This window comes from Vigna umbellata, chromosome 4, assembly GCF_029865625.1.
Source record: "Vigna umbellata cultivar VRB3 chromosome 4, Vumbellata_1.0, whole genome shotgun sequence".
Taxonomy (NCBI): Eukaryota; Viridiplantae; Streptophyta; class Magnoliopsida; order Fabales; family Fabaceae; genus Vigna; species Vigna umbellata.
In genome coordinates, this window is record NC_142168.1 from 46,024,591 (window position 1) to 46,096,679 (window position 72,089).

Genomic DNA, 72,089 nt, shown 5'->3' on the forward strand with positions numbered 1-72,089 from the left:
GAATTGTTTTTTGTATGACCTATCACTATTATCTTTTGTGATGGCTCTTGCCCTAAAAATCCTATTTCTATATATACCAAGATTCTATTTTCTAATTACTTTGTCTCGAATGTCCATCACCTTCATAATTGGGTTTTCTCTTAGCTTTCTCCATCTTTTGAATCAACCATTTGACATTCATCAACTTCACGTTAAAATCTTTGTTACAGTTGTTAAAATAGAATGACTCAATTTCTTACACTAAGAGGGGGTGAATTGGTGAAGTGTAAAAACAAAAGCTTTTAAAATCTTTTTCACAAAAATGTGATCCCTTTACACTTTCCTTGAATCGCAAGGTAAATGATTAGTAATGCAGAGGAAACTTAATCGACTATCAAAGAACTTAATCGAATGAATAAAAGAGAGTAGGGATCAAAAAATTCAAACGCTATGGTTTTATACTGGTTCGGCCAAGCCTACATCCAGTGTCCTTCCAACCACAAGAAGCAAATGCACTATAAAGATCAAATTTTTTACAACAAGGTTTTTATAGAGACCACACATCAAAAATATAAAACACCTCTCTAACCCTCTACTCTAATATAGGCAGTAAACAACAAGACCAGTAGTAAGAACACCCTCTTTTGTTGTCTAACCCCTTTGAGGCACCCTCAAAGTCAAGAACACCACCAATCCTCTTCCTGTAATCACAACAGGGAAATCAAGGGATTCTTCAAAAGATTGCAAATCCTGATCACGCAGTAAACACCCAAATGTGCAGATTGATCATACGTTTGAAACACAACAAGTCCTACTCCTCAACAAATCTCAGAATCCTTGATCACCATAGTCAATCTTGATTCTTGGAGCTTTTCCCTTCTCTGTAAGATCACACAACTTTTTGTAAAAATATGAAAGCGTTATAATAAAAAAAGTTCTTAACGAATTCAAATCAATGTCAATTTATAGTTAAACACATATCAGACGCATTTTAATCGACCTTGCTACTAATGTAATCAAATACACCATTAAGTTATAGTGATATGCATTGAACAACACAATCATGTTCTCATATATGCTCATACAGATTTAACACAGTAAAGAAGAACATATAACATGTAAACACACATGTAACACAAAATATACAAGTGTTATTAATTATGTATTGTCATCATCAAAAACACAGATATTTCTGAGATTGGGTTAAGCAAAACCTATGCTCCCCCTATCAACAATCTCAACAATCTCCCCCTTTTTTTATGATGCACAACCATGATTAATAAAAAACCATGTTGCACAAATCATATAGATTATCTTCAATTACAAAAATCATTATAATTCTCCCCCTTTGGACATTATATGATGATGCACAACCATGATTAAGCACACTGTAATTGATACACAGATAATCAACAATCTTAAGATGCATCAGATATAATAATCAAAACAGATTATGATGTTCCCCCTGTCATTAATATTCACATGATTTTAAGATTTTCTCCCCTTAAATGAAAACATGTGAGATATATCAATAATATGCAATGCTGCCCCTGTCATTATGCATGTATGAATCTCAAGCCATATATGCACAATGCAGTACAATCAGAGTATATATCAGAGCATATATCAAAATATGTAATAGCATATTCCAGCATTGTATCAGAGCACATGTATAGCAGTATAAATAGAGCATAGTTGATACAAAGAGCAGTAATCTTTTCTTCTTCGTTAAGACCCTCATGTACAAAAAGTCTTTCTATTGTATATCTTCTTGGAAATCTCAGCCAATTTTTGTAAATATCCCTTTTCTTTAGCCACCGGTTTGTTTCGGAATTTGGTAAATGTGAGAATAGACCTTCAGCCTTCAATCCAGCAACTTGTAGCCACACATTATTGTCAATGTAGATATTAACACCTTTTACTCTTAACTGGATGTCACCATTTACGTTTTTCAAGTTGTTGTAAAACACTCTCACAAGGTCAGGGTACCAGTCACCCTTCATTTGTACTAAAGTAGAGAGACCTTGAGTTTCAAGCCATTCCGGAAAGTGAAAGCCCTCTTTTTCAAATATACTCAAGTTGAGATGCTTGGGGGGAACAATAATCTTGATTCTTCCTCTTGAGAAATCTTCTCTTGTTTCATCATCACTGATCAAACCTGAGGGATCAACACCTCTTGTAACAATTACTGTCTTTCCACTGTTTCCTCTTGAGGTAGGTGATGAAGCGGCCATCTGATCTTGAACTCTTGAACACTCTTTCACAGTTCTAGGGTTACAAGGATTATACTTACCAAACACACTAAAAGCTAACATAGTTTTTCAAACTTAACACTTATAAGGGCGCAAATCAAAATCACACATAAATAAGCCCATTTAAATTTTCAAAACACATAAGGCCCATAACAGAGACTATTAATCGATTTCATTAAGAGTATAATCGACTTGGTGTTTAACACAGTGTTACAAAAAAACAGAGAATCACATACACAGAACACATTTGACTTAATGCATAATACAATCGATTAAAAAACGAGTAGCTTGATTTTCACAAAATTTAGTCAATCAAACAGGCACACAACAAACATGCATGTAACAATCATTCATCCAAATAGTTATGATGCATGAATCATGAAAATAATTTGCTATTTTTACCACAAATTGAATCTCAAGAACTTATAAATTCTTCATTGTAATTCATCCTTGAGTTATGTACTGCTTCAGCTGTAGCTACTTCCCTACAAAACAATTGAATGGTTTTGACGGTGGTACCCACATGAACTTGGGTCGTTTCTTGTCAGTTACAGGAGACTATTCCTTAGGGATCCATTTTTATTTTCCCTTAGGAACTCCAACTTTTCTATAATAGCAGTTTCTAACATTATAGACAATGTTATTACAGTAAAAGCATTCATTAGTAATAGGCTTACTAATATCAATGAACTTCTTTGAATTTATCCTATTACTTTTAGCCTTATAGCCAATTCCTTGCCTATTGATTGCCCTTCCAGATGACCTTAACACAACATCTAAAAGTTTCTTTACCTTGTGTAAATTTAACTAACGTGCTGGTTAAGTAATCAATTTTCTCAATATGCATGGGACAGTTATCACAGTTTTTATCAACAAATTGTATCTTAGTTTTAACTGTCTTTTCAGATTTCAAGGCAATTTCTAACTCATTTTTTCAATTTACCGTTTTCCACTACCAGATTTTCAATTCTATACTCATAATCCTTTCTCTTAGAGGATAATCGATTTACCTAATACTGAGTCGCATGGCTTCTGCATGAATCTCCTGAAATGCATTCAACAGCATGTCGTACTTGACCTCTATTGGCTCATTTTCGAACTCTTCACCACTATCATAGTCTGAATGTGCAGAGCCTGCCATAAAACACAAGTTTGACTCCTCTTCAACGTTGTAGTCATCATTAGTTGAAGATTAATTATCATTGTTCTCCCAGGCTATGTATGATTTCCTTTGCTTTCTGCTCTTGTCCTTAGGATACTTTGTGATTGCTTTCTGCTTGTTCTTCAAGTCTGGACAGTCAGGATTGATATGACCTTCTTTTCCACACTCATAGCATTGTACAACATTATTTTTTGAATTCTTTCTTCCTCTTGAAGGACCTGCATTGTCAGTAACATAGTTTCTATTTCGCATGAATCGATTAAATTTTCTTACCATCATGTTCATGAGTTATTTTTCTTGCAGTTCTGCTTCTGATTCAGTTTCTGACTCAGGTTTCTTTGAGGCTTTTCTACTCGTGGCCTTGAGGGCAATTGATTTCTTCTCCTCAATCTCTTCTTCCTCCTTCAGCCTTCCAAGTTCCAGTTCATGCTCCCTGAGCTTGCCAAATAGAGTTGCCATATTCATGTTAGTTAAATCTCTTGATTCAGATATGGCTGTTACCTTTGGCTACCAGCTCTTGTTGAGACTTTTCAGGATCTTGATGTTGATCTCCTCTTTGTCAAACACCTTGCCGAGAGCCATGAGATGATTTACTATATGTGTAAATTTTTTCTGCACTTCATAAATCATCTCACCAGCTTTCAACCAGAATAAATCTTACTCTTGCACTAGGGAGTTTTTCCTGGCCCTTTTCACCTCGTTTGTGCCTTCATGCATTACCTCAAGAACTTCCCACATTTCTTTGGCAGTCTTGCATTGGGAAATCCTAAAAAATTCATCCATTATTAGTGCAGAGGCAATCACATTCTTAGCCTTAACATCATACTACGCTCTACGATTCTCATCCTGAGTCCACTCTGAAAAGCTTTTCAAAATGGTTTTTTCATTTACAATATGAGTGGGCTCATATAGACCGTTTAGATTTGCATCCCAAACTTCTTTATCCACGGATTCAAGAAAAATCTGCATCCTAATTTTCCAAAAAACATAGTTCTCACCAGCAAATGGTGGTGGTCTATTTGTGGATGCACCTTCACCAAAGATTTGAGAATTGAAAGCCATTTTCTAGGATCAATCGATTAAACAGAAATAGTAATCGATTAGTTTTTAAAATATTTTATGAAAACCATCTCTAGTGCCAATTGTTAAAATAGAATGGCTCAATATCTCACACCAAGAGGGGGGTGAATTGGTGAAGTTTAAAAACAAAAGTTTTTAAAATCTTTTTCAAAAAATGTGATGCCTTTACACTTTTCTTGAATCGCAAGGTAAACGATTAGCAATGCAGCAGAAACTTAATCGAATATGCAAAGAACTTAATCGAATAAATAAAAGAGAGTAGGGATTAGAAAATTCAAACGCTGTGTTTTTATACTAGTTCGGCCAAGCCTACATCTAATGTCCTTCCAACCACAGGAATCAAATTCACTATAAATATCAAGGATTTTATAACAAGGTTTTTATAGAGACCACACGTCAAAAATATAAAACACCTCTCTAACCCTCTAATCTAATATAGGCAGTAAACAACAAGACCAGCAACAAGAACACTCTCTTCTGCCGTCTAACCCTTTGAGACACCCTCAAAGTCAAGAACACCACTGATCTTCTTCCTGTAATCACAACAGGGAAACCAAGGCAATCTTCGAAAGATTGCAAATACTGATCACGCAGTAAACACCCAAATGTGCAGATTGATCAAACGTTTGAAACACAGCAAGTCCTGCTCCTCAACAAATCTCAGAATCCTTGATCACCACGGTTAATCTTGATTCTTGGAGCTTTTCCCTTCTCTATAAGATCACACAACTTTCTATAAAAATATGAAAGCGTTAGAATCACAAAAGTTCTTACAGAATTCAAATCAGTGTCAATTTATAGTTAAACACATATCATATGCATTTTAATCGACTTGGCTACTAATGTAATCGAATACACCATTCACTTATAATAGTTTAGCAGCAATCACAACAATTAATTGAATGTATAATTAATGCAATAGACTATTATTTAATGCTTGGTCAACACAATTAAAAATATGACTGTTATGTTAGTTGTGACAAGCATTTAACAGCTTTTCAAAACATCAATCAACTTAGTCGAATACAAATCACATGCAATCGATTAAGCAACAATACTTAGGACAGTTTTGAAAACTTTTCTTCTTGAAAAATCTTACAGCACACTTGTAAAGATTCTGTGCAAACACACGAGTTTTAATCGATTCACCCCATAATGTAATCGACTTAAAACTGCTGTTTTGCCACATATTTAAAGTTCAACTAAAGTGCATGTGGTTTTCCTTTTCCAAAAACATATGTCATGCATACACATATAAAATCACATATTTAACACAGTGATATGCAATGAACAACACAATCATGTTCTCATATATTCTCATACAGAATTAACACAGTAAAGAACAACATATAACCTAAAAAACACACATGTAACACAGAATATACATGTGTTATTAATTATGTGTTGTTATCATCAAAAACACAGATATTTCTGAGATTGGGTTAAGTAAAACATGTGCTCCCCTTATCAACAATCTCAACAATAGCTATGAACATCAACAATTTTTCTTAGCCAACATGACTTCACAACAGACATAAACGCGCAATAGGCATTCCATTTGCATTTTCCATTTTCCCCTAAACATTTTACTAACACTTTCTTGTCATTTTTAACAAATTTTAAGTTTTTTTCATTTTACAATGCATACATCTGAATGACTTCTGTGAATTCTTTGTTTTCAGTGAAAAATGTTCCTACTTCCCATTTATAATCCAAACATTTAGACATTGTAATCATGGGAAACCCACCATAACTTCTTATAATTTTAGTTTCGTTCTCACTGTCTATACCATTAAGCAGCTCATCTGACAACCACTCAATATCAGACAATTCACACACATCATTAATTGAATCACTATCACTTGCCCTTGAAGTGTCACCTGATAAACTACTATGTTCTCAATTGATTTTTGATTTTGGGTCTCTTGTTCCAGTAGTGTTTTGGTTTGCTGCATTGAGGTTTCATTTTGCGTTTTTGGGTGCGTTTTAAGGGTTGATTCTAGTGCGTTTTAAGGGTTTCGTTTTGCGTTTTTCTGGTGCGTTTTAATTTCGTTGTTGCGTGTTCATTGTGTTCTATTCATGTTTCCATTTTGTTCGCTGCATTGAAGTCATGTTAATGAAAGCTTAATTGTGTTGGGTTGGTTGTTGATGAATCTGCAATGTATCGATGAGATGTTGTGTTGTCATTGTGATTAAGCCAATTTTTCCTAGCATTGTGTAATCTGTTTGTTCTTGCAGTTTGGTGTACGCGTAGTCTCCTAATCTGTATTGAATCTTCGCTTAGGAGATGAGAATCGCAGATGCTTAATCTACAGTAGGGCAAGCTGATTAAGCGTATGCATTATGAAAGTTGTGTTTAGTCTTTGCTTAGTAGGCTAATCAGTGTTGGATTAGGGTGAATTTGAGAGATTAATTATTGGTAATCAAGGATTGGATTCATTGCAGTGGAGTCAATAATCAAACCTACCCTCTTTCTGTGTTGAATTCGTGTTTTAATTCAGCTAAATTCAAGTCACAAAATTGTCCACATAACCCCACCCCCCATTGGGTGTTTGATCTAATTTTTGAACCACATTTGGTCCTTGAGAGACGACCTAGGGGTCTATCTCCTAGTATACTGCACTTTTTACAAATATAACAAAGTCAGCATAAGCATATGACATGTATAACACAGTACACACATGTGTTATTATTAATTATGTGTTGTCATCATCAAAAACACCGTTATCACTAAGATTATGGGTTCAACTAAACCAGTTCTCCCCCTATCAATAATCTCAACAACTTTCTTCACTCACAAACTAACAATCACTATCATTGTTAATATCTACATCGTCTAATGAACATTCACTTTCAGCTTCCTCATCTACATCCTCTAGCTCAAAATCCTCTACACCCCCATCTACATCCTATACCTCAAAATCATCTACATCCTGAATATCACCATCACCTTTACCAACTACATCCTCCACCACTTTTGCAACATCACTTTCATCCACCTATTATGCTCCATCAACATCACCACCACCTTCCTCCTCCTCTTTTGCACCATCACACTTCTCCATCTCTCTTGGAACTTCACCATGACCATCACCTTCCACCTAGAAACCCTCCTCCACCACTTTTTCACCATCAACCTCTACCTCTTCACCTTCACCATTTACTTCCAACTCAACCCACTCAATCATTTCTATTGTCTCAGGTTTTAAGGTATAATGAACCACAAATATATGAAATACACTGTTGAACGTGGCTATGTTAAGCATATGCATTACACCACGATCATTAGTCAACAGTTCTAACCTATCTTCCAACACTGACTCACCTTCTAAAGAGTATCAAAGCCCCTTCACTTCAATATGTTCCAAGTCTTTTACTGAACATAAGATCCCAAAATAACTTCATGTATCTGGGTCACCAAACCATTGTGTTGTTTCCCCATCAAATTTTAATTTCCCATTTTCGTCACTTACAAAGTGTCTACTATGGTGGACCACCACTTAAAAACATTCCTCATCATTTTATAGTATATATATACCTCTCCGTGTCATTGCACCTGTAAACTCAACCCACAAAATATTAAACATATTATACTCCCTACCACTCAAAGATGTAAATGGGGGACTGATAATGCTAATTTTCACCATTATCTAAGCATCAATTTAGTAGCAAAATCAACTCTTTTCTAGCTTGTAACTTGCTTAATCCTCTCTGTTATCTTAGTTTTATGAATAATTGTGTTTTGGGCTACATTGATATAAATTCATCACTAATCCCCTTATTTTGTAGCTAAAAATGTGCTTGGAAGAATCTCCAACAATGTATAGAGCTGAACCAACCACAAGAAGCAAGCAAATCTACAAAAAAAGAAAAAAAAGATGGAGTGTAGAAAAATCAGGCTAAGGGCCCCTGGTTTAGGGGGGCTGAGCGCCACCTGCACAAACTGCCAGAAGCTAATCTCTGGTGTGCTCGCGCTGAGCGCCCCTTAGCAGAGGGCGTTGAGCGCCATTTTGTTGTCAGAATTTCTCCCTTGGCGCCCCTCCAGGGGCGCTGAGCCCCATTTGCTTCGAAAATCTCGCTCCCGGGCGCCTTTCCAAGGGCGCTGAGTGCGACCTTCGCTGATGTGTCAATTTGAGTCTATTTAAACCTAAAACGCGAAGGGGTTTGGGTCTTTGGTGGTTTGGAGGCGCGATTTAATTGTTTGGAGCTCTTGGAGGCCGCGTGGAGCATGTGGGAACATCTCCTTCTCCCTCCTTGGGTCTCTTTCTTCTTCCATCTTGTGTAATTGTTGAATGATTTGAATATATATATATATATATATATATATATATATATATATATATGTCTTTTCTATCAATTGCTAGTATTCTTGTTTCCAATCTTAAAGCTTGAGTGTAATGGGGACGTTCATGACTTGATTTTGGGCTCATGGGTTATAGGGACGTTCATGACTTGATTTTGGGGCTCATGGGTTATGGGGACGTAAGATGGAACCCAGAACTGAAACAAGAGTCATTGTGGTTCATTGATTCTAGGGATGGAAGATGATTCACATGTTGTCTTAGATCATAGTTCTTAATGCAGATTTTGCTTGTTAATTAATCAAGGGATTGATAGTTAATAGGCAAAAGTTAGGCTCTTTCACCTAAGGAATTAGGGCTAGAGTAATTTTGTGGATTGACTTTAGTAATTTGATGGAAAGGAGATGAAATTGTGTATGCACAAGAGTAAATTGGTGAAACCTAACCTTAACAATGCCATTTCATATCATTTCTAATCTATTCCATTCTTAAGTGTCTTCAAACACCAAAGTCCAAACTTGTATTAGTTGAAATTTTATCTTCTTTGCACTTGTTTTAAAATTAATGTGATGATTTGGAGTCTATATGAGTTGTTAATAGTGCAATTAACTAGTATTACACGAGTCTCTTGGGAAACGATACTCGGTCTTACCATTTTATATTACTTGAACGATTTGGTACACTTGCCAATGAGTTAACAGGGACAAACTAACATCCCCACCATCGAAATACCCAAATAGGGGATCACAACGCATAATGCATTGCAAATAATTACTCATATCCTGACAATACAATGTAAAACCCATTTCCCATAGCCAAAACCAAACAACAACACACAACCAACCATTGAAGGAAACTCATCTCAGCTACTGTGAACCTACGTTTCCTATCTGTTTCAAAATCCCCAGCTGATTGTCTTCATCTTCTGTCTTATTGATCTTCAAATCTCTTTCACATTGTGCTCATCTTCTATTGCAAATTCGTCTTTCGAAATCACTAAATCCCTTTTCGGTATCCCTCTTTTGAAATCCTAAATCTACAGTTTCAAAATCCCTAATTTGCACTGCACTAAATCCCTAACTTTTTTTCCTAACCACGTTCATAATTAAACAATGTCACGTCAAAAATTAAACCCCAATTCCATGTCATAATTTAAACCTTAATTCCACATAATAAAATCATATACATTAGCATGTCTATTGTGTACCACATCAACAAGTCTTGACGTAGTTTCTTACCACTTAAAGGAAAGGGCTTATTTGTAACACATTTTCAAAATTGAGGATCCAATTGAGACAACTTAAAATGAGATGACCGAATTGAATTCTTGTACAAATATGAGGATCATCCAAGTATTTTAACCTAAATTATACCATCCAGAAAAATCCATAATTTAGAGTTATCTATCCTAATTTCATGAAAGTTACCATATCATACATTCGGTAAATCTATGTTTAATTTTTGTTAAATTGTGCAATTAAGTAACATATTAATACATAAAAACACTATCTCATTTAAAATATAAATTTTATTTAGGCAAAGTTACTCATACAAATAATAATATTTGTATAAATTATCTCACGTTATTACTAGAATTTACTATAATGTTGTTTAACTTAAACTAACTTTTATGTATATATAAATTAGAAAATAAAGCAAATAAAAAAAATCCTATAATCTGAAATGCAATATTTAAGGATATGGAAAAGTGAGGTAAAAAGGGATAGAGATAGTTTTAATAAAGTGAAATTTGATTTTTTAATATTTTAAAGTTTAATTATAAATAGTTTTTTAATAAATGAGTTTAATTTTATAAAAACATTTTATTTATTTAAAACTACTCTTAAAATATTTTCTACCTACTCTCTATCTTTATAACTCTGCCATTCATCTTTATGACGATCAGGAACTACCAATGGAGTTACAATAGAAAACTATACATATTTATGTGATCAGAATTGAAAACAGGGTAAACTCACGTTTGCTTTACTTTTAGAGACATTTTAGCATTTTGGGGTATAGTTGGCTAGAAGGACCATTAATGAGTCACCATTTTTCACTATACACTTAGCTTCCAGCACCATATTTTGTTAGTGAATTGTGCTTAATTATCAATTATTCTTGCATTTTCATTATTTGGGCTCAATTTCAAGACTAATTCTTATTTTATTTAATTTGAATTATTTGAGCTTAATTATTTCAATCATTTTGTGTAGGACAATCACGGTTGAAAGGTTGAGAAAGGCTCTGCTGAAGATGACCAAACGGTCTGCTAAAGCCTTGACCAAACTTTTCATTTTAGTAACTTTTGACATTTATTCAGTTTCTTTAAATCTAAAGTTTGGTTTGTTTGCGATGATATTGGACTGTGTTAATTTCTCTCGTAACGATATCAAGGACCTATGATTTCCGTTTATTTTTAGCATGCATCATTTCTGCATTTTCGCATAACTTGTTTTCATCTAATCCAAGTTAATAAAAACAGTATAAAGTTTAAGAAAAAACAACGGCGAAACTTCCACGACATCCTTATAAGCCTCGAGCAAACTCCAAAGCTATGAAGGATTGGGAAGAGGAACGTGAAACTGTAAAGGCCGATATTAGTCAGCTAAAGGATCAAGTCGGTCAAATTTTAGAAGCGTTGGTTGAAAGGTTGAGAAAGGATCTGCTGAAGATGACCGAAAGGTCTACTAAAGCCTTGACCGAACGATCTTCTAAAGGAATGAATACCGAACGGTCCTGGAAGCTTTGACCGAACGGCCAGTTGTAAGCCTGCACTGGATGGCCGAGCATGGAACGGTCTGTGGAGCATTGACCGAACGGTCAACTGAAGACATGACCGAACGATATGTTGAGAACCTACAATGAATGGCCGAGCACGGGAATGGTTTGGTAGTAACCGAACGGTGAGCTAGAGCCTGAACTGAATGGACGAGCACCATAGAACGAACGGTCTCAGCAATTGCTCTTGAGCGAACGGTCTTGTAAAGACTGCACTGCACACCATCTCCTGAGCCTATAGACCATTGTTGACCGAACGGTGGGAGCCTTTAATGACCGAACGGTAGGATGAGATGACCAGAGAACTCAGCAGCAGCAATATTGGAAGCACATTTTGGGAATTCAAGAGGGTGGCCACGTTAGTGTTAGAATGTGAATTATTGGGTCAACCTTAGGACCTTGGGGCCCAAAATGAAAATATCACTTCCTAGCCCGAGCAATAAAAGTCTTCATCTCACCTACTAGCCATTTACAATAACTAATAAAACGAGTGACTTCTTCAGGTGGGTTGTAGAAATATGTCATCACTTCAGCGTCAGATACCATCCCGGGAACATCTTTGATAGCTTCATTAGCAAGAGCAGCTAGTTGAGCGAAACTTCCCCTCCAATGCCTCACGACTTGTTCTTGATCCTTAATATGGTTCTCCATCTGTTTCATCATGGCTTGATTCCTTTCTTCTATTTTCATCCATTCCACCTGTTTGGCAATGTAGTTCTCCATCTGCTTCACCAAAGCCTGTTGCTTTTCTTCTGCTTTTTCACGTTCTTGGTCTAGCTCTTCCTCAAATGACATTGCCATCCTTTTCATTTGTTGCTCTATTTCTTTAATTTGAATTTGGGCTTCCCTCAATCTTCTTAGGGCCTCTTGTCGATCTCTTCTGGTCTCTTCATAAAGGTATTTCCAATGTTCTTCGGCTTCCAATGTTGTATTCCTTTCTCTTACCCTCATGGTTAGCTCAACGTTGGCGGCTACGAGATCCTGCTTTATTCGAAGAGTATAACCTTTTTTTATGTTTTGTTTCATGAGAGCCTCTTCATGTGCCCGCGTCATTTCTTTCCTTTCCAATGTTAAATCTACCACATTATTGCAAGCATTTTGTAGCTCTTCTATCAACTTAATATTCTGATCTTTCATTTCTTCTATTTTTATCTTCAATTGTTTTACCCTATCAGACTCTGGATTTAGAAACTGCCTTTCATCTACTAGTCGACCTGTGATTGACCTCTTGATCTATCATTCCTGCCCTTTCATCTGCTTCAAACCGCACGACGTTTCCCCAAGCTCTTCTGACCTCTCTTAGTTTTTCAGTAAAGCATCCATCTTCATAATAAATGAAAAGTGGAGTGAGATAATCGGATGACGGTGCCCCTCTCATGGGATGCCCAAACTGTCTTTGAACCAAAGTAGGATTGTAATTGATACAATACCGAGCTCCAATGAGTGGAACGTTGGGGAAATCGCCATAATAATGGATGAAACACCTATCCCTAAGCAAGGAAGGACGCCACTTTATCTTCCCTCCATTTAGTCCTGCGAAGAAATGAGTCCATTCGTCCGCTTTTATGCTTTTATCAACTGTCCCCTTGAACACACGAGAAGCCAACCACAAATATAATGCCGGTAAACAACATAGAATCCTTTGTCCCTTCCTTTCATGGCAGAAACTCAATGTTCCATAAACATCAGCGAGGACTGCAGCGACAGGATTCTCCAATCTTGTCCTATTTGCCACAAAAATATCTATTGCACCATAATCCACAAAATTCTCAACCTTAGGAAATAACATGACGCCGTATAAGGTAAGGGCTAATACGTCCATGAAGGTCTCTCTCTCTTCGTTGCTAGCCAAATGATGTAAGTATTGCTCCAAATATTCTTGAGTGAGTCCTTGCACTTAGTTTCTGGTTACCAACCTGTCTCTCAACTCTTTAGGGTGTAACTTCATGATAGTAGCGATGGTGGTAATAGAGGTATGATGCTCTAAGTGTTGGTATGGAGTTGTTCCTTCTTGCGGTAAGCCTAGGATATGCTCGAACTCTTCTATAGTTGGTGCCAATTGGAAGTCTGGAAATGTAAAACATATAAGTGGAGAATCATAATATTGATACAGGACTCTAATAGCAGGTAATTGTACATTCACTTCCATCAAACTGAGCAAATTTCCATATCTCTTCCTGAACGCTTCCCTCTTCATGGTCTTCATTTGCTTTCCTAATTTTATCAACCCCGTCAAACTCATGCCAGAGACTCTAATGTGTGTTCTTCTTCTTAACATGGTAGAATTAGTTTGTTGCATAGTTTGAGTTCCATGTTAAATCCCAACCTTTACGATATCAAACAACCATGTAATTTCCGCCAATATTGGTAAAAAAAAAAGTTGTTAATGCATGTGATGCATGAAGATGCATGTGCCAAATAATAATTGAAAAGCAACATGCCCTTTATCCTTTAAGGTAGGTCCGACGTCTTAAGGTCTAAGCATTGTATATGCAATCTCACAGGGAAGGCTTCCTAAACCTAAAATTAAGGCCACCAAAGCTATGGTCCTTTTCACAACATTTTCCACAACAGTTGAGATGCAACTAGGTGTGAAATTACATGTGAAGAGAACAGACACTGGCTGGGATTCTCACGATAGCCAAACTGGAAGTAGTCCAGACGTGACACCGCTACGCAACCCTTCTAATTTTATGTTGCACTCAGACCCGGGTATAGGGTCCCACTCATGATATGCACAATAATAATAATAATAATAATAATAATAATAATAATAATAATAATAATAATAATAATCATAGAAAAGAATATAAATAAATTACAAAAATAAATAAAGACAAACATATATAAATAAAGGGAAAAAAATAAAATAAAATAAAGAAAAGCCACATCAATTTTGAACATTTAAGTAAGAAGGCCTGATTCTCTAATGTCTCCAGTGGAGTCGCCATCTGTCGCAACCAGGATCACGACGGGACAGCGAGCCGAAAAACAAATGGGTTTGAGAAAAAGGTTTTGGGATTCGCCACCATAATTTATTATGGAAAAACTATGGAAAACCATAAAATAAGACATGGTCTACGAAAAGAGATTTTCAGGTTCGGGAATTGGTTACGCGTAATGAAGGTATTAGCACCCTATCGCGCCTGCCCAAAGGCAATACCTTTAATTAAATGTATAAAGTTGACGTGGTTTTTCACAATGTTTAAATTACCCTAAAAAAAATAAAAAAAAAGCTATTAAGAAACAAAAAAATATTTTTTGTTTTATGAACCTGACAAGAATTGACCTTGGTCCTACGTACATCCATTTATAATGGACAATCAGGGATCACGTAGTTCTTTATCCAGAAAAAGGTTTGTGAGTTTGTTTAAAAATTATTATTGATTGATTTAGATTTTTGAAAAGTGAATCCGAAAAAACGATTTGGTTTAACAAGATTGACATCCTTTTTTGGTTTTGAAGATTTTGTATTTTTATTTATTTAAGAATGGTGGGAAAAAGAAAGAAACCGGCCATAGGCGGACACATACTTATAAAAAAAATTATGATTTAGAAAAAAACATTATTTGTGTGTAGAGAAAAAAAATACCTTTAGAAAAAAACTTCAGAGTACAATAAAAAGAGAAAAAGAATGGTGTAGAGGTGACATACCTTTTTAGCTTTCAGTACTCTCCTCTTTCTTCTTTGATGATTGTCGTTGACAGAACCCTTATGGGTGAGAACCTATTTTTTTTTTCTATACTCTCTTTCTATTATTTTTGAATGCTTCTCTCTATTTTTTTCGTCCCCCTTTTTTCTATGACAGAGTGCGTATTTATATACACACATTATAATATTATGGAAATCTTGCCTTAATTGTGAATTAGTTGGCAATAAAACAAAATAAGGAAAGAAATGGTTATGGTTGCCAGAAAACAAATTAAATAATATTCAAAACATTGATTATCATTATTGTCAGAAAATTTGTCCATTTTTTAAAAATCTTATTTTCCTCTTTAAAAGCAACTGATGCAGGAAATTACATTAATATACTATTTTAACTATTGAGAGTGACATAGAAAATGCACTCTTTCTATGACACCATGAAAATCTATCCTAGTAAGTTTGACTTACTTTGACACAATGAAGAAACCTTCACTATAAAGAAACATCAAGCACCAGAATTGGTAGTTGAGCCTCAAGAGGAAACCTTCCCAAGAAAGAAAGCTCTATTGCTAACCACCAAGCTAGAAGCTCAAGCACCTGTTTCTTACACTGTGAGCCATCACCTGTATATTAGCACATCATACATCATCTCAACATCAATCAATACACTAGAATATCATAAAGCAATACTCATCACAAAACACAGCACAGTTGAATCAAAGCAGTGTGGCTCATTCAAGCATAGTACAATAGCAAAACAAATGATCAAAAGGAAAAGTTTAGAAAGCTGGGTTGCCTCCCCAGGAAGCGCTTCTTTAACGTCACTAGCTTGACACCATTAAACTCAATCTGGATCAACCAATTCCATGACTGTGGAAAGGCGTTCCACCTCACCACCCAAATAATGCTTGAGACGTTGTCCATTGACCACCCAACTTCTTTGTGGGTCTTCAGAGGCTGGATTCGTCAACTCAACTGCTCCATGTGGAAGGACATTCTTGATCATAAACGGACCAGACCACTTGGACTTCAACTTTCCAGGGAAAGGCTTTAGTCTTGAATTGAACAGCAGCACCCGCTATCCTGGATTAAAGACTTTTTTTTACCAGCTTCTTGTCATGATAAAATTTCACCTTTTCTTTGTAATTCTCGAAAGAATCATAGGCATGCAGCCGCATCTCCTCAAGCTCAATAATTTGCCTTTTCCTCTTTTCTGCAGTGTCACAAGGATCAAAATTCAATAGTTTTAAAGCCCACAGAGCTCGATGTTTCATCTCCACCGGAAGGTGACATGCCTTTCCATAGACCATTTGGAAAAGAGATAATCCAATAGATGTCTTCATTGCATTTCGATATGCCCAAAGAGCATCATCTAACTTCTGAGACCAATCTTTTCTTGATGAAGCAACTGTCTTTTCTAGAATCCTCTTTATCACCCTATTAGAAACCTCAGCTTGCCCGTTTTTTCTGTGGATGATAAGGTGTAGCTACCTTATGTCTCACACCATAGTGCTTGAGTACCTTTGCAAGCTGAAAATTGCAAAAATGAGATCCTCCATCACTAATGAGTACTCTGGGCGTTCCAAACCGGGAGAAAATTTTCCTTTTCAGAAATTTAATAATAGTGCTAGAATCATTCTTGGGACAGGCCAGAGCTTTCACCCATTTACTCACATAATCCATTGCCACCTAGAATGTATTCATTATTGAAAGATGGTGGAAAAGGTCCGAAAAAATCTATGCCCCAACAATCAAAAACTTCAACCTCTAATATGCCTTGCAGTGACATTTCATGACGTCTGGAAATAGTACCCATCCTCTGACACTTATCACAAATCCTGGCATGATTATGAGCATGTTTAAACAGAGTAGGCCAATAAAATCCTGACTTGAGCACTTTTGCAGCTGTTCTCACTCTACTAAAATGCCCCCCAAAAGGTGAGTCATGACAGTGCCACAAAATTCCTTCCACTTCTTCCTTAGTCACACAACGCCTTAGAAGGTTATCTGCTCCAATTTTGAACAAGTGAGGATCATCCCAAATAAACAGTTTGACATCATGCAAAAAAAAATTCTTTGTTGCCAATTGAGATCTTCTAGGATTACTCCTGCAGCTTTGAAATTAGCCATATCAACAAACCACGACCTTTGTTGAACGTACATGAGTGTTTCATCTGGGAAGGATTCCCAGATTTCTGCTTCCTTGCTTGTAACTTCACTATTAACCAACCGAGATAAGTGATCAGCAATTACATTTTCACTTCCCTTCTTGTCACGGATTTGCACATCAAATTTTTGTAGCAAAAGCACCCATCTAATCAATCGCGGCTTGGAATCCGACTTGGTTAGCAAATACTTTATATAGATGATCACTTTAGACCCAATGAGATAAGATCTAAATTTCTCCAAAGCATACAAAATAGTAAGAAATTCTTTTTCTATGGTGGCATAATTCAACTGGCCTTCATTCAAAACTTTGTTTGCAAAATAAATAGTGTGAAATACCTTCTCTCTCCTCTGGCCAAGAACAGCACCTATGGCATAATTATTGGCATCACACATCAGCTCAAAGTCTTGATTCCAATCAGGAGCTACAATTACTGGAGTAGAAATCAATTTTTTCTTCAAACCATCAAACGCCTTAAGGCATTCATCGTCCATCACAAATGGTACGTCCTTAACAAGGAGGCTGCTTAGTGGTTTGGCGATTTTTGAAAAGTCTTGGATGAATCTTCTATAAAAACCAGCATGACCCAAAAAGCTTCTGATTCCCTTCACATTGGTTGGTTGTGGAAGCTTTTCAATGACTTCCACTTTTTCTCTGTCAACTTCAATTCCCCTGGAAGAAAATTTATGACCCAAAACAATACCTTGTGTTACCATAAAGTGACATTTTTCCCAATTGAGAACAAGATTGGATTGGGTGCATCTCTTAAGTACAACATTCAGGTTAGCAAATACTCATGAAAGGAACTACGAAACACTAAAATATCATCCATAAAGACTTCAATGCATTTTTCTATTAAATCTGCGAAGATGGCCTGCATACACCTCTGAAAAGTAGTTGGAGCATTACATAACCAAAAAGACATTTTTCTGTAAGAAAAAACTCCAAATGGGCAAGTGAAAGTCGTCTTCTCTTGGTCCTTTGGATCCACCACAATTTGATTATATCCAGAATATCCATCCAGAAAGCAATAGAAAGCCTGACCTACCAATCTCTCTAGCATCTGATCCATGAAAGGAAGGGGAAAGTGATCCTTCCTAGTAGCATTGTTCAACTTTCTATAGTCAATACACATCCTCCATCTAGTAACAGTCCTTGTAGGTATGAGCTCATTTTTTTCATTATAAATAATTGTCATCCCACCTTTCTTTGGTAAAACCTATACTAGGCTTACCCATGCACTGTCAGAAATAAGATAAATAATATCAGCCTCAAGTAACTTTAGCACTTCTTTTCTCACCTCCTCCTTCATCACTGGATTTAACCTTCTATGTGGTTGAGCAACTGGTTTGTAATCATCCTCCATAAATATTTTGTGCATGCAATACGTCAGACTTATGCATTTGAGATCTGAGATTGACCATCCAATAGCTCCTATGTTGGCTTTTAGTATCTCCATCAACTTTTCTTCATCTTTGGGAGAGAGAGAATTACTGATGATAACTGGTTTATTCCCACCATATTCTAAGAACACGTACTTTAAGTGTGGTGGTAACATCTTCAACTCCAATTTTCTTTCCTTGACTTTTTCTTCTGTGTTGATCTCTTCCATCTTATGCAAAGGGACTTCTTTCAACTGATTCAAATCATCCAAGCACTCATCAATCAATTCTTCTTCTTTCTCCGTCAATTCTTCACAAGTGTCAACTAGTGTCTCCTCCATAAGAAAGATATCACTTGCTTTCTTCTCTTGTATCATGCAAATTTCGTCAAGAGTGTCAAGATGGAAACACTCTTTGTCATCCTTTGGGTGAGACATAGCTTCAAAAACATCAAAATTTATTTCTTCATCTTGCACTCTCACCTTCAGTTTGTCATTTTCCACATCAATCAAAACTCTTGCATTCTTCATAAAAGGTCTCCCAAGAATAAGAGGCAATTTATATCCTCCTCCATCTCCATGATAACAAAGTCCACAGGAAACAAAAATTTGTCTACCTTCAAAAGCACATCTTCAACTACCCCATAAGGATATTTCAGAGATCTATCCGCTAGTTGAAGAGTCATTCGAGTAGGCTTGAGTTCCAAACCTTTAATCTTTTCAAACATGGAGAGCAGCATGAGATTAATATTGGCTCCCAAATCAATTAGTGCTTTTCCAACAGAGATATTTCCTATAGTGTAAGGAATGGTGAAACTTCTTGGATCTTTCAACTTGGGAGGTAAAAGATTTTGTATGATAGCACTGCAGTTTCCTTGAACTTCAATGGTTTCCTCTTCAATGTACTTCCTCTTCTTAGTGAGGAGCTCCTTCAGAAATTTAGCATATGAGGGCATTTGTTGCAAGGCTTCGGAGAAAGGTATGTTAATCTCATATTTCTTAAAAATCTCCATGAAAAGCTCAAATTCTTTCTCCTTCCTAGAATAATTCTTTGGGTAAGGAAGGGACTTTTCATACAATTCTTTCTTTTTTCTCTCATCATCTTCCTCTCTTTTTTTCTTCTCTTCCCTCTCTTTTTCCTTTTCTTTTCTCTCACTCTCTTCTTTTTCTTTCTCTTCTTCATCTTTTTCTTTTTCACTCAACCTTTCTTTTTCTTTTCTCTTTATTTTTCTCTCATCTAAAACTCTGCCACTTCTAGTAACAACAACTTTGCATTCCTCTCTAGGGTTAACTTTCATGTTACTCCCAAGATCATCCAGCTTCTGAATTATGTGACAAAGTTGCCTCCTTATCCTTCTGAATGTTGCTTGAGTGCTTTTATGATGAGAATCAGACACCTGCGTTAACTGTTGAAGTGTGTCATCCATCTTAGCCATTCTTCCTAAGAGAGAGGGTTATTGCTGCCATTGTTGTTGTAGCAGCCTATCAAATTGTTCGGCAGCTTGCTCAAATTGAATTTGACCCATGTTTAAGTGAGGTTTCCACCAGTGGTTGAAATTACCTTGGTGGAATTGAGTGTCCATATAGTTAACTTCTTGTCCGAATTGCATCCTACATAAACTAAATACAAAACCCTAGAAAACACTGTTAGCACAAAAACAAAAAAAAACGACACAAAACACAAATTAAAAATAAGATAAAAAAAATAAAAATAAATAAAAAAAAAATAAAAATAAAGTGAAAGTTAATCAAGAATCACACAAATAGAATAGTTTAAACCGTGAGTCTCCGGCAACGGCGCCAAACACTTGTTGATGGATCGGCAAGTGTACCGAATCGCACAAGTAATATAAAATGGTAAGACCAAGTATCGTGTCCCAAGAGACTCTCGGCACTAGACAGTCGTGTGATAACTTGATTAATTAAGACTTAAAGAAAACGAGATCATTGGTTTCAAATGCAAAAACAGAAAATTAAATATGAATGCAAGTTGATCGATAGCACAGTAGCACAATGATGAACGAATGTTGTTTAATATGAGATGAGTATGTTGTTGGGGTTAGATTTCGCCAAGTTCCCTCTCATGTATGTAAGAATTCTTCTTTATGCATTAATGTTAACGTCACTCACTAAATCACTTAAATCCGATCCCTCGGCGAAATAAGCATGTCCTTAATCACTAGTTCATGCAATTCCTTTCATGCAATTCCTAGCATTCCTAGTAATTAAATGTGAAGATCAAGAGCTTTAAGACGACCAAGACTCATACCCTCATCCTTGAGAAATATCACTCTTGGGAGTAATTCAACAAGAACCTGAATTGTAAGGAACCTCTCGGCACTCATGCAATTCATACACCACGCTATGAATGGGTTAAACAAAGCATGCAATAATCACAGATGAATTACTCTAACAATTAACGAAAATGCATATGTTATTAAGAATCAATTCAAATACATGAGAGTTCACAAGGTTACATCATCCCCCAACAACAAATAGAGTGATGGAAGCTTGCTATGGGTGAGACTCATTGAACCAGGAAGCCAAACAACAAACGTTCCAGTGAGCAGAATGAAGGCAGCAGAATTCTAAAATAGATGCAGAGAATGGTATGGTTTTAGTGAAGAATGGAGTGGGTTAGAACCTCTCAGCTCAGAGGGCCTTCTACTTTGGAAGGTAGCTAGAGGTAAGGAGAAAGAAAGTGAAGAATTGGGTTGACTCAAGAGCAAAGGTAAGCTGGAATTTCATTTCTGCAGCAATTAGACTAAGCTCAAAAAGTGTCTACAAAAGGGGGAAGAGGTCTCCTATTTATAGGAAGATAAGAGCCTCAAATCTGAAATGAAATTCAATCCAAAAGCAAATGAAATTAAAGAAAAAGGCGCCAACTTGCTTCAGCTTCAAACATGCCTCATTCCAACTCAGCAGCACACGTGAAACAACACCAATTCTGAAACGCTAGGCTAGCTAGGTTATTGGGTGAGCTTTTTGATAGCTTTGGCAGCAAGCTTCTCCCTCCAAGTCTCTCTTTTCACGTGCTCAAATGCTATGCTGGCAGCTGCTCCCTCCAATTTTATTAATCCTACAAAGCAAAGAAAAATGTGCTTTTAATTATGGGAAGAAGGATTAATGTAAATTACCTTCCATAGAAGCAAAATGGTAGGTGATCCTTCTTCCTCTTGAATCCTATTTTCCATGGCTCTAATAAAAGGTCCAATATGTGTCTTAGATGGTCTTCCATCATAGAGTTTAGTTCACCATAGACATGGTGAAACTAGATGAACAATGGAGAAGAATCAGATAGAAAAACCCTAAAAGTAGAAGATGGAAGCTCCCGCATCCAAATCCGCCTCTAGAGACTGAAAGAGTGTGCTACTGTGCTCCCTCTGCAAAAGATGATCCAAACCTAGGGTGTCTGGGTCCTTTAAATACAAAGAAAACAGAACAGAAACAAGGCCCAGGCCCGTGTTGCTGGCGCTCAAGTGCCCCACTTAGGGCGCCCGGGTGGTGAACGGTGGTTCCTAGCGCTTAAGCCTAAAAAAGGGGCACCCAAGCTTCGTTCTTCTGACGCTCAAGCACCCAAAAGGGGTGCCCAAGCGATGAGCAGCACTCTTCTGCGCTTAAGCCTCCTAAAAGGGTACCCAAGCTTCGTGCTTCTGACACTCAAGCGCCCAAAAGGGGCACCCAAGCGGTGAGCGACACTCTTCTGCACTTAAGCCTCCAAAAAGGGCGCCTAAGCTTCGAGCATTCCTCCCTTCTGGTGCTTTTCCAGGCCTTTCTAAGCTCCATCTCCTTGGCACTTCATCTCTGCTTTCCGTAGTATCTCATTTCCTGCCAAAATAAGGGAATTTAGTCATAAATTCATCAAATTCAACCTCAACTCTCCTATTCACACAACTTAACAGAAAACATGATTCCAAGCAAGTTTCTAAGAAGAAAAGGGTGCATTTAGTATCAAAATTACATCACAGATAACGGTATTTTCAACCGTTATCAAAGAGCAAGTTGAGGAAAGAGAATAAGACCAACAAGGAATTTAAAGAAGAAGCATGGATAAAAATAACAAAGAAGAAAAGAGAATTACCATGGAAGGCTCATAAGAAGGAAACTAAAGGCATTAGAAGAAGAAATCAAAACAATGGTAAATAAATAGGAACTTCAAAGAGGATTAGAACTTGAGAGAAGGATGATGTGAACCCCATTTCCACAAGGACTAGTTTAGGATCTTTTGAGTTATAACCTTGTAGGAAATTTGGAAAATTAGTGAGAAGATTGACAATATTTTGGCAACATCGGTATCTCACGCTATAGAACTCTGATTAGGGTGATTCTAAAACGAAGTGAAAGTTCACATTCTAGATTTTAATTTAGACTTAAGTATAACTTAATTTTGACACGAAGAATTAAAGTTATCACCACGAGATAAACCTAGATAAAAATATGAAAGGTGGAAGGAAAGAATCACTTTTTTCAAGGGAGATAACACACAAAGGATGAGAAAGTCCTTTGATACAATCAAGGGTTCTTGCATCACTCAAGAAAATAGCAGAATCACTCTCACTAAGATAAAATAGATAAAACTCTATTATTTCTGCATAAAACTTTACTTTATATCATCATAATTGTGAAAGATCATTAATTGCAATTACATTCCACTTAAGCTAATAATGATTCCACTAAACTAATGGCTAATTGTAACTAAAATTATGGTAACCAAAAGTCACATCAAAGCATTACTTTGCATCATTTAGGTTTCCCAAAGACTGATGACAAATGGCCAATTGGACCCTTATTAAAGCTTGAAGTAAAACCATAATAAAGCTCATTAATGGATTAACCCAAAACATAATTTGGTTAGCAAATTTTGCAAAGGATTGAGCATTATTTAAGCAAACTAATTACTTACAAATTGCAACAAAGTGGCATGTCCCCATCATTGATTGAATTCACATCAAAGAAACTTAAGAAAGGAAGGATGAATCTAGAAACTAGGAGAATTCCAAGTTTCTTGACGCATGCACATAGCATAGGCTCTCATTCAATGTATCTAGTCACATTTTCCTTTCTTTAGGCTTTCATTCTTTGTACCTAGACTTGTTCTCCTATCTTTAGGCTTCCATGTCATACCATTCTCAATTTTTTTTGGTTTAAAGGGACTATTGATAATAACATCCCAAACACCTTTGTCCACTGATTCCAAGAAAATTTTCATCCTTATTTTCCAAAAAGGGTAATTTTCCCCCACAAATAGTGGTGGCCTATTTGTGGATGCACCTTCTCCAAATGTTTGAGATATATTGACCATCAGGAACGATTTAATCGATTAGACAGTAGAGGTAATCAATTAAAACTCGAGTAATTTTCAAATTCTCAGCTCTAGTGCTAATTGTTAGAAAAGATATGTCTTATATCTCAAGTCAAGAGGGGGTGAATTGGATTATGCTTTAAAAATTGATCATTTCAAAAGCTTTTTAAAATCTATGGTTTTCTTGAAATCAATAAACAAGAAGTGATGAATCAACAATTAAAAAAAAAAGGTAGGAAAAGATTAACACAAGCAATTTATACTGGTTCGGCCAAACCTACATCCAGTCTTTCTTCAATAATCTTAGTTGAAGGGAATCCAATATAATGATAGATTTTATAGAAATACAGAGATACCCCTCTCAATGTACTTCTCTCCACACTTAAAATCACTATAGAAATACAAGAGGTAAATACCCTCACTCTCTTATAATATAGAGAACAATCACAGGTACAAAATACTCAGATTGTCTAAAATGTATCTGATCTTCCAGTCACACTCCAATAGTGTAGATCAAATCAGAACCGTTGTAGCTCACTTTCTTGAATGAATCTTTATGGGTTATCAACCAATGAAGCTTTGATTCTTCAAGACAACTTCTTGGATGCTCCTGTAATCAAAATCAATGAAACAGTTAGTTATGAAAGTGATAGCGATTATTATGTTTTAACAAGTTTGCTTTTGTTTTAACAGATTTACCAAGCATATAATCGATTATATAATCATACTAGCCAGTTATAAATTCATTTGACTGTTATGAAAATTTAGGCTATTAAATAAAATGGATTTAAACAAAGTAACTTGATTTAACATATTATACAACTTATGTAACCGATTAATCCTACACTTAAGCAAATTTTCAATCCAATTTCTATTTTAAACATATATGAAACAGATAATGGCATTGCTTCCTATTTTAATCGATTAGACAACTTATGTAATCGATTACTACAGAGCAATTTGCTTCTGTTAAGCATATAATGATATCTAGAGAAATCTAACAGATTATACACTTTGTTAAATCAATTATTTCATCCATAAATGACATATTCAATCTGTTTAAAGCATGATTCATTTACCAATAATGAATTCATATATCAAGCACAAACACAATAAAGATAAAGCAATTGTTATGTCATTTGTTGAGCAAGAAACTACAAAATCATTCTCTTGTTCATCATCAAAAACATAGATATAAAGGATAGGTTTAGCTCCCCCTATGAACATATATTTATATTATTATTTATTTTGATTGCATTATAAATAATGTTGTTGCAAATATTTATTTTAAATGTTTGAAATGTTTGAATATTGGATATAATTTTAATGAAATTGAGATTAGCCATAACATCTTTGATTGATTGATAATTATAATCATATAATAAACATTAATTGAAATTAAATATATGTGATGCCATGAATTTTTATCCACGGGAATTTTCTTACATGTATATGATTAATTAGGATAAAATGTTGAATTATATTTCTTAAATTTCCTACATGAATTGAGAAAAGGAACATAGTCTAATGGTTTTATCATTTGGTTATATTAGTCTAATTGAGTATGACTTTAGCCCACGAACAAGTTTTATGTCACTAGATTCATTTATTAGACATGTTTGCATTATTAAAACATCATGTTTATTATAGTCTCAAATTATGATGATGAGCATGTATATTAGAATTTTCAGTTTCTCAATCTGAATATTTCTGATATCAATAGTGGTATTCCCAAATTAAAAAGGGATCATTATAAGTTTTGAAAGGAGAGAGTTCTTCTCCATTTGGATTGCTCAGACATTGACTATGCTATTAGAAAACCAAAGCCATCGGTTATTACTAAGATCAACACTTTAGATGTCATTGATCTTTATGAAAAGTGGGAAAGATCAAACCATCTAATTTTACATTCATAAAGACCAACATTTCTACTGTAATTAGTGGTTTTGTTGATCAGCCTGACAATGTGAGAGATTTGTTAAAGGCTATTGATGAACGACCACATCTAATAAATCTCTTGCTAAGCTCATTTTCATGAAACTTTCATCCTTAAAGTTCACCTTAATTTAGGGAGTGTGTGATCACATCATGCACACAAAGGACATTGTGGCTCAATTGAAAGCCTTGGAGGTTACCATGTCTTAATCCTTTCTAGTACTTATATTTTATGTACTTTTGCCTCATTAATATGCTCATTTTAAAAATTCTTATAACACATATAAGCTTAAGTGGTCTATTAATGAATTACTGACCTTGTGTGTTCAAGAAGAAGAAATATTGCTAATGAAGGAAGGTGAATAGTGAACTTCACTACTTCTTTAAACAATAAGAATAATCAGGTCAGGAAAAGATATTTGTTAAACCAATTAAAAATAAGGATTCCAAGTGAATTTTTCCTTCTATAAAAGAAGGGACATGTGAAAAAGATTACCCAAAGTTTAATAATTGGCAACAGAAGAAGGGTGATTATTTTTCTTTCATTTGTTATGAATATAATATGATTAATTTTAATCATAACACATGGTGGATTGTTTCCAGATCTACAATCCATGTTTGTAATACTATACAAGGTATGCAAAATCTAAGGAGACCAATAAAAAATGAACATTGCATTTATTCACGAAGCAAGATAAGTTCACATGTTGAAGCCATTAGACTATTTTGTGTTTAGAAAAGGTATTTTATGTTCATATATTTTTGTAAGAACTTAATTTAATTTTTGCAACTTGTACCTTTGGGTTTTTTCCTTTAATTTTATGGATTATAGTTATATTTTATTCAATATATCGAAAGGTATTGGTTTTGGTGAACTGTGTGTGGTCATTGTTATATTAAATTATAAATTTAACTATTTATAGTTTAATGCATGTTTTTAATGGGTTAAAATGATGTGTTGTGAATGGGAATTTATGTATGTTATGGCATCGGTGAATGGGACATATCTCTGCTAAGAGAATTAAACGATTAATAAATGGAGTACTGAGTACTTTAGATTGTGCTGATTTTAAGACTTGTTTGAATCACATCAAGGGAAAGCAAACTAAAGAATATAAAAAAGGGTGCTATAAAGAGTTTAAACCTACTAGAAATAATTCATACAGATATTTGTGGATGTAGGTACACTAGTGCAGAAAGGGCTTTAGACGTTTGTTATTTTGAGCTTTTAACGTCTGATCTATAACCGACGTCTATATGGGTGACGTTAATGAGACGTCGGACCCAATAGGTCAGACATCTATATAGACGTCCGATCCATACAAGTCATACGTCTATATAGACGTCTAACACTATAGATCAGACGTCTAAAATGTTGTCGTAATTGAATGCATCTTTTTCCGCTTGAGGCCTCTCGGGTTGCTCTTGGCTCATGGTTATTCGAGTTTACAACTTTATATTTTAGTTGAAGAGAATGTATTGTATGTTTTTTTCTGTATTAGATGGTTTTAAAAACGTAGTGGAGAGAATTGGAGGAATGTAAAATGCAAGAAATTGCCGCCCAAGAACGTCACCCAAGGACACGAGGAAAACTGCATCAAAACCCAACGAAAACGCATTTTAATCGGTTCAAATGAATAATCGGAGTAAAATTAATTTAAAATGGTGAAAAGTGAGAAAACAAACCTAAAAAGCGTAACTCGTACGGAGAAAACGCGAGGAAGATGATGAACATTAAGTGCGTAACTATTGCCTCGCGTTCGCGGTGTTTTAATGCTGCCATATAGAAGTCGGTTCCCCCCACATCAAACGTCTATATAGCTGTAGAAGTCGGATTGGCGGAATCGGAAGTCTAAATAGAGTTAAAAAGTGAGTTTTTAGATTTCAAAAATGAGTATATAGAAGTCGGATTGGCGGGATTAGAAGTTTAAATGGAGTTAAAAAGTAACTTTTTAGATTTCAAAAATGAGTATATAGAAGTCGATTCCCCCCACATCAGACGTCTATATGGCTGTAGAAGTCGGATTGGCGGGATCAGAGGTCTAAATAAAGTTAAAAAGTGACTTTTTAGATTTCAAAAATGAGTATATAGAAGTCGATTCCCCCACATCGGACGTCTATATGGCTGTAGAAGTCGGATTGGGGGGATCGGACGTCTAAATGGAGTTAAAAAGTGACTTTTTAGATTTCAAAAATGAGTATATAGAAGTTGGTTCACCCTCATCGGACGTGTATATGGCTGTAGATGTCGGATTGGTGGGATCTGACGTCTAAATGGAGTCTAAAAGTGACTTTTTAGATTTCAAAAATGAGTATATAGAAGTTTGTTCCCCTACATCAAAGGTCTATATGGCTTTAGACGTCTGTTCCCTCCAGAACAGACGTCTCTATGGTTGTTTTATTTATGGAAAATGCCACCGGTCATTTTTTACGTTGGATATTCGAGGGTCGGACGTCTAAAGGGTGACGTTAAAGGCCTTTTCTACACTAGTGGTAATCTGAGATACTTCACCACCTTTATATATGATTACTCAATATATATGTATCTATTCTTATTTCATTCTAAGGATGAAGATTTAGATGCTTTTAATGTTTTAAGGTTGAAGAGTTATAGTGGAGAAAGCAACTTAATATCGTGAGATTGGATATAGGTGGAGATATTATGGTAGATACACTATGAGTGGACAAGCACCTGGTCCATTTGCAAAATTTCTTTAAGAACCTGGCCTTTTTGTCCAATATGTTAAGCCTAGTTCTTTGGATCATAATGGTGTGGCAGAAAGGAGAAATCAAACTTTAATGGATACAACAAGAAACATGAGGAGTAATGCAAAGCCTCTTAAATTCTTTTGGATTAAAGCAATTAAGACAATTGTGTATATAATGAACCGTGTTACAACCAAGGTTGTTTCAAGAACACCTTTTGAGTTATTTAAAGGTTGGAAACCCAACTTATGACATATATGTGTTTAGTAATGCATGTCTAAAGTAAGAATTTATAACTCACAAGAGAAGAAACTAGACACTAAGACTATTAATCGCTATTTCATTGGATATGCTAAAAACTCCTAAGGTTGTAGTTTTTTTATTGTCAATCTCATAGCACTAGAATTATGGAACCAAGGAATGTAAAGTTTCTTATAAATTACTCAATTAGTAGTAGTGATGTAATTCAAAGTAATCACAATGAAGTTCACCCGACTAAATGAAAGGATAAAATGGTAGTCATTCATGCTCCTCTAGTTTAAAAGCGTATTAGACAATCAGTTATTTGAGTTTTATACATTGTTGGAGATAGATCAAGTTGCTTAGGAACCAGTTGAACAATAAGTTTCCCATCAAGATAATAAAACAACATTAAGAAGATCTACAAGAATAAAAAAATCAGCATTTTTAAGTGATTAATGAAATGTATTTCTGAGAATCAAATTGTAACATTGGAGCCAAAGATGATCTTGAAACGTTTTCAAAAGCCATAATTTCTTTCCAAAAGGTTCATTCAAAAGGAAGGAATCGGTTATAGGAGACATTTTCTCTTGTGTCTCGAAAAGATTCTTTATAAATATTCATCGCGTTAGTAGCTCATTTTGATTTTGACTTACATCAAAATGAATGTGAACGTGGTTTACCTTAATGGTGATTTAGGGGAAGAGGTTACATGAAACAACCTAAAAAATTCATCTCTAGTTATGGTGAACACTTAGTTTGCAAGGTCAATAAATCCATCTATGGTTTGAAACAAGCTTAATGTCAATGGTATTTAAATTTCATGAAGTTATTTCTTTAATTGGTTTTGAAGAAAACATGATGGAACAATGTATATTCCAGAACGTTAGTGGGAGTAAGATATGTTTTATTGTTTTGATGACATTTTGCTTGCAACTAATGACAAGGGAAATATATAAGGTGAAATAGTTTCTCTCAAATAACTTTGATATGGAAATGGGTAAGGCATCTTATGTCATAGGCTTTAAGATCTGTAGAGAAAGATCTCGAGGTATTTTGGGTTTATGTCAAGAGCCCTATATCAACAAAGTTTTAGAGATTTTTAATATGAATAATTGTTCACCAAGTGTAGCTCCCACTATGAAGGGTGATAAGCTTAAGTTGGGTCAATGCCTTAATATAATCTTGAACATAAACAGATGAAGAATGTTCTTATGCTTCAGTTGTTGGAAGTCTAATGTACGCTTAGGTTTTCATTAGACCTAACATTGCATTCACACTTGGAGTTTTGGGAAGGTATTAGAGTAATCCAGGTGTTGACTACTAGAAAGCTGCAAAAAAGGTAATGAGATGTCTTCAAGGAACAAAGGATTTCATGCTCATATACAGAAGAATTGATAATTTGGAGGTGGTAGGCTACTCCGATTTAGACTTTGTTGGTTGCATTGATACTAGAAAATCAACATCTAGCCATTTTTTATCTAACTATTGGAGTTATACTTGGATAAGCAAAAGGCAGACCTTGAATGCTACCTCCACTATAGAGGTTGAGTTTGTCTCTTGTTTTGAGATTACCTCACATGGTGTAAGGTTGAAGAGTTTTATATTTATGTTTAGAATTATGGATTCAATTGATAGGCCATTGAAGTTATATTGTGATAACTCTATTGTGATATTTATGGCTAAGAATGATAAAAGTCAAAGTCAAAGCAAGCACATTTGCATAAAATATATAGATATTAGAGAAGGTGTTAAGTGGTCATTGAGCACGTTAGCACAAAGTTAATGATTATTGATTCTTTGACTAAAGGCATGCCATTAAAGAATTTTAAGGATCATTTAGCACAAATGGAACTTGGTTCATGTTGTGACAGTCATTAATTTTACTTTGATAAAACTCTTATTCCATTTTTCTCATTTGTTGTTCACATATTTGTTTATTTTGAGAAATTTCATTTGATCCGAAAAAACATGTGGTTTATTCATTATAGTTAAGAGTCTTTGATGAGAAGCTTGAAATATAGTGATACATGGGAGATAATACTCAATTTTGGAGGACATGTTACCATGATCCTTATATTAAGTTTCTTGTATTAATTGATAATAGGATAAATGGGTCAAGTGAGAGAATGTCGGAAATTTTCCAAACATGTGGGATAATATGAGATATTCACATTAAATCACTTATTTTCATAAATATGGTATATTTAATTAATCAATTTTTATAATTGTTGCATGAATTTTGATGTTGTCATCCCACTAAATTTTAAATAATTTATCATAGTAATTACTTTGTGATGGACATAGCTCTATAAATTCCAAAGGTGCTTTGTGCTTTGGGTTATAAGATATGTTCTCTTCTACGTTATACTACACCATAAAATTTTATAAGAGTAAGGGTTTGAAACCGTAAAAAACATTAAAGGATTCTCGTGACAGTGGTAATAGTTGGAGGTGTTAGTCCTTATTTTTTTTTTTCCACTTTATATTTACATAACTAACTCGCTCACAATCCATAAAAGATCTTTAAAACTCATTAGTGCTTTTTAGAAATCCCTATATTGGAATATGAAGTTTTAACTTTCTTTGGCCTACCCCGACCATGTTCCCTTGTAGTTCGAATTGACTCGTCATCCTCCCCAAAATTAGAATGTGCAATCAAAATTAAAATATTCGCTCTCATCAAGCATATTAGTCTATTTAAAGGCTATTTTCAATTCCTCTACAAAATGAGCTTCATTATATGTAAAAAAATTAGAAACTACCTTAAAACTACAACAGAATGATTTTAAGTGTTGCAAACCCTTCAAACTATCGACAATGGGCTAAATTCTTATTCTTGTCACTCAGTAGAGGCTTCCGTAGATCGTTCCATGCTCGGCCATCCAGTGCAGGCTTACAACAGGCCGCTCGGTCAAAGCTTCCAGGACCGTTCGATATTCATTCTTTAAGAAGACCGTTCGGTCAAGGCTTTAGCAGACCGTTCGGTCATCCTCAACAGATCCTTTCTCAACCTTTCAACCGTGATTGTCCTGCACAAAATGATTGAAATAATTAAGCTCAAATAATTCAAATTAAATAAAATCAGAATTAGTCTTGAAATTGAGTCCAAATAATGAAAATGCAAGAATAATTGATAATTAAGCACAATTCCCTAACAAAATATGGTGCTGAAAGCTAAGTGTATAGTGAAAAATGGTGACTCATCAAAATAGACCACACTTAGTCCTTTGCACTGCTGGGCAAAATCAAGACGCAGAACAAGGAACCACCATTCTAAATACCTCAAGAGAGTGACACAATCTTTAGGAAACAACAAGAAAAAGACACCAAAGACACAAAGCAGATTTACACAATCCTCAATGATTCTGGAAAAAGAAAAGGAGTAGACAACATCCATCACACAGGTATCAGAGAAAGCAGATACTCATCGAAATCATTCAAGCAATTCAAAACATGGCAAAATAATGAATCAACTTAAGAGGTGAATCAAAAGCAACAGAACCTCACAGATGCACTATCAGTGTTTCTCTCAAGTGTCTAGGGTAAAAAGAATTTCAACTCAATGCACTCAAGAAAGCAAGCAACAACAAACTTGGCAAGCCTTTAATATCAACACTCAAAACATATGTATGTTCAAATCAAAAGGTCTTTTATGGATGTAATGGGGCCAAGGACAAGGGAGGATAACATATGAATGAGAAGCTATAAACCAAAAGAAATAGAGGAGCAATGGGGAACAAGTGTAAACACAGTCAAATCACACTCAAACCTCTAATTCAATCCTCTTCTTGACTCCATTATTCATAATTTTTTTTAAAAAAAAATTCTTTCTTTTCTCATCTTGTCTCTCTTTTTTCTCTTTTCTCTCTATTTAGGACACGACTGTAAGAGACAAGATCCACAATATCTTTACAAAAAACAAAACAAGAAAAGGAACCAACTAGCCAATTCATATGAATCCCCAAGGAGACCACACTTGTTCCCAAAACACTTCCAAAGCTCCAAAATTCCTAAGGTTATGGTAATCATGGTTTTTCACTTAAGGGTGATTAATGAACTTGAAAACAAAGAACAAGGGAAAATAATAGGCTCAAAGGGTTTATCAAAAGATCAAAACAAGGGAGGCTTATTTGGCTAGAGAGGCTCAAGAACAAACTGCCTTTATCACTTTCAAACATGCATATCCATCAAGAATTATCAAAAAGAGTCAAGCCAAGGCATATGTGCAAGCAATCAAGAGATACATCAGACAAGAAAGAACATAAAGTGGCTCAAATCTCACATAGGGTATTTGTCACAATCAATTCAACCTCTCAAACATCATAATCATCTTCCCACGCAAAGAAAAACAAGAGTTTCAAACCATAAGTATCAATCAAGTGAAGTGAAAGACGAGTCTACAACTTAAACAAAATCCAGAAATGAAGAGAATCATGCAAAACCGTATACAAGACACGACAAACAACCTAAAACAGAAAAAAATTTAACAAAGAAAAATCAAAATCTCCCCCAACAGACCACACTTAAACTACACAGTGTCCTCAATATGTCATAAGCATAAGATTAGAAATCAGAACAATGAACAAATCATGGACAAGTGCAATAAAAGTAGGGAAAGGGGGAGAAGGAAAAAGAAAACTCCCCTAGGTTAGGGTGGAAGCTGCCAATTTTGGACTATCAGAGAGATGTCTTCCACCATTGGATCCAGCAAGGAAGTTTTGAGGAAGAACTGCTTCATCCTCCAGATTTGATCGAGCAGGGAAATGTCTTCCACAGCTGGATCTAAGAAGTGATTGTTGATGAACGGGTTTAGCCGGTGCCTATTGATCTTCAAACTGTTGTGTATGTAAGCACCTTTGTCTTCCACTGTGGGTGCATGTTGGTCAAATTCATGTGTACCTCCTACAATAGGGTTAGTGCAATGTGGTTCCAAAGAAATGAAATGTAGGGATATAACACCCAATCCCAATGTAACAGGCTGAACCTTAAATATACCCTCAGAACATGAATCAAGTTCAAATTTAGGAGCAATATCAATAACAGACTCAGATTCATGTTCAGTGCATGGAGAATACACATTCAGATGTGATAGCAAAAAGTGGTTCTCATCATGCAAAGAGGGAGAATTAAAAGCATGCTCATCAACAATACAATCATCAACATACCTGTCAGCTGTATAATCATCAATAGCATAATCAAACCGAGGTATGTTTACCTCCACTTCCCTAAAGATTGATTGAATGATGGAAGATGAAAGTGGTCTACCCGGCTCAAAAGTGTTGCTCAAACCTGCCTGGTCCTCCAATTCTTCATTAGTCTCCTCAAGTGCAAGAGTAGGGTCATAGGAAGGTGGGAAAGTAGGTGGCACAGTGAGCACATGACTCTGGTTCCCATCTCCTATGTTGATGGCACTAACATCTTGAAACGGTTTCTGATTAAGCTGTGTGGCCATTTGCCCCATTTGATCAGTCAAACTCTGAATGGATGCTTTGGTCTCTTGCATGAACTGAATGTTTTGCATGGCCATCTGCCTCAATAACTCCTCCAATGTAGGCTCAGAAGTAGAAGGTTGAGGAGCTATTTGGGCAGGAGCATCATGTTGCTGACTCTGGTATTGCTGGACTAGTGAAGGCATACAAGAGCTTTGGAATGATGGTTCTTGATATTGATTCTGAGCAGTACCATACCATCCCAAGTTAGGATCATTCCATCCAGGATCGTTTTTGTACCCATACTAAGCAGGGAAGAATTCATCCAAAAATAGATGCTTAAGATCTTCCCAATAAGTTATAGATCCGTGAGGAAGAGAATAAACCCAATCCTTTGATGCTCCTTGTAATGAGTGCGGAAAGGCCCTTAAGAAAATGTGATCATCCAGGACATGTGGAGGTTTCATCGTAGAGCAAATGAGGTGGAACTTCTCCAAATGTTTATGTGGGCATTCACCTGCAAAACCATGAAACTCGGGCAACAAATGTATCAGTCCAGTGTTGAAAACGCAATGAACATCATCCTCATCTGATGTAATCGGCTCTCATTGAGCACTCTCACGAGTGGGAGGATGAGTCATATTGTTCTCAACAGAGAAATCAGCATGAGAACCATAATCAGAGTAACATGCAAAAGGAGAATCATAATTATAGGCACAAGCAGAAGAAGCAGTATTCACATAATCAAAATAGGTAGACATGGAGAAAGAAGGAAAAAGGAAAAATGCAATGAAAATATGCAACTAAAACTATCTAAATGCAACACACATGACAACACACACAAAACAGAAGAACATACTCACAACACAAGACAAAACAAAACACACACTAACACAACAAAAGACCTAAAATCGAACTGTTGGTCCCCGGCAACGGTGCCAAAATTTGATGCGGCTGTCGTGGCCCATCAAATTTGATGTGCATTAAGAATGTAGTATAGTGCTAGGAAGTGACTCCTGGGTCGTCTCTCAAGGACCAAATGTGGTTCGAGTCTTAAGTCAAACACGTAGTGGGGGGGTTTTGACAGTGATTTTGCAAATAGAAATGAAACCGGAATTTAAACATAACTAAATATGAAAAACAGTAAAAGTCGAACGGTCCATCAAGAGGCCGAACGGTGTGAATGTAAAACTAGCTCATGGAAATGAAAATCAACACTTAAACAAGCCGAACGGTGTTAAGTTTACCGAACGGTATTAAACAATAAAATGGAAATGAATTAAAACGTAGGAAAACCGAGTGGAAATTAAAATTGGACAACTAAACAATTGGATGCAGAACCGAACGGTCTCTAACAATGAAGCATGTTAGAGACCGAACGGTATGAAAATGCAGAAATGCAGAAAAGGTTGCAAAGTTAAAACGCACGGGAAACTAAAACCGGATTGTGCTAACATCAAGAACGAACAAGTCGATCGGTCTTTAACAGACCGAACGGTGTAAAACAATACAACCGAACAGAGTAAATGCAACAGATCCATAAGTCGAACGGTACAAGCAAAGACCGAACGGTCTACAGAGAATGCAGCAACAGTAAACACGCAGAATCTAAAGGCAACAAAATCAAAAAGGCAACTGAACTTAAAACGAAAACAGTAACAGTGGAAGCGAAACTTAAACAACAGAATGTGAAATTGCAAATGGAAAATGCCCCACAAACATAAAACACCAATGAACAGTAAAATAACGAACTGCAACAGTAAAGAGGACGAAATGAACAGTAGAACACAACAATGAACAGTAAAATGCAAGAGCGAAGAAGACAATGAACAGTGAAATAAAACTGAAAAGTGAATGCATCAATGATTTCAACTCTTAAATTGCACTGTAAACAAGATTCAATACATGGAAATGCAAAAGAAATAAAACCTAAACCTCCCCAAAGGGGGAGGAGGAAGAAAATGCTCCCCAAGAACAGGTACGTAGTGGTGGCTGGGAGACTTAGGTAAAGTGAAGGTGATTTTGGGGTATATAGACCCCAAAAGACAAAATTGCCCTTCTAATGGGCTTGTCCTACAAAAATGACCTAAAATTTGGGCCCCAAGGTCCTAAGGTTGACCCAATAACATTCTATGACGAATTTACATTATAACACTGACGAGGCCACCCTCTTGAATTCCCAGAATGTGCTTCCAACATTGTTGCTGCTGAGTTCTCTGGTCATCTCTAGTTATGGTGAACACTTAGTTTGCAAGTTTAATAAATCCATCTATGGTTTGAAACAAGCTTAATGTCAATGGTATTTAAATTTCATGAAGTTATTTCTTTAATTGGTTTTGAAGAAAACATGATGGCACAATGTATATTCCAGAACGTTAGTGGGAGTAAGATATGTTTTATTGTTTTATATGTGGATGACATTTTGCTTGCAACTAATGACAAGGGAAATATATAAGGTGAAATAGTTTCTCTCAAATAACTTTGATATGGAAATGGATAAGGCATCTTATGTCATAGGCATTAAGATCTGTAGAGAAAGATCTCGAGGTATTTTGGGTTTATGTCAAGAGCCATATATCAACAAAGTTTTAGAGATTTTTAATATGAATAATTGTTCACCAAGTGTAGCTCCCACTAGTGCAGAATTGGCTTTTAACGTCCCCCCATAGACGTCCTTCTAGAAAAGCCCCAACGTAAATAATTGACCAGTGGCATATTCATAAATAAGTGAAACTCTAGACGTCCGTTGTGGTGGGGGACGGACATCTATAATATTATAGACGTCCATGGGAGGGGGACGGACGTCTACTAGGCTGAACAACTGAACGTTTCAGCTCCCCATGTCAGCCCTTAAACGTCCGTCCTGGGAGGGCACGGACGTCTATAATATTATAGACGTCCGGCCCCTCCCAAACGGACATTTAGAGTGCTGACAGGGTGGTTGGAGAATTAATTGTCTTCAGCCCCTCAAACGTTCGTCCTAGGAGGGGGGCGAACGTCTATAATATTATAGACGTCCGTGGGAGGGGGACGGACGTCTACTAAGCTGAACAACTGAACGTTTCAACTCCCCATGTTAGTCCTTAAACGTCCGTTGGGCAGGGCTCGGACGTCTATAATATTATAGACGTTCGGCCCCTCCTAGGGCGGACGTTTAAGGGGCTGACATGGGGAGTTGAAACGTTCAGTTGTTCAGCCTAGTAGACGTCTGTCCCCCTCCCACGGACGTCTATAATATTATAGACGTTCGTCCCCCCCCACCACGGACGTCTAAAACCCCCCGCGAATATCAATTTTAAATCCCAGAAGACGTCATATTAGTGACGAGCCAGACGTCTATACTATTATAGACGTCGGGGCCCCAGAGTGCCGGACGTCTAACAGTATTAATATGCGAAACGCGAACCTGCGAGCAGTACGCTCACTGTTCATCGTCTTCCCCGCGAACGCTGTCTGCGCCATTGATTTTCCAGGTGCATTTTCTCTCTTTTGGACCGTTTAAATTGACTTTCAATCCGATTACATTGCTCTGTGATGAAATATCTTTGATTTGAACCGATTAAAAATCGTTTTCGGTCCGTTTTTGTGCAGTCTCTTGCGTGTTCTTGGGCGGCTTCTTTGACTGTTTTTGGGCGAGGTTTTAGGTCGTTCCCTCCTCGATTTCCCTCCCTTTCATTTCGAATCTACATTTCAGGTTAGCTTGTTGTTATTAATAAATTTTTGTATGCATGTAATTGGGTTTTGTGTATGCATGTTTTTTACTCTAAAGTGTGCATGTGTTATTGGCTTTTGAATATGCATGTATTAGTTGTGTTATTATAAGTATCAAATCATTGAGTGACACTTAGTTCCCGTTTGAAATTTAACACAAACGATAAATCTTTTAATCGTTTGTGTTAAATTTTGAATTGTCCGATTGGACAGTTTGAGAAAATTAATTTTCATAATTTGCAATAACATGTCAATTGGAGTTTATGGATAAGATTGATAAAATTTTGGTTCAGTACTTGTGTTGTTCTCCGGATGCATATTTGATTGTGGTCATCGTTGACTACTCTCATTTCGTGTATTTCGGAGACCAATGTGAAATGCTGCCGAAATCTTATCAATTTTATGATGTAGACTTCAATGCACGTGTTTGAGCAAATTATGAAAATTAATTTTTTTGAATGGCTAGGGCCTAACCTTGTGAGAGTTAAAAAACTTGAACTGATGATTTTACGAACATAGTTTGGATCGAAGCTGGATGAACGAACGTCGCATCAGTGAAGAATATGATAAGGGTGTTTCGAAGTTCTTGCAATACGTTGAACAAAATGCTAAGTCTGTCAACGGGATATATTTTTGTCCTTCTGTCCCTTGTCTTAATCAAATACGGCAAGACTTAGGCAATGTGCGTGACCATCTATTCATGTACGGCATAATGAGGACTTATACTGTTTGGACTTGGCATGGAGAAGTACTGGAGCAGCCTACCACGTCATGAGGAACGGATTATGTGGAAGAATGGATGATACGTGATGTCGGTGAAGATAATTTTGGAAGGGCTAATTTGTATGATTCTCTTATTAATGATTCAGAGCAACCGTTGTTCCCAGGATGCTCGAACTTTACACGTCTGTCTTCAACTTTAAAGTTGTTTAGTTTAAAAGCAAGGAATGGATGGACCGATAAAAGTTTCACCGAGTTGTTGGAGTTGTTGAAGGAGATGCTTCCAGAAAATAATACTCTACCTATTCGTAATTACGAGACCAAAAAAATTTTATGTCCAATGGGTCTTGAATATCAAAAGATACATGCTTGTCCTAATGATTCTGTTTTGTACACAAAGGAGTTTGCTTCGTTAAAGTATTGTCCAACATGTGGTTTATCCCGTTTTAAAAAGAAATCTGACCGAGTCACTGGTAATGAAGGTAATGATGGTGCACCTGCTAAGGTGATGTGGTATTTGCCTATAATACCTAGGTTCAAACGTATGTTCTCTGTTAAAGAAGATGCAAAGAACCTTAAATGGCACTCTAGCGAAAGAAAGTGCGATAATCTTCTTCGACACCCTGCTGATTCTCCATAATGGAAAAAGATTGATGACAAATTCCCTGAATTTGGTGCAGATCCAAGAAACTTAAGGCTTGCACTTGCAACTGATGGTATGAATCCTTATGGAAACTTATGTAGCAAACACAGTTCGTGGCCAGTTATGTTGATGATTTACAATCTTTCTCCTTCGTTGTGCATGAAGAGAAAATATGTGATGTTGTCCATGATGATATCGGGTCCTAGACAACCTAGAAATGACATTGATGTTTACTTAGCACCTTTAATTGATGATTTGAAATTGTTGTGGGAAGAAGGCATCGACGTGTTTGATTCACATGTTCAGGAACAGTTCCGTTTGCGTGCAATGTTGTTTTGCACTATAAATGATTTCCCAGCGTATGGAAACTTGAGCGGTTAAAGTGTTAAAGGTCATTTTGCATGTCCCATATGTGAAGAAAACACTAGTTACCTTCAGTTGAAGCATGGTCAGAAGACGGTATATACAAGACATCGAAAATTTCTTCCTTGTAATCATCCTTATCGTAGATTGAAAAAAGCATTTAATGGAAGTGCTGAGGATGAGGTTGTGTGAAGGCCCCGGAATGGTGAAGAGGTGTACAACGAAGTCAAAAACATTGACATTGTGTTTGGAAAACATCATAAAAGTACCTCTGCAAAGAACATTTGGAAGAAATGATCGATATTTTTTAAGCTTCCATATTGGTGTGAACTTGATGTTAGACATTGTATTGATGTGATGCACGTTGAAAAAAATGTTTATGACAGTGTCATCGGAACTTTATTAAACGTCAAAGGGAAGAGCAAAGACGGAATTAAAGCAAGACAAGATTTGGCTGACATGGGAATCCGATATAGTTACATCCACAGGTAATAGGAAGACGCACCTATCTGCCCCCAGCATGTCACACACTTTCCAAAAAAGAAAAACAAAGTTTTTGTAATTGTTTAAGAAGTGTGAAGGTTCCGCAAGGTTATTCTTCAAATATCAGTAACCTTGTGTCTATGCAAGACTTAAAGCTAGTTGGTTTAAAGTCTCACGATTGTCATGTTTTGATGCAACAATTGTTACTTGTTGTTATTCGAGGCATATTACCTCATTCTGTTAGGGGTATTCTGACACGTCTGAGTTTTTTTTTAATGCCATTTGCAAGAAAGTTGTTGACCCTCGAGGTTTAGATGAATTGGAAAATGAGGGAATAAGACTACTATGTCAATTGGAGATGTATTTTCCACCTTCCTTTTTTGACATCATGGTACATTTGATTGTTCATCTAGTCAGAGAAATTCGAATATGTGGCCCGGTCTTCTTAAGGTGGATGTACCCAGTTGAAAGATACATGAAGATCTTAAAGGGATATGTCAAGAATCAGTATAGACCAGAAGCTTCAATCATAAAGCGATACGTTGCAGAAGAAGCCATTGAATTTTGTTCAAGTTATATGCCATCTTGTGAACCCGTCGGTCTTCCCAAGAGCATACACGAAGGAAAATGTGAAGGTAAGGGTGTTCGAGGTGTGAGAATTCAAAGTGTTAGCAAAAAAGAAATTGACCAAGCTCATTTGTACGTCTTAAACAACACTGTTGATGTGATTCCTTACATTTCTAACCACGTTAATGAAATAAAGGCAGCAAACCCAAAAATGAGTGAAAAATGGCATCTTAATGAACATGTGAAAACCTTCTTGCAATGGTTTAAGAAAAAGATTTATGCGACTCCACATGTTTCTGAAACTTTATTGAGGTTATCTCGTGGGCCGAACACAGATGTCATTACATATGGTGGGTACTATATAAACAATATTTCTTTTCAGACAAAGGTAGAAGATGACAAAAGCAGAGTTCAAAGGCATCACACTACAAGCTGAGGCTGTGCACTTTGCTAGTTCTAAAGACAAAAATCCAATCACAGCATCCATCAGTTATTTTAGAATAATACAAGAAATATGGGAAGTTGATTACGTCACTTTTAGAGTCCCAGTTTTCAAGTGTAAATGGGTTGATATAAATTCTAGTGTCATGATGGATGACCTTGGTTTCACATTGGTAGACTTGAACAAGATGAATTACACTGATGAACCATTTATCATGGCTAGTCAAGCAAGACAAATATTCTACGTAAATGATCCAGCAAATAACAAATGGTCAGTGGTTTTAGAAGGAAAAAACATGCATGGACATGATGATGATGATTCTCTTGATATACTTGAGACAACATCTGTTGCATGTAGACCCACTGAAAACCCAGTTGATGACGTTGTCGATGTCATGCAGGCAATTCGTAGTGATCACAATGAAGGCATTTGGGAAAAAACAATTAATTAATAGGTTGATATTTTCACTTTTATTGACTTTATATGTATGTTCATCATAATTGAATTATTACTAACGTTGTTTAATTTTTCAGGTATGTCGGCCTCAGACTCAGGATCGGGAAAGAGCAGACGTGGACGAGGCGTCACCCGAGTGGCAGATGTGACATCTGGACGCGTGGATGGTCAGAGGAGGCATGTTGACATCGACCCCAGATCAGGTCATCCATCAGGGCCAAATGCTGATAGGTTTAGGAGTTATTTAGGTAAGTTAGCAAAAAGTCATGTCTCTATCCTTCATGCATGTTGAGATGACATCCCAGAGGTCGACAAGAACCTCTTATGGCAAGATATTCAGGTATGTTTATACTTCATGCAATTTGTGATATACTTATCTTTTATGTTTTCTTTTGGAATAACAAGTTTTTTGTTTTAAACAGCAACATTTTGATATTCCAAACACAATGCAAATTAGAAAGAAAGTGTTATCGCATATAGCGATAAGATGGAGGGATTTCAAGACAAGGCTGACACGACTATATGTCTTTGGAGATAGGCAACATGAAAATCCATGTCAGCATTATACCTTCATAGAGGAGGATTGGATGCAGTTTCGTGCATCTAGAGAGTCTGAGGAATGGAAGGTATGTTTCTTAAGATCGTCTTTCATTGAGTTCTTATGATGTTACACTTATTTATATACATGGTTTCACAGGGTAAAAGGTTAGCCGCCCAAGAAAGACAAAGGCTAAACGACGCACTCCACTTGTTATCACGAGGTGGATATGCAAAACTGGAGAAGAAACTGAGAAAGTCTAGAGCGGATGCCTTGGGACTTGACTCGCCGGACCTAGCACCTGCACCTGCTAGGTACGAGCTGTGGAAGGCTACTCGGACTAAATCTGATGGGAACATGACATCTTCCTCAGCTGCCTTGATATCACAGAGAATTGTAAGTTCAAATTATAAGCAGTTATTTGATTGTGTATCTATCACAGCATGTCTTCTAAGTAACTTGGTTTTTTTATGTGCAGGATGAGCTGGTTGAGCAGCAGACTCAGGGCACATTTGCTGGCCAAGGTAGGGACGACATTCTAACAACGGCCATTGGAAGGCCTGAGCACCCATGACGTGTACGTGGAGTTCCTGGGGCGATTGGTCTTTGTGACTACTTTGGCCCTACAAAGAAAACCCCCCAATCAATGAGTCAGGAGACACTGAGGCAGATGGATCTTCAGTGGGAGGAAAGACTCAACCAAAGCATGAGATCAATGGAGCAACGATTCATGGAGCAGCTACAAGAACAAAAACAAATACAAAGAGCGCTTGAAGAAAAGCTACATTCCATGACGCAAGGCAACATGGGGGCTGATGAAACTCCCACACCACCTCGTGTCAGCACTAGAGGATCATGCTCTACTGTAGACCCCACTCAGTATAGCGGTCAATATGAGTTGTTGGTTGATGGGGATCCCCCACGCATTGTGGTTGTCGGACGAGTGCTTGAGGGAGGGCAGACCATTCATGGTGTTGCCATATTACCCCAGCACGTGCGTGTTACCATTGACGAGGTTCGAGATCCCCAGACTCAGGTGCCTGTACCCACTCCAGAAATTAACTTTGTGGGGGAGGCCATAGGATCATTTATTGCCTGGCCTAGAGCATTGATCATGTCCCACATCGCTACTCCACAGGTATAATGTCTTTTTCCTTAGTATTTCTATGTTTATTCTTCAAATAATTGTTGATAACGCTTTGACGTAAATTCTTATCTTCAGTTCACACGTCCTCAAAAGCAGCCAATTCATGATACAGTCATACATGAAGATGATGAGATGGCTGAAGCGAAGGATGATCCTCTATCAAAGTTAATGACAAAATTACCCAGATTGAAGAAAGCATCATTAGAACTATACTGGGATTTGAGAGTATTTGGTCTTCCCCCACATGTGACAGTTTATATCACATTCTCTGATGCATTGGAGGTGATTGGGGGAGACAGGATGTTGAATATTTCCATCATTCAGCTGTGGTGCATGTAAGATAGTCAATTTGGTCTTTCATATTACTTTTATTTACATTGTTATAGTTTCTAACAACTTAACTTTGTTGTTTTAGGTACATGGACACAATCGTTGTAGACCAAGGTCGGTCTTCCATGTACGGATTTGTTGAACCTCAGACCATTCAACCGTCTGGTAACACACTTCAAAACAGACAACATTATTTGCAAACATGGATGGATGAGTCAAAAAGAGACGTATACCTTGTGCCATACATTGAGGGGTAGGTGTTGTTAGATGTGGTCAGTTCATTATTATAGTTTCCTTAATTATTTGAATAACTATCTGTCCTTCGTGATAGGTCGCACTGGCAGTTGATGGTCATCATTCCCAAACAATGTAAAATTATATGGTTTTGTTCGTTGCACAGGAGGATGAAAAATGAGTTGAGAACCAAGCTTCAAGGGTAAGTGTTTCTCCAAAAATGACTTTGAATTTGGTGTTCACCTTCAACTTTTATGATAAAATAGTCATATTAATTATACTTTGTGTTTTCAATCTGTACAGAGTTATTGGTAAATCTCGTGGTCAACTGGTTCAAATTTTGTATCCAAAGGTTGTAAGTCATTTATAGTTTCTAATTCATTTTCTATGTTATTGAATGATCTAATCTTAACTATTTAGTTTGTGATTTTAGTGTAACCAGCAGCTGGATTCATGGGAATGTGGCTTCTATGTGATGTGTTGGATTAAGACCATCATTCGAGCTGTCATTACAGATCACTGGAATGAGGTAAACAATACATTACAAATCAAATTCATCTTCAACATATATGAAACCATAATGAATCTTTCTTGAATTTTGCAGCGCTTCAAGAGTACATCGCCTATTCCAGAGGACACAATTAAACAGATAAGGCAGGAGTAGACCGCTTATCTTCTGCAAAGATGGAGTTAGGAATAGTTTTATTTCTTGTTGAACATTGTTTAGTTTTAGTTTAAGTTTTATGTTGATAGTTTTGGTAATGGATTGAACTCCACATTAAGTAGAACTTTGTTTATATGAAACGCATATTTATATTATTGCAAAATTGTTCTGGGACCTTTTTCTGCTTTTCATGTGTGGTTTTATTGCAAAAATAAATTAATTTTTTAAAAAAAACGCCCAGTAGACGTCGGTTAGTGCACAGTCGGACGTCTATAGACGTCTGGCAGTGCACAAACGGACGTCCAACCTTCAGCCAGGTAGACGTCGGGGGAAGGGAGGAGCCGAACGTCTATATAGACGTCCGACCTAACACAGCAGACGTCTATATAGACGTCCGGCCTAACACAACGGACGTCTATATAGACGTCCGATGTGAACCCCCCGACGTCTGAGTAACGTCACCCACAAAGACATCGGGGGAACGTCGGACGTCAAAAGGCCAAAAGAACGGACGTCTAAAGCCCTTTCTGCACTAGTGTCCCACTATGAAGGGTGATAAGCTTAAGTTGGGTCAATGCCTTAATATAATCTTGAACATAAACAGATGAAGAATGTTCTTATGCTTCAGTTGTTGGAAGTCTAATGTACGCTTAGGTTTGCATTAGACCTAACATTGCATTCACAGTTGGAGTTTTGGGAAGGTATTAGAGTAATCCAGGTGTTGACTACTAGAAAGTTGCAAAAAAGGTAATGAGATGTCTTCAAAGAACAAAGGATTTCATGCTCATATACAGAAGAATTGATAATTTGGAGGGGTAGGCTACTCCGATTCAGACTTTGTTGGTTGCATTAATACTAGAAAATCAACATCTAGCTATTTTTTATCTAACTATTGGAGTTATACTTGGATAAGCAAAAGGCAGACCTTGAATGCTACCTCCACTATAGAGGTTGAGTTTGTCTCTTGTTTTGAGATTACCTCACATGGTGTAAGGTTGAAGAGTTTTATATTTATGTTTAGAATTATGGATTCAATTGATAGGCCATTGAAGTAATATTGTGATAACTCTATTGTGGTATTTATGGCTAAGAATGATAAAAGTCAAAGTCAAAGCAAGCACATTTGCATAAAATATATAGACATTAGAGAAGGTGTTAAGTGGTCATTGAGCACGTTAGCACAGAGTTAATGATTATTGATTCTTTGACTAAAGGCATGTCATTAAAGAATTTTAAGGATCATTTAGCACAAATGGAACTTGGTTCATGTTGTGACAGTCATTAATTTTACTTTGATAAAACTCTTATTCCATTTTTCTCATTTGTTGTTCACATATTTGTTTATGTTGAGAAATTTCATTTGATCCGGAAAAAACATGTGGTTTATTCATTATAGTTAAGAGTCTTTGATGAGAAGCTTGAAATATAGTGATAAATGGGAGATAATACTCAATTTTGGAGGACATGTTACCATGATCCTTATATTAAGTTTCTTGTATTAATTGATAATAGGATAAATGGGTCAAGTGGAAGAATGTCGGAAATTTTCGAAACATGTGGGATAATATGAGATATTCACATTAAATCACTTATTTTCATAAATATGGTATATTTAATTAATCAATTTTTATAATTGTTGCATGAATTTTGATATTGTCATCCCACTAAATTTTAATAATTTATCATAGTAATTACTTTGTGATGGACATAGCTGTATAAATTCCAAAGGTGCTTTGTGCTTTAGGTTATAAGATATGTTCTCTTCTACGTTATACTACACCATAAAATTTTATAAGAGTAAGGGTTTGAAACCGTAAAAAACATTAAAGGATTCTCGTGACAGTGGTAATAGTTGGAGGTGTTAGTCCTTATTTCTTTTTTCCACTTTATATTTACATAACTAACTCGCTCACAATCCATAAAAGATCTTTAAAACTCATTAGTGCCTTTTAGAAATCCCTATATTGGAATATGAAGTTTTAACTTTCTTTGGCCTACCCCGACCATGTTCCCTTGTAGTTCGAATTGACTCGTCATCCTCCCCAAAATTAGAATGTGCAATCAAAATTAAAATATTCGCTCTAATCAAGCATATTAGTCTATTTAAAGGCTATTTTCAATACCTCTACAAAATGAGCTTCATTATATGTCAAAAAATTAGAAACTACCTTAAAACTACAACAGAATGATTTTAAGTGTTGCAAACCCTTCAAACTATCGACAATGGGCTAAATTCTTATTCCTCTAATAATTTCTTTCTACATTATATTACATTCATAAAGATTTATTATTTCTCATCAAATCACATAAATAATATATAACTAATAAATAATTTATTAAAATCGTACAACATTATAAAATACAGTGTTGCACCACATAAATAACTTGTAATTTATAAATCAAACTTTATCGAAAAAGGAACTTAATTAAAGAGAAAATATATCTAAAACATATTTAAATATGTACATATCCCGACGATATTAGAAAATATATCCAAGATATTTATAATTAATATATCATGGTATCACACCTTATTATCATATTATGTTATATCCTCAGTATATTATGTAATATCTCCAAGATATTTACAATGAATTTCTTATGATACTTTGAATAATCAAATTATGGATTTAACTACACCAACAATTGAAGATTCATGTTTTTTGTGAATTTTATCCAACATAGCAAAGTCAAGAAACTTAGTGTCGGAAAGGAGAAATCGATGCATGGGCTACAAAAGAGAAGAAAATTTATCCAACCCAAATTTCATATCTTATGATAATAAGCTCGGATGAAAAGTCATTCGAGAACTATCTATAAAATGTTAAATACAACGCACAAGCTAGGATGAAAAACAACTTATTACTTCAGTTGCGCGTCTCGATGACTAAGGTGGTGGATCTCCCCTCTCTCTCTCATCAAAACTTGGAATTTTTCGACAAGGACGCAATAGCTTATCTTTTGAGAGCCTAATACTCCAACTCAAAGACGAAGCTTTGATGAAGCTCACAATGATGATAACTTACCAATCGATCTTAACCACAGTGACCAAAAAATCCTTGATGCTTAAGAATGTTGATAGATCGATAAACAATCAATCTTATACATAAGGCACATGAAGAAACTTGGGTGGAAAAGGATGAAGTACGAGTGATATTCTCTAGCAAAGTATCAGTGTCATTGCTAAGAATATGAAACCCTTTTTTAGGATTTCTATTGAGAAATTTGTAAAAGGGGTATCAAAAAATTTTTGGCTAGGAAGGACATGGTTCTTAAGTTTGCCCCTTTGCAACTCGCCTCTCTTTTCTTAGAGTCTACTTGGTAAACTTTCAACAATGTTTCCCTCTAAAAAAACTTTTATGCACCACGTAACTAGAAGTTTTAGTGGCCCCAGTATCAACTTACATCATCCATCATTAAAAGTCCAAAGCTTCACTAAAATTATCCTTACAGGAAAAGAGAATTACTCACTACTAAAGGTTGGCAACACAACACATTGACAAGGAACACAACAAAGAGGATCGCCAACTTGATTTAATCTTCATACACGAAATAAGAGAATAGGTTCAAATACAAAGAATTTCAAGAAAATAAATTAACATAAGTTAGGAGAAACAAGAAGAGATAAGTTTGAAATAGTCTCATATTCCATAATATCACTTCATAACGGACTTTGCAACTTCTAATGTCAATCAAAGACGATGAACAATGCTTTTGAATGAAGACAACAACACAAAAAACACTTGAGTAAATTCAATAAGAACAAAATATTTTAATAATATATTTTATACATAATTGAATATATATATATATATATATATATATATATATATATATATATATATATATATATATTGTAATGTATAGTATTGATGCAAAAATTGGCAAGCAAGTAACCTTATTTTATATATTTAAGAAAGCAGTTATTGGGTGTGAGTATGAGAATGTCAATAATCTATTCTGAAAAGGGAATGACAAGACATGGTGCATTGACTGAATAGAAAATGTTAGTAAATGGGTCCTATAAAAAGGGAATGATGAGAGGGTGTTTTTTCCCAGAGCTCAGGGATCTAATTCAGCCTCCAATTAATTGAGCAGCATGTGGAAGAGATATCGTACATGCTCTATTACCCTACCCAATGTACCAAACTTTCTCCTTTCTAGCATGTGCACATGAGCTTTGGGTCTGTGGCCTTTTCGTGGGGTTCAATCCCATATGCAAGGGAACCAAGGTAGACATTTCCTACCATACACACACATATATATATATAACTTAAATTTATTAAATGAAAAATTAAAATATATAAGATTTTATGTATTACGAATTGAAACTAAGTTAAAAGTTTCGTATAAACAGAACAAGATAACAACAATTACTAATTACTTATAAATTTATTAGGACAAGGTTTTGAGTTAGATTTAGTGTTTTGGTCTTTCTCAATTAAAACTTGTTAGAAAATTAAGGAAGCTATTGTTTTAAAACAAAATTGTGGAAGATAATCTTGCTGCAATTATTATGGATGATAAAATTCTCTCTTTTAAAGGATCTCAACTTTATATTGATCACCACAAAGATTCTATCTTGAGATTGTTGATTAAAGTGAAACAACCACCTTTTCTCCATTGATGTATGGTATTGTTGAATTTATTAGTCAAGTCTTTATGGAATGAGCATTGGACATTGTTAGAGATTTTAAATCTCACGTGTCATTAGGGTTCATAAAAGAAGAGAGTTAAACAAAATTTTCCATGGAAGCTTTTCATTTTCATTTTCCAAGAATAAAACATAATCCCCTTTTTTTTCGGTTTTTAACGTGGTCATGTAACATTTTCTAATAAATAATATTATTCGGAAGTCAAATGATTTTTTCAGATGCAACTTTTAAGCGTATTTTTATACAAGGTCAACTAAGATAGTTCTAATTTTATTTTAAATTTCCAAATAAATACTTTCTTTTAACTAGAATTAAAATAACTATTTCAAATTTTGAAATTATGAAAGATAGAATAAGATAAATTAAAATAACACCTATTCGTTTATACCCATGAAAAAAATGGTTTTTTTATTGTTATATTTTAACTATGGAGAGATATAAACTATTCTTTTACACCAATCAATCTCAAAATTCAATCATTGTATACCTTTATCAAATTGACACAGAATTGAAATATGTTGTAAAACCGTTAAAACTTCGTCATAAAACTCTTAAGATATAAAGGAAAAAATCGAATTACATATAAGAAAAACTAAATTAAAAAATATTAGATATAAAAATCATAAGTTGAAAATAGTAGCACATAGAAGGAATTCATACTTAGTTATATGAATTTTGTGAAACTATTATAGTAAAAGAATTCGAACATCTGATTTGGTGTTTGGACATGAAATATATCTGAAAGACACAAAGATCTTCTTCTTAACCCTATTTTGTGTGCACATGACATGTGAAGGTGAAGCTGGAATCCGTGGATCTTTCGCTTCTGTTTTTGCAGTTTCTAGTTAACACTGTGTCCCTTCTTCTCTTCATTGATGAGGAAGAGGGTCCTGTCACTGTTAAGCCCCTGTCTTTGCAGAATCATGAATAATCACCAGTGGGACACCCTTCGCCTTTGCATGCTTTTCAACACGTGTATTATCTCATTCTTTTCCTCTTTAAACTTTCCCAATTTTTTAATTTTATAAAATTAAATTATAGCTTTAAGATTCATTTATATTATAAAGTATTTATTGAATTTATTGTTTGAAATGTTATTAAATTATTTATTAATATTTAGTTCGACTAGGTATATGTCTCGATTTAGAAAAAATTGGTTAAAGTTTCATGTCAAAGATAATAGAGAAGTAAATGTAAATCTTACTTTTTAAGTTTGTTTATTAAAACTAATTAAGTTTAAAATTAACTTGTTAAAAAAATTATACGATTTATATTAGATGTTTTTTCATTATTTATTTAATTGTTATGATATTAGGAGTCTCTATTTATAATATTATTAAGTATTTACGCATTGTGTAAAGAATGAAAAATTAAACTTTTTTTTTCTTATTAAGAGGAGAATAAGAAGGGACTAAATTTAAATATGTTATAAAAATAAGAATTTATTATTAGGTATAGAAATTATTTTTATTTATTATGTTATTACTATTGAATTTATAATATGGATTTAAATTTTATTTTATACTCTATTTTAATATTTTTTCAATAATATTTTTTCTTATTTATTTTCAGTTAGTAATAAATAATTAACCTTTTACATTTTTATTTTATTTATTTAATAGATTTTTTACATATATAAGATACTTAAATTGAGGTTGAAACTTATAAAGTACTTTGTTGATTTCATTTTCAATTTTTAAATTTATATCGGACAGAACACAAACCCACCTTTATATAGTGCAAATACGACCCCTATCTTTTCTAAAGCTATACTAAATAATTCGCATATCCTATTTTCCGCAAGTTTTTAATAAAGTAATCATACCTTTATTTTGTAAAGCTTCATATTAAAATTTTATTACATAATTTAAAACTGAGGTTTTATGACATGCTACTATTAACCTAAAATGTTAGCTTGTCGAAGTGTTGTAACCTCAAATTTGGTCTTTGAAAGAGACTACACGTGGTTACTACTTGGTCTTGAAGAAACAAGATTCAACAACAAAACACTCACCATCCAGCTTTTACTAGGTCTAGTTATTATCGTGAGGTGAGAACCAGCCATCTTTAAAATTATTGGCTTAAGCTCTAGGAAAAAGATAAATGTTTAAATGGAGGAGTAAAAATGAGTAGGTTAAATATAGAAACCATTCGTACAAGTTGTTCTCTTCTTTATTTAAAGCTTAGTTTGGGAACGAAATTCAGACTCTGACTTCACCTGTAGTCCAAGTGAAAAAGAAAAATAATTAGGTGTTAAATATGAAATACTATAGACACATTAAGAAGTGATATATGTGATATTTGAAAAGGTTGATACTTATGTTTTTTTTTTTTAGAGAAGATGTATTTTTGATACCTTACTAGGTTGATACTTGTGTAACCTAAAAAGGTTGATACTCATGTTGTAATCAATTTTATTTGGTTGATATGCTTAAAGAAGAATTGGACGTAGTGTTTGAGTTTTTGATGAACTAGTATAAACTTTGATTTATACTTAATCTATTTTTTATTAACTATTTTAGTTTTTATTGTTAAAAAAGGTTTAGAATACTCTATTCATCCTCATCTTTCTAGAAACAGCTACACCGACGAAGAACTAACCTTAAGAAATTAGTTTTCATACCAATTAAAAAAACGAAAATTTTATAATAGAACTTTAAAAACACATTGAAAAACTACTAGTGTAGAAAAGACTTTTTATATCAATTAAAACAGGCTTTATATAGTGTGATATAGATACAAATGGTATAAAAAGTGACACTTTTTATACCAGTTAAGTCCACAACCAGTATAAAAAGTATTTGGTGTAAGACCCTAGGAAAATGTGGTAAGTAGGAAATAATGTGGTTATGAAACTTGGACATTATTTTTTGGTAATTGGTGTTTGATGATTAGATGTTTTCTAGAATTATAATTATTATGTTCATTATTTAATTTATTATTGATTAAGTGGAACATATGATTGATATGTTGTTATTTGGATGATTTGTGTGGTGTGTTATTACTAATATGATGTGTTCGATTGAGGGTAGAAAGGCGATTTAGGATTGAATAGGTGTGGGCCAAACTCTAGAAAGAAAGAGAGTTAAAGTAAACTTTTGATTTTAATTTGTATTTTTGGACCCAATGGTAAAATGGTCATTTTTCCCTCATTAATTAGTGCAGAAATTAAATTATGAGGGTGTAGAAAGTAAAGAAAGAAAAATAAATCTGAATAATAAGATGTGGGCTACGTGACCCTTAAATTATTTGGTGGTTTTTTGTATTTTAAAAAGTAGATAAAATAATGTATAGATAGAATAAATAAGATAAAAAAAAGGAAAAAGGGAAAACTAGGATTGCATATTCTAATTTATCTAGAACGAAATAGAGAGAGGGAGAGAGAGGCGATTTTGGGAGAGAAGAGGAAGAACTGCAAAAACCTTAGAGATTTATGGTATTTTAGAGTGTAGACAAAGCTTTAGGATTGACCAAGGTATGGAGAAACTTACCTTTGTTTGTTAATTATTGTATGTTATATATGTGTTTGGTTATTTTGAGTAATAATCCTTGTTTGATATATGTTTATATGATTATGATTATTGTTGTATGTTTCTATTGTTGGGCAAGAGTTTATGCATGCCTAGGCATAGGGTTTATGTAATATTTATGTTCGATTTTCTCTATGAATGTATGCATGGTTGTTGGGTTATTCCAACAGAGGGTTTGATGTCAAGGGAGAATAAAGTTATGAGGCTTGGGGGTTTTCCATGCAAATGTATGTGTAAGGATGTGGTAATAATCATATGCATTATATTTGGATTTTATTGGGTATAACATGTCAATGATTGAGTTTGGATTATTCAAGTGATGTATTATATATGTTTGAGTATGTTTACATGGGTATGTGATGCTTGAATGCATGTATGATGTTGTTGATTACGTTTCCACGTGATTTAGAGTTGACATATGTGTGTTTGAATGCTTAAATCGTGTCCAGGATGTGTTTTGATTCAGGAATAATCGACTATCATTAGTGATAATCGATTATCTACGCATCGATATTGAGTCTGGTTGCGGGAATAATCGATTATTTGGGATAATAATCGATTGTTCCTTCTTGCGTGATTTTTCTGGGTAATTTTCACTGAGATAATCGATTATCAAAATTTATAATCGATTATCACGGTGTATTTTTGTAAAAATGGTGAATTGGATGAAGAATGAACGTGGACTAAGCCTAGGAAGTAGTGAAACGCGTTGATACTCAAAGAATGAGAGTTATGGGTATGTTTAGGGTGAGTTTTGACCTGTGATTGAGAATTGGAGCATGAATGAGTGTTAGGATGTAATTGAGTGTGTGATTGATAAGCATGAAGTATGGGAGATTAGTCTACTTGTTGTATTTGAGTGTTGAATCTTCTTTGGTGAAGGGGATAGATGTTCTGCCTTGTGTGATAGGGGAACGGGTCCGAAGCTAGAAAAAGGATGACTCAAGTATATTTGTATGGGGAAGCTACAGATGGGGTTGTAGGAGCAGCTACAGTCGGTTCAGGTAGGGTACGTGAGTGTGATTGAGTCTTGTTATAATGGAGTTCATAGTTTGGTGATGCTCATGATGTTGTTCATGATTGCAATAGTCATGATGGTGGTGTAACTATCATGGTAATCATGGTATTTGAAATACTTCAGGTGATGTTATGTGATAGCGGTGTTACTATAATAGTTATAGTAAGTAGTTAGCATAGGTGTTAAGGAGTGGATAGACCAAGGGTCTAGGTGTGAGATGTTAGTGATGACATCGAGGATCGAGTAATCCATTGTGATTGGATTGTAATATGATGTTTAGAAATCTTATTGATATGACTACTATAGATGGAGTGTTTGATTATTGTTGATATAATTAATCTTTTTATAACTTGTTATTATGATTGTTTTATCGGTAGCTTAACTCGTGCTTGTTTGTGTTTGTGTGTTATGAATGATATTATCGGCGATGATCGTATAATGTGTTATATATACGCACATGATGTTACAAATAGTGCTAAGGCATGATAGATTCGAGAGATAACGGGGACAAACTTGAAATTTTATCTACAGTTATTACTTTTGAACATTACGACAATGTAAATTTAGTCATTTTATTTTCTTCGTTATTTTTCATTGGACAAATGTTTTCAAACTATTATGTTTTATGCACGTGTAAATGGTGTGGTTTCTGAAAATATGTTTCCGCGTTATGTTAAGTTTGAAATTTTTATCGATTTTTGAATAACCTTTGACACCCTGAAAATTGGGGCGTTACATTTGGTATAAAAAGTATTTCACACATCTACATTCATTCTCCGCTCCATTTTTCATCATCTCGTTCTCATCACTCATGTCCAAGCATAATTGTTTGAATCAATAAGATGATTTCAAACATTAATTGTAGCTGTTAAAATTCATGTATAACCTAACCTACACAAAAGGGAAAAATAATCGTAAGAAATAATAAGCTTCTTCCCCAAATATAGAAAATAAAAAATATATCCAAACACAATAAACAGATTTTCATTGATGCATATAATTCTACAAGAAAAAAAATTATAAAAGGAAAACTCTTAACAAGTACGACGAACCTTAGCGAGTACCATCATTTTCACCGGCTTTATTCACGATGCTCTATTCCCAGAGACTATTTTGACCCGCATGCAAAAAGATATCGAGTTATGCGGTGGCATTCTTAGTGGGGCATGGTGGTTACCGACTTAAGTTTCGCGAAAGAGAAAGCGAAAGACGAAACCCCTGTGACTCACAAGGACGAGCTATCTCACGAAAGGTTTTGACCGTCAGCGTTGGAGATATCGTCGGTAGCAATCTCGACCATGGGTGTTGTAGTAGCGACGACCTTGGTCTAGAGAAGATGAACAATGACAACAGACACGGATGCTTCACTTGAGTGGGTCACACATATGTGAAGGATGGAGAAGAAGAAACCCTAATGAGAATGTTTTATTTTTGTGTTTACAAATATAAAAGATAAGAAACTACTTTCTATACCAATTATAGCTAGAACAAACATAGAAAGTTTTATGTTAATTACAAAAATATCATTGTATCCACTTTCTATCCTAGTTATAACTAGAATTGGTATAAGAAAGTGATGGCATAACCCTAACTATGACCCCAAAACATTCAAGAAGAGCTAGAATCATCTATACAAGATGAAGCAAAGCTCTTTATCTTAGGTCATCATGGAGGTTGAAGAGTAGTGTAGGTTTATTTAGGCCATGTATTTCGGCAAGTAGTGAAGGTTTCTTTCGACCATGTATTTTGGCCATTATTTGTTTAAGGCTGGTATTAGGGCCTAATTAGTCTAGGGTTTTTCCTTGGTTTATTGGTTAGTACCTTCTCATCATAAGAAGGTTGTCATCACAAGGAGCATCCTCTCCACTTAACTCTTCTACATGCTCACTCTTACTGTCACTAGATTTGGACTCTTTGATGAATCATTATTTTCCTTATTCACTTAGCCTTCTGCACAAAATTTAATTAGTGAATTGTGCTTAACTATCCATTATTTTCTCAATTTTGCAATTTGGGCTTAATTCACTAGTACAAAAATCGCGTACAACGTCGAATATTTGGGCTTTTAACCGTGAATTCGCGAACGATGTCATATCAGGAGACGTTAAATTGACGTCGAATTTTAAAAAATTCAACATTAAATTAACGTCAAATTTTGTCAATATTCGATGTTAATCAATTTTTTTTTATTTTTTTAATTAATTGTGATCCTTTTTAACAACTCTACGAGATCTAAAAAGCAAAAAAACAAAAAAATTCAAGTTTTTGGTATTTTTTAAAGCATGAACTTTGATCAACAACAAACAACAATAACCAACAACAAATAAGTTTAATCAAACAATAACAAGCAAGTTCAACCAAACAACAATGACAAACAAGTTCAACCAAACAACAATGACAAACAAGTTCAACCAAACAACAACCATAAACAAGTTCAAAAAAAAACAACAAACAAGTTCCACAAATAAGTTCTTCAAAACGAAAACGAAAACTAACCTTCAAAAGGTGGGCTCATCGGAATAAAGTGTCGTCACCCGTGAGAGAGAAAGCAGAATGCATCTATGAAGGACAAGAACACGAAAACAATCGGTTAAAACAAACGAAAATCATACATAAAGTAGTTAATTAACACGCATACGCTAGGACATTCGACGTTTTATATCCTTTTACGTCGAATTACAATTATAAACGACGTTTAATAATTGAATTTATTTACAAAAATGTCACTGGTCATTTTTAACGTTGGCTATTTAGTGGTTCGACGTTAAACGTGTGACGTTATATATTGTTTTTGCACTAGTGATTTGACCAGTAATTCATATTTTAATTAATTTGAATTAATTGAGCTTAATTATTTCCATTATTATATTCAGGACAATTTTGGAATTATATTTTGGGACTTCAAGAGGGTTGCCACGTCATTTACTAATGTTCACATCAACAATTGTTTTTAATTTCATTTGTAATTTCGTTTTATTAGACTTTTGGGTCAGACTTGGACATTTTGGGCCCATTTGGTGAATTAGTGAAAGACCTAATTTGTGGAGCAGACTTGGCTGCCTAGGGTTTTGAACTCATGCAGCCACAAATTCTATAGCATTCGTTTTTGGTGTTGGGACGTGAACTATTGATAGGAGGAGCAATGTGAGTGTTGAACCCTCTCTTTTGATGATGACAACACATTGACAGTAAGAACACATGGATATTGTCATGACACAACAAGAAATATGTTTGCAATAAATAATACATATGTGTATATGTACATGCTTACTGTGATTAATGAATATGTGAACATACTAATGATTCTGCACACTACTGATCTTGAAATGATTATATGTTTGTATGCATATTGTGTTACTGTGTGGATGTGGATCACAAGCACAAAAGCATATCTGCATGAATTAATTGATTGCAATGTTATTGTAATCAATTAAGTTCATCAGACAGCTTATGTTTTAAACTGTGGCAAAACAACAAGTTTGACTTGATTACATTAGTTGTTGAATCGATTAAAACTCGTGTCTTTGCACATATCATTTTCAAAAGTGTTGTGATGAATTTTGAAGGAGACAATTTTTCAAAATGTGTTTAAGTGTTAAGCTTAATCGATTACACATCTTATGTAATCAATTAAGTTTGTTATCTTTTGAAAACAGATTTCATGCTTGTCATAACTGCTTTAACGGTCATAATTTTTAAATATATTTGACCAGCATTAATTTCAAATCGATTACATTAATTGAGCATCCAATTAAGAGCTGAGTTTGTTGTAATGTTGTTACATTTGTTTAAATGTAACCAATTACATAAGTAACGTAATCGATTGTTTTGCGTCTGAATTGATAAAAACTATATATTGACACATTCCTTGCAATACAAACACTTTTGATCAATTGTAAATTGTCATATCTGATATTCTCGGTGAGAAAAGATTTTACAGGTTGCACATACGCTTCAAGAATCAAGAACATGAAGAATTTGAAGAATCTTGAGGCCTTCTTGAGAGGCATTTTCGTGGACCACAATGGCTGATCACATTTGCACTACTGCAGGTGTATCTGGTTTGATCAGAAGAAGCTTTTACAATCTTTGATTTGTTGTTCCCTTGACGTGCACGTCAGGAAGAAGAGTGAGGAGCTCTCTGACTTTGAGAGGGGATTCTCAAAGGGTTTCTGCAACAAGGACAAGTGGTTATATGTGTGTAGGTGTATTATGTTTCTATATTTGATTGAGAATTTGAAAGGTGTTTACATTTGAGAGAGCTCTGTAAAACCTTTGTTGTAATACTCTGATCATTATTGTGAAATACTCTCCAATCTAAGATTGATTGGGAGAGTGATTGGATGTAGGCATTGTGGCTGAACTAGGATAAAAATTTTGAGTTTGATTTTCTTTCCTTATCTCTTTACTTTCGTTTCATGCGCATTTACTAACAACACAAGAAAGTTTAAAGATATCTCTCAAAAAGATTTGAAAAGTTTAAGTTTTTATAAAACACCAATTCACCCCCCCCCCCCCTCCCTCTTGGTGTTGAGAAACAAGCCTCCTTATTTCTAACAATTGGCACCAGAGTTGGTTCTCAAAAGTTATTTGAAAAACAAATCGATTACCCTTTTGTATAGTCAATTATTTGATCCTCTAACAGCTTTTGTTTCTTTAATACTGAGGAAAAGTGAATTTGAATATAATTGTGTGCATGTTACTTGCAATGATAAATGCATCTCTGTCATTAATGGGTTTCATGAGTCGTTTGAAACACGATTATTCCAGAAATCATCTCAAGGAAGGAAAGTTGGTACCAAAAGTGTGGAATCTAAAGTAAAGAAAGTAGATTTGCTGGCAGAAAGATTTACCAAATCCTTAAATATAAAGAAGATAGACGTAGATTCCAATGATGATCAAAAGAAGAACAAAGACAAAGATTTACAAGGCGCTAATCTCATTATGATGGCCTAGTCAGAAACAACTAGAACCTGTCTGGAACAAGAAGCAAACGAATCTATGTGATATTTGGACAACGGATGCTCAAGACACATGACAGGAGATCCGACTAGATTTAGGAGCCTCTCTCACAGGACAACTGGTCATGTCACTTACGGTGACAACAACAAAGGTAAAATAATCGGTATTAGTAAAATCCAAACACCTTCTGCATATGAAAATTATAATGTACTGCTAGTTGAAGGTTTAAAACATAATTTGCTAAGCATTAGTCAATTGTGTGACAAAGGACTGAAATAACGTTTGAACCAAATTATTGTCTCATTAGTAATGGATCCACAGATGAACTGGTATTAATAGGGAAGAGATACAACAACATATACATCATTAACTTTAGAAAAACATCATTTAAATTTGTTGTATGCTTACTTTCTAAAGAGGATAACGCTTGGTTGTGGCACAAAAGATTAGCTCATATTAATATGAGACAGCTAAATAAATTAGTGTCTAAGAATCTTGTTGTAGGTCTTCCAAACATAAGATATGCCTCTAATAGACTTTGTGACGCTTGTCAAAAAGGAAAGCAAACAAGGACATCGTTTAAAAACAAAAGAGAGGTGTGTACCACTAGACCTCTTGAACTTTTGCATATGGACTTGTTTGGCCCTTCAAGAGTCAGAAGTCTTGGAGGAAATCTGTATGGATTGGTGATTGTTGATAATTACTTTCGTTATACTTGGACTTTCTTTATTTCTGCCAAAAGTGAAACTTTCAGGATGTTCAAGAAGTTTGCAGCTATGATTAATAATGAAAAGGAGCTCAAAATCAAGTATATTCAGAGTGATCATGGCAGGGAGTTTCAGAATGAATTGTTTGATGACTACTGTGCAGAAATGGGGATTTCTCACAACTTCTCTACACCCAGAACACCTCAGCAAAATGGAGTTGTCGAGAGGAAGAACAGGGCATTGGAAGAACTTGCAAGAATAATGTTGAATGAAAGAGATTTGCCAAAGTATTTTTGGGCAGATGTAGTTAGCACAGCGTGCTATGTACTCAACAGGACTATCATTAGATCCATGCTAAAACTTACTCCTTATGAGTTGTTCAAAGGAAGAAAGCCAAACATCACACACTTGAGGATTTTTTGTAGTAAGTGTTTCGTACTCAACAACGGTAAAGAAAGTTTAGGAAAATTTGATTCAAAAGCCGATGAGGCTATCTTTATTGGATATTCTCTTTCTGGTAAAGCTTATAGAGTATATAATAAAAGAACTATGTGTGTTGAGGAATATGTGCATGTTGCATTTGATGAATACATTGATACTATGACTAACAAAATGCATCCCAGAAAGTATGTAGATTCAGGTGATTCTATAGGTGAAGAAGAGGAAAATGAAGAAATTCAGGAGAATGAAATTTCAGAGGCTACTGTTGAACCTCCCAAAACTGAATCGATTAAAGAATGGAAAACACCAAGAAATGTATCTACCAGCAACATCATTATGGATATCACAAGAGGAGTTTCGGCTAGAAGACAACTCAACCAATTTTGCATGAATTTTGCATATGTGTCACAAATTGAGCCCATAAATATTGATGATGCTCTTGCTGACGAAAACTGGATGATGGCAAAGAAGAGTTAAATCAGTTCAAGAGAAACAATGTTGGGAACTTGTTCCTAGGGTAAAAACTCAACAGGTAATAGGTACTAAATGGGTGTTCCGAAATAAAATGGATGATTTTGGAGAGATCGTCAAGAACAAGGCCAAATTAGTTACAAAGGGTTATAGTCAAGAAGAAGGAATCGATTATGATGAAACCTATGCTCTTGTGGCTAGACTAGAAGCCATAAGAAATCTTCTCGCCATTGCTTCTATAATGAGATTCAAATTGTATCAAATGGATGTAAAGAGTGTTTTCCTAAATGGTTACATAAAGGAAGAGGTATTTGTTGAACAGCCCCCTGGCTTCCAAGATTTTGACTTTCCTGACCATGTGTTCAAGTTAAAAAAGGCTTTGTATGGACTAAAGCAGGCACCTAGATCATGGTATGAACGGTTGAGTGAGTTCTTAATCAAGAAAGGATTCACAAGGGGTAAAGTTGATTCAACCCTCTTTATTAAAAAATCTAGAAAGGATAAACTATTTGTGCATATATATGTAGATGACATAATTTTTGGTTCCACTAACCCTCTATTATGCCAAGAATTTTCAAAGACTATGCAGGATGAATTTGAAATGTCCACGATGGAGGAACTAACCTATTTTCTGGGATTACAAGTGAAGCAAGATGACAGTGGCATCTTTATACACCAATCTAAGTACTGCACAGATCTGCTAAAGAAATATAAGATGCTGGAATGCAAAGAAGCTGCCACACTGATGGCAACAAACTATTATCTTGGTCTGGATGAGAAAGGAAATTTCGTAGATCAAAAGCTTTATAGAGTATGATCATATCCTTGCTATATCTTACTGCTAGTAAACCAGAAATTATGCATAGTGTTTGTCTTTGTGCTAGATTTCAATCAAAACCAAAGGAATCACATCTTACTGATGTGAAAAGGATTTTGAAATATCTAAAGGGAACCAAAAGTCTTGGACTATGATATCCTAGTGGATCAAACATTTTTCTAGAAGGTTACAGTGATTCAGACTTTGTTGGTTGCAAACTAGACAGGAAAAGCATTAGTGGCACATGTCATCTTCTAGGTTGCTCTCTAGTTTCTTGGCATTCAAAGAAACAGGCTTGTATGGCACTATCCACCATAGAAGTCGAGTACATTTCAGCTGGAAGTTGTTGTGCTCAGTCTCTCTGGATCAAGAGTCAACTAGAAGACTATGATATACTTCTAGATCATATTCCTCTTAAATGTGATAATACAAGTGTTATAAACTTAACTAAGAATCTTGTACTTCATTCCAAGACCAAGCATATTGAAATAAGGCACCACTTCATAAGAGATCACATCCTTAAAGGTGAAATCAAAATTGAATATGTGGATAACTTGCATCAATGGGCTGACATTTTTACAAAACCTCTAAATAAAGAGATATTTTATACAAGTAAGGAATGAATAAGGTATACTGGATCAAAATTGCATTAAATAGCATTGAATTGATTATATTATGATAGCAATTGAACTTTTTACTATTAACATTATTACATTGCATATTAATACTTGATCAGTGATAATATTTTGTTTCATTCACACTGTATCTCGACTAACACTCAACCTAGTTGAGAAGAAAAGCTTATGTAGGTCTGTTGATTGACTACTGAATTGAAATGTATTTTCAATACTCTAGAGAACTGAATCGATTAAGGGAGAAATAAAACCGATTGATTTTCGCAAAATTTGGTTTGAAGTTTCTTAACTACCAAATCATTTACTATGAGTTATCTTTTATGATATAATATGTGTTCATTCATCATAAATCTCATTGTTTATAATCCGTTGTGAATCTAATTGAGGTTATGAATGATTACACATGTCTATGTTAGCTTCAAGTTGTATCCGCATTACTCTAATATTTGTATATTCTATGATATATTACTTGAAACTATTTTAGAATGATACATGATCTGATATATCTCTATCATGCTACTCTAATATTGAATATGAAATAATGCATATTGATAGGGGAAGCCAAATACTTTGATTCATAATTTGTTCACATGTATAAAGGGGAAGAAATTAAAATCATGTGAATCATATATAGTTGACAGGGGGAGCATCTTAAAAACAATACTTGTTGATGTTTGTCTGATTGTATCATTATCTTTGTGTTTCAATTATACAATATACTAAAAATCCTTTTTCTCTAATGCCCAAAGGGGGAGAGATAATTAATTTTGAATGAGATAATTAATTTTGAATGACATATAACTGTGTATATGTGTCTGGGTGAAACTATTTGAAACCACTTCTGATTGTGCAGTGTACATCATGGTTGATTTATTGATCATGGTTGTGCATCATCAAAAAAGGAGGAGATTGTTGATAGGGGGAGCAATGTGAGTGTTGAACCCACTCCCTGATGAGTTTGTTTTTTTATGATGACAACACATTGACCGTAACAACACATGGATGTTGTCATGACACAATAATAAATATGTTTGCATTAATTGATACATATATGTATATGTACATGCTTATTGTGATTAATACATATGTGAACATACTGATGATTCTGCATACTACTGATCTTGAAATGTTTATATGTTTGTATGCATATTGTGTTATTATGTGGATGTGGATCACAACCACAAAAGCATGTCTGCATGAATTAATCGATTGCAATGTTATTGTAATCAATTAAGTTCATCAGATAGCTTATGTTTTAAACTGTGGCAAAACAGCATGTTTGAATCAATTATATTAGTTGTTGAATCAATTAAAACTTGTGTCTTTGCACATATCATTTTCAAAAGTGTTGTGATGAATTTTGAAGGAGACAATTTTTCAAAATGTGTTTAAGTGTTAAGCTTAATCGATTACACATTTTATGTAATCAATTAAGTCTGTTATCTTTTGAAAATAGATTTCATGCTTGTCATAACTGCTTCAACGGTCATAATTTTTAAATATGTTTGACCAGCATTAATTGCAAATCGATTACATTAATTGAGCATTCAATTAAGAGCTGAGTTTGTTGTAATGTTGTTACATTTGTTTTAATGTAACTGATTACATAAGTAACGTAATCGATTGTTTTGCATCTGAACTGATAAAAACTATATATTGACGCATTGCTTGCAATACAAACACTTTTGATCAATTGTAAATTGTCATATCTGATATTCTCGGTGGGAAAAGATTTTACAGGTTGCACATATCTGATATTTGCTCCACCTTAATTTCCTAATCAAGGTATGCTTCTACATTGTCCCTTCCATGAAAGTATGACAAGTCCACATTAGCTTCTCTATGAGGAGGGGGCTTTCTTCCTTGCGTTCTAGAGGAAGAAGGCTGATGATAGTAATCTCCTACCCTTAAAATTTCTTCCTCCATTTGTCAATCCTCACTCCTACTCTCTCCTGACTTTTCTCTCTTTTGGAGTTGCTCCTCTTTTAATCATCTCAAGTCATCTTGGAGGATAGCAATTTGCAACTCCTTATCTATTTTGTCTTTCCTTCTCATTTGCTTTTCCTTCATTCTCCATAGGTTAAGTTCTCTAAGTTGTTTTGAAATGTCTTTAAGGGTTACGGGTTCCTCAAAGTCACTTATCCTTGGAGAATGACGCCTTAACATATTTTGTTTTCACAAGTTTTCTTAACTTAGAGGGGTTGCATCTTAACTAGGGAAGGGAGAATTCTCGGTGAAGTGTTTAGTGTGTGTGGTGGTTTAATTTGAAGCCTAGTCAGAATCCTGTTGGTTGGTACCAGACAGAGTGTAACGCAGCGGAATAAAACTTGAGAAGCAGAAAGCGTGTCCGGTCACCCTTTTAAAAATAAATTTGTTCGTTTTTAGAAAATCAATTTTCTTTCAGAAAATTTATCGAACAGTTGATATGCATAAAAGATAAAGAGTGTAGGGAATAGAAAATCACACGAGTAATTTTTATACTGGTTCGATTCAACAGAATCTACATCCAGTCGTTAATCACTATAAAAAGTGATTAACAATTCCACTAAAAAGATGTTTCACAGATTACAACAAATAGTGAATAAAGCAGATAAATAAACCTTCCTTCGACGAACGAACCGGAAGAAGAACACTCTGCCAACTCGAAGAGAACCGCTTCGACTATCGAAAAACGAAACAAGAGCTTCTCCTATTCACGAGACCAGGAAGAGCACCTTGCTAACTCAAAGAGAGCTTGCTCCGACTATCGACACACGACACGCGAGCCTCTCCTGTTCACGAGACCAAGCAAGGGAACTTGAACTATAGCTTCTGAGAACTTCCTCTGACAAACAGTATTCTGCAAGAGCTTCTGTTCAACAACGTTACTAGTGATCTTCACAGAAACCCAATATATAGCTAGTTGTTCTGAATATCTAAGGTTAAGTCTCAACTGCCACGAACAATCGATTATTGTAAGTGATAATCAATTATTCAAGTCCGTTACAGGTTTTCAAGAATGTGATAATCGATTATATGAGGTGATAATCGATTATTCCTGGATGACTTGTGATAATCGATTATTGACATTCCATAATCGATTATGGCAGTAAAAAATGCAAGTTTTACAAAGTTACAAGACTTTCCTACTATATTTAATTTATACAAATTGCTTTTAAATAATTCTAATATCTTCTTCAACTAAAACTTCTTGCAGCATCATCAAAACAATTTTCTTCAAGATTTACCAATACTCCTTATTGGTAACAATCTCCCCCTTTTTTATGATGATCAAAAAATTCAATTTTAAAAGCAATTTTGGCTTACCTGCAAAACATACAAGCTAACAGACAACAACAGAGTTAGCAATACCTGTATTAATGTATACTTATCCCCTTATATTATTCTTCTCCCCCTTTTTGATCATAAGCAAAAAGATTTGATGTAAAAAAAAACTCCCCCTAAAAACGATCTCCCCCTCAATTAAACAAAGTATGCATATAATCAAGAGATCATTTTATTTATTGAAAAGAAAGATTACATTACAAGAAGAAACATAAAAGACAGAATTATAACATAGATGAGTTAGCAAGCAAACAACAAAACATGCTAACATAGAACCTATATCTAAAACTCAGGACTTTATTTTTGAAATTGTTAGCATGATAATCGATTGTGCATGATGATAATCGATTATGCCTGATGATAATCGATTATGCCTTATGATAATCGATTATTTGTTCAAAATTTCCCAGATTTGATATTTAAGTTTGAATAATCGATTATTGCCTTGTGATAATCGATTTTGAAGCGTCAATTTTACGAAAATGTGAAAATTTTCATAAGCGTTGATCCTAAGACATGTCTAATACTCCTAACTCTCTTCTAAGCTCAAAAAATTTATCCTTAGGTAGCGCCTTGGTGAAAATATCAGCTAATTGATGTAAGGTATCAACATATTCAATTTGACAATCCCCCTTTTGAATATGGTCTCTCAAGAAATGATGTCTAATCTCAATGTGCTTAGTTCTTGAGTGCATTATGGGATTCTTAGTTAAATTTATAGCACTAGTATTATCACATTTTAAAGGAATATTATCAAGGAAGATATCAAAGTCTTCCAATTGCTGTTTCATCCACAAAATTTGGGCACAACAATTTCCAGCAGCAATATATTCAGCTTCAGTGGTAGACAAGGCTACACATGCTTGTTTCTTTGAATTCCAGGATACCAAAGAACAGCCTAGAAAATGACAAGTACCACTAGTACTTTTCCTATCAATTCTACAACCACCATAGTCTGCATCAGAATAACCTATTAAACTAAGTGAAGCATCTGATGGATACCAAAGTCCAAAAGAAGTGGTTCCCTTAAGGTATTTTAAGATTCTCTTGATAGCAGTCAAATGAGATTCTTTAGGATTTGCTTGGTACCTAGCACACACACATACACTTTGCATAATATCTGGTCTACTAGCAGTTAAGTACAATAAAGATCCTATCATGCCTCTAAACATAGTTTCATTTACTCCTTTTCCAAATTCATCCTTATCTAAATAGCATGAAGTACCCATAGGTGTATTAGCTTCTTTACACGTATCCATACCAAATTTCTTAAGAATTTCTCTACAATATTTTGTTTGGGAAATAAGAGTACCTCCATTCATCTGTTTTATCTGTAGTCCTAAAAAGAAATTCAACTCACCCATCATAGACATCTCAAACTCACCTTGCATTATTTTTGCAAATTCTTCACATAAGGAGTCATCAGTTGACCCAAAGATAATATCATCTACATAAACTTGTACAATCAAGATGTATTTTCCTACTTTCTTTATAAATAAGGTTGAATCAACCTTACCTCTAGAAAAATTATTATCAAGTAAGAAGGTACTAAGTCTTTCATACCAAGACCTAGGTGCCTGTTTAAGACCATACAAGGCCTTTTTCAACTTATAAACATGATCAGGAAATTTGAAATCCTCAAAACCAAGAGGTTGACTAACATATACCTCTTCTTTTATGAAACCATTTAAAAACGCACTTTTCACATCCATTTGATACAGTTTAAATTTCATCAAAGATGCATATGCAAGCAACAATCTAATTGTTTCTAACCTGGCCATTGGTGCATATGTTTCATCATAGTCTATACCTTCCTCTTGACAGTAGCCCTTTGCAACTAGCCTTGCTTTGTTCTTTGTGATGTTTCCATCCTCATCAAGCTTGTTCCTGTATACCCATTTGGTTCCTATGACTTGATAATCATCTTGCTTTGGAATAAGTTCCCAGACTTCATTCCTTTCAAATTGGTTTTGCTCTTCTTGCATAGCAACGCACCACTTATCATCTTGAAGAGCTTCCTTTATATTCTTGGGTTCTATCTGAGACACAAAAGCTACAGTTAGACAAAAATTATTAAGATTATGTCTAGTAGTTACTCCTTTTGAAATGTCTCCAATGATGTTGTCCAAGGAAAGTCCTCTTGGTTGTTGATAGCTTTTAGAATCAACAGCTTGAGGTGTTTCTTGAAGTTCTGGAGGATAGTTCTCATTTAGATACATCTCTTCAAGAGCTTCCTTCAAATAATCCTCATCACCTGCAATAGGTTTGTTTGACTCAAGAGGGTTTTCCTCAAGGTCCACAATCTCATCAAAGACAACATGCATTGATTCTTCAATTGTCAAAGTTCTTCTATTAAATACTCTATATGCTTTACTGGTCAAAGAATATCCTAGGAAAATTGCTTCATCAGATTTTGCATCAAATTTGCCTAGATTATCTTTTCCATTATTCAAGACAAAGCATTTGCACCCAAATATTTTCAAGTGAGATACATTTGGTTTTCTACCATTCAACAGTTCATATGGAGTTAATTTCAGAATTGGCCTAATAAGCATCCTGTTTAACACATAACAAGCAGTACTAACTGCATCAGCCCAAAATTATTTTGGCACATTAGATTCATTCATAAGGGTTCTAGCTAATTCTTCTAATGATCTATTTTTCCTTTCAACAACATCATTTTGTTGGGGAGTTCTAGGTGCAGAAAAGTTATGTGCTATGCCATATTCTTCACAAAATTTATCAAAAGATTCATTTTCAAATTCTCCACCATGATCACTTCTCAATGTTTTGATTTTCAAGTCTTTTACATTTTGAATACGTTTAGCAAAAGATTTAAAGGCTTTGAAAGCTTCACTTTTCAAATTTAAAAAGAAGGTCCAAGTGAATCTTGTGTAATCATCAACAATTACAAGAGCATAGTAATTTCCACCAAAACTTTTAATTCTAGATGGACCAAATAAGTCCATATGCAAAAGTTCTAAAGGTTTTGATGTTGAAATCATGCTTTTGGATGAAAATGAAGATTTGGTTTGTTTACCTTTTTGACATGCAGTGCATAATTTGTCTTTCTCAAATTTCAGTTTAGGCAAACCAATCACAAGATCTTTTGAAATCAATTTATTTAAATGTTGCATATGAATATGTGCAGCTCTTTTATGCCATAGCCAAGGATTTTCTTCTTTAGCAACTAAGCATGTTATACTATGATTAGATGCACTTTCAATATCAATCAAATAAATATTGTTATGCCTAACACCTTGCAAAGCAATATCAGCAGAATCTTTAAAGTAAACAGTGCATTTATCACTTTCAAAAGTTACCTTGAGACCTTTGTCGCATAATTGACTTATGCTTAAGAGGTTATGCTTGAGGCCTTCAACATATAGCACATCTCTTATAGTTAATGCATTTCCTCCTCCAATGTCTCCGGTACCCTTGATTTTACCTTTGTTGTTATCCCCATAAGTCACAAATCCTTGCTTTTTCTTCTCAAAAGAGATGAATCTTTTCTTGTCACCGGTCATGTGTCTTGAACATCCACTGTCAAGATACCACAATGACTTCTTTGACTTAGTAGATTCTTGGCTTCCAGTATCTTCTGAGTCAGCCATTAGACAAATATTGGCTTCTTCATCTCAATCACTTGAGCTTGTTGAGCTAGATGCATTGTCTTCCCAAGCTATGTAAGATTTCTTCTTCTTTGGGAATTTCCTTTCTTTCTTTTCTTCACTTTTCTTGTTCTTTGGACATTCAGTTTTCATGTGCCCTTTTTCTCCACATCCATAGCATTTAACACTTGAAGGAGATTCTTGATTTTCTCTCCTTTCTTTACAAAATTTGTCCTTACCTTTTGCCTTCATAAACTTGGCAAATTTCTTTATCATGAGGCTCATGTTCTCCTCATCATCAGAATCATCATCTTCAATCCTTTTAGATTTCTTTACTTTGGAGATTTCGGACTTGAAGGCTAGTGTCTTTCTTTTGCCTTGATCTTCTTCAGCCGTCAATCTTCTCAACTCAAGCTCATGCTCACGGAGTTTCCCAAACAAAATTGGCATTGACATTTGAGTGAGATTTTGAGACTCAGAGATGGCAGATACCTTTGGTTGCCACGGCCTGTCCAATGATTTCAAAATTTTTACATTCAATTCATCAGTATCAAAAGTCTTACCCAACCCTGTCAAGTGGTTCACTATGTGAGTGAAACGCTTTTGGACATCAGAAATTGTTTCTCCAGGTTGCATTCTGAACATCTCATACTCCTGAATGAGAGTGTTCTTCCTTGCACGTTTCACATCCTCTGTTCCTTCATGTGTGACTCTCAGAACTTCCCACATTTCCTGTGCTGTCTTACACACAGAAATTCTATAAAATTCATCAAGCACAACAGCAGATGAAATAATATTACGAACTTTAATATCAAACTGAGCTCGTTTATTTTCTTCATTAGTCCACTCAAAAAATGGTTTTTCTACTTCTACACCTTCAACTCTGTTTTTAGGAATATAAGGACCATTTTGTACAGCTTCCCAGATGCCTCTGTCAACAGACCCCATAAAAATTTCCATTCTGACTTTCCAGAATGCATAGTTATCACCAGTAAAAAGTGGTGGTCTGTTAATAGAAGCACCCTCGGCATATACAAGATGTTGGTTGTGACCGGCCATTTTCGCAAATGTTGAAAAACTATCAAAGCAAGCTCTGATACCAATTGTTGGTTGGTACCAGACAGAGTGTAACGCAGTGAAATAAAACTTGAGAAGCAGAAAGCGTGTTCGGTCACCCTTTTTAAAATAAATTTGTTCGTTTTTAGAAAATCAATTTTCTTTCAGAAAATTTATCGAACAGTTGATATGCGTAAAAGATAAAGAGTGTAGGGAATAGAAAATCACACGAGTAATTTTTATACTGGTTCGATTCAACAGAATCTACATCTAGTCGTTAATCACTATAAAAAGTGATTAACAATTCCACTAAAAAGATGTTTCACAGATTACAACAAATAGTGAATAAAGCAGATAAATAAACCTTCCTTCGACGAACGAACCGGAAGAAGAACACTCTGCCAACTCGAAGAGAACCGCTCCGACTATCGAAAAACGAAACAAGAGCTTCTCCTATTCACGAGACCAGGAAGAGCACCTTGCTAACTCGAAGAGAGCTTGCTCCGACTATCGACACACGACACGCGAGCCTCTCCTGTTCACGAGACCAAGCAAGGGAACTTGAACTATAGCTTCTGAGAACTTCCTCTGACAAACAGTATTCTGCAAGAGCTTCTGTTCAACAACGTTACTAGTGATCTTCACAGAAACCCAATATATAGCTAGATGTTCTGAATATCTAAGGTTAAGTCTCAACTGCCACGAACAATCGATTATTGTAAGTGATAATCAATTATTCAAGTCCGTTACAGGTTTTCAAGAATGTGATAATCGATTATATGAGGTGATAATCGATTATTCCTGGATGACTTGTGATAATCGATTATTCCTGGATGACTTGTGATAATCGATTATTGACATTCCATAATCGATTATGGCAGTAAAAAAATGCAAGTTTTACAAAGTTACAAGACTTTCCTACTATATTTAATTTATACAAATTGCTTTTAAATAATTCTAATATCTTCTTCAACTAAAACTTCTTGCAGCATCATCAAAACAATTTTCTTCAAGATTTACCAATACTCCTTATTGGTAACAAATCCTAACTAGGGAAGGTGGCTAGATGAGGTTTAGAACTTTCTCTGGCTGGTGACAATGAGAGAATGCTCGAGTGATCTCTATAGCATTTCATTACTATAAAACTCAAAGTGCTTACAAAGGGGTAGAAGAGGTGAATTTATAGGTTGATTCAAGCCTTCCCCACTGTACAAATCATAATCTTGATGATCAAGCGCATAATTGGATCGAATGCCACGTATCTAGCACGTTTACAATGCACAAACACATGAAAAATAAGTTACATGCGAAAAGGGTAAAACAAGCTGCTATGTTGGGCGCCCTAAGTCATTGGCTCAGCGCTATCTCACTGGGCGAGCCCAAATGTGCGTTGAGAGAGTCTTGCTTAATCCAAGTGAACAAAGCCTTCACTTCTCCTCTCTTGGATGTATCTTCAAGTCCTTTTTAGAGCTTTCTCAAAATGCTACAAGTGATAAGCCCTTTAATGGAGTTAGGGCTTGGGCCCAAGTCATCACCTACTCAAATCAAATCTGCCACACAATAAAATATCGTCAATTCTTACTTCAATCCAGATAAACCATGCTATCTCTACAACCTACTATGTTTTCTTCCATGCTCTGGCCACTTGACTTATTTACCAAAACATGACCCACTTACCAAAACAGGACTTCCACGGTTCTTTTTACCAAAACAGGACCTAATTACCAAAGTAGGACTATCCTATTCACAAAAACAAGGTCCACTTACCAAAGTTGGACTTCCTCGATACTGTTTGCCAAAACAGAACCTACTTACCAAAGTAAGACCTCCTCGAGCACGCCACCATGAGTATATAAGAAACAAAATTTAACAATCACATGCAATCAACACTACATTATGGTTCATCACATAAACATCATAACTCATCCATCATCAATTCGTTGTTCCACTCTAAGGGCTGCACGGCATAAAACATCTCAATCCCTATAAAATAAATATGATCAAACACAAAACTGCATTCAATACACACAACACATGCACAGTGTCTCGTGTCCAAAACTCATTCTCATGCACAACCCTTAAAACAATGTTTACCTAATGATAAACTTTAAAATACAATATAATTAACACTACAAATACTAGAACAATCCAGCACTTAATCACGCAACATGTCAATCACCTCAAGCACCACGAAGAAC

The 72,089-nt window shown here is 35.1% G+C and overlaps 1 protein-coding gene and 1 long non-coding RNA gene across 2 annotated transcripts in view; both read right to left on the minus strand.

Moving 5' to 3' along the window:
• Window positions 1-16,047: 16,047 nt before the first annotated feature.
• On the minus strand, window positions 16,048-34,464 carry LOC148200376 (uncharacterized). Its single transcript, XM_088112919.1, has 6 exons — window positions 34,103-34,464; window positions 19,369-19,789; window positions 18,605-19,234; window positions 17,365-18,134; window positions 16,337-16,670; window positions 16,048-16,236 (listed from the first exon to the last, which is right to left on the minus strand). Exons 1-6 carry the CDS (start codon window positions 34,462-34,464, stop codon window positions 16,048-16,050), a joined length of 2,706 nt encoding a protein of 901 aa, XP_087969045.1.
• Window positions 34,465-70,990: 36,526 nt separating this feature from the next.
• Window positions 70,991-72,089, minus strand: part of LOC148200377 (uncharacterized) — a 3,055-nt gene continuing 1,956 nt past the window's right edge. The window contains exon 2 of the long non-coding RNA XR_015785661.1: window positions 70,991-71,441. This is a non-coding gene — a long non-coding RNA (uncharacterized LOC148200377). The remainder of the gene's footprint in view (window positions 71,442-72,089) is intronic.

Coding starts and splice junctions, on each gene's coding strand:
- LOC148200376 (XM_088112919.1), bottom strand. CDS start 34,464: ATGGCCATGCAAAACATTCAGTTCATGCAAGAGACCAAAGCATCCATT. Junction 19,235..19,368: donor TTGAAGATGTGCTTTTGAAG/GTAGACAAATTT, acceptor GACAAACTGAAG/GTGAGAGTGCAAGATGAAGA. Junction 16,237..16,336: donor TCGAGAATTACAAAGAAAAG/GTGAAATTTTAT, acceptor TTCCCTGGAAAG/TTGAAGTCCAAGTGGTCTGG.